General features: G+C 66.2%; 2 protein-coding genes across 6 annotated transcripts; one reads left to right on the top strand and one right to left on the bottom strand.

Annotated features, from left to right (window-relative positions):
- Positions 1 to 684: 684 nt before the first annotated feature.
- PANK4 (pantothenate kinase 4 (inactive)) lies at positions 685 to 16,212 on the top strand. 5 transcript variants are annotated; one of them, XM_022598532.2, is made up of 19 exons: positions 685 to 826; positions 4,361 to 4,443; positions 4,739 to 4,953; positions 5,391 to 5,574; positions 5,928 to 6,020; positions 6,390 to 6,543; positions 6,629 to 6,810; positions 7,383 to 7,464; positions 8,149 to 8,249; positions 10,475 to 10,630; positions 11,336 to 11,448; positions 11,728 to 11,815; positions 12,699 to 12,850; positions 13,662 to 13,717; positions 13,872 to 13,921; positions 14,298 to 14,402; positions 14,765 to 14,865; positions 14,969 to 15,037; positions 15,735 to 16,212. In XM_022598532.2, the coding sequence occupies exons 1-19, from the start codon at positions 703 to 705 to the stop codon at positions 15,946 to 15,948; spliced, it is 2,322 nt and encodes a 773-aa protein (XP_022454240.1). In that variant the 5' UTR covers positions 685 to 702; the 3' UTR covers positions 15,949 to 16,212. The 5 variants fall into 5 exon arrangements, with proteins under 5 accessions (XP_022454240.1, XP_089758025.1, XP_089758028.1 ...); XM_089901899.1 differs by lacking the exon at positions 13,872 to 13,921 and having other exon boundaries at positions 14,332 to 14,402; XM_089901901.1 differs by lacking the exon at positions 685 to 826 and having other exon boundaries at positions 905 to 4,443; positions 4,540 to 4,953.
- Positions 16,213 to 18,780: 2,568 nt separating this feature from the next.
- Positions 18,781 to 44,959, bottom strand: PLCH2 (phospholipase C eta 2). Its single transcript, XM_089917185.1, is given in 26 exon segments — positions 18,781 to 19,598; positions 19,669 to 19,806; positions 19,809 to 20,693; positions 22,140 to 22,437; positions 24,564 to 24,643; positions 25,053 to 25,199; positions 25,517 to 25,601; positions 25,681 to 25,805; positions 26,493 to 26,600; positions 27,027 to 27,209; positions 27,296 to 27,393; positions 27,762 to 27,844; positions 28,172 to 28,495; positions 29,083 to 29,195; positions 30,013 to 30,123; positions 30,261 to 30,765; positions 31,774 to 31,881; positions 32,276 to 32,447; positions 34,007 to 34,127; positions 34,406 to 34,609; positions 34,761 to 34,854; positions 36,335 to 36,505; positions 39,743 to 39,873; positions 40,075 to 40,317; positions 42,096 to 42,242; positions 44,623 to 44,959. Coding segments are annotated over 26 exon segments (5,376 nt in total). The 5' UTR covers positions 44,747 to 44,959; the 3' UTR covers positions 18,781 to 19,020.
- Between the last annotated feature and the right edge of the window lie 22,689 nt (positions 44,960 to 67,648).

Raw genomic sequence — 67,648 nt, forward strand, 5'->3', positions numbered from 1 at the left:
AGAGCCTCCACGCCTTCCCAGAGACTAGCCCTGGAAGCCTGTCCCCAACACCACATGGAAGCTTTCTCAGCTTGTTCCCTGCAAACTCCCACAGACTCCCTCTTTTGCCAGAAAACGGCCTCCTCCAGGAAGGCTGCTCGGCTTTCCCCTGCACTTTCTGAGGATCTCACCATCATTCACACATCTCGCCCAGCTGCAAGGGTAGCTCCTACTCCGGGCGGGGTGAGAAAGGCTTCTAGAGGGCGGGGTCCGCAACTCCCCCAGTTTGCATAGGGTTTTTAACACCCACGGTCCTGCACTCCTAGGGAACCAAGCTGGTGGGTCCCAAGCGTCTTCACGTGCAGGTGCCAGGCTCACAACCGCAGTCACTAAAGAAACCGATTACCCTGGTGGTCTCCAAACCCCAGGTGCCCCCTCTGCACTAGCTCATATCATTTGAGGTCAGCATCCGGCCAACTCAGTGAAGGAACAACAAAGACGACGACAGCCCAGAGGTTTTGTGTTGAGCTGCCTCGCGGTCCGGTCTGGGGGACCCGCGCCCGCCTGCCTGCGTCGGCCCTCCAGCCGCCACCGCCGCGGCGGCGGGGGGGCGAGGGCCGGCCCGAACGCTCATTAGCATAATCTATGCGCGGGAGGCGTTTAGCAGTCAAATATATGCGCATATATCTCCATGGCTGATGAGGCTGGCCGAGCACATTCAAAATGGCGGAGTGTGGAGGGAGCGGCAGCGGGAGCAGCGGGGACAGCCTGGACAAGAGCATCACACTGCCCCCCGACGAGATCTTCCGCAACCTGGAGAACGCCAAGCGCTTCGCCATAGACATAGGTCGCCGCGGGCGGGCGCGGGGAGCGGGGCGGCGGGGGCGGGCGCGGGCGCGGGCAGCGAGGCCGGCGGGCCGGGGCGGTGGCAAGGACGAAAGGCGGGGCGCGGGCTGTCGGCGCGCACGGCCTGTCGGGCCTTGTAGTCCGCGGGCAGCCGGCGGCGCCCGCTCGCTGCGGCAGCCGGACTACAGCTCCCGGCAGGCGCCGCGCGGCCGGAGCGGGGCATGCAGGGGCTCGTAGTCCCGCGGGAGAGGCGGCCTGGCTGCCCCTCTGGCATCCCGCCTCGGGGGTGGGGGTCGGCCGCCGGGCGGCGCAGCTCCCCGCCTGCCGGAGATCGGGGGCCGGGTGTCTGGGGCCGGGGCTTTGGAGGACCTGGGCGCAGACCTCAGGTCGGAAGCACCCCCGAGCCCCGCCCCCCGCAGGGCCCTCCTTCCCTCTCGGACGCGTTGACGCCTCCCGCCGACCGCTTTCTCAGATGTGGACGCTGAGGCGCGGATACCCGGGCGGTCCGGGGCCGGTCCATGACCTCCGGCCCGGGACCCCCGCGCGCCTGGCCCGCCCCGCTCCCCTGTCCTTGGGGGGGGGGCGGCGTCCAGGGAAGTGGGGAGCGTCCTGAGCCCCCACCTGCAAAGCCGGAGGCCGGGCGGAGCCAGGCAGAGGGCGGGCGAGGGCAGCTGCGAGCCTGAGGTCGGCCCCCCGAAGGGGACCCGCCACAACGGTGCCCGGCTGGACGTTGGGCCAGAGACGGTGAGCGCGAGGAACCGCCTGGGGGCTCAAGTCAGCCCCTCGGGGCCCTGCCGCTGTCCTCGGAGCCCTGTGCGCTCCGGATGTGATGGCAGTCCAGTGGCCGTGTGCTCGGAGCTTCCGCACTTGATGCTGCTGCCCTGACCCTGGGGGCTCTGCTCCAACGGGTCGGCACCTAACGTTTCTGAAGCGCCCCCGAAAATTGGCTGGCCACAGGGCTTACCTGGGTCGTTCTGCGTGGCCCTAGCTTGTGGCGCGGAAGGGGGAGTGCCTGCCTGTCCTCCAGGGCCGAGCCCGGTCAGGGTTCCTTAGCAGAAGGACACTCAAAGGCATATTTTCAGTGTCCATGTTTATTTCCTCTCTGAAATTTCCCTCCGGCTCTGGGTCCTCTGTTTGGTTCTTTAAAAGACACGTTCATTGTTACTAAGGACAGACATTTGTGGGGGGTTTTTTGGGGGGGGCGGGGTTTGGCCACCCTGCGAGGTTTGTGGGGTCTTCGTTCTCCGACCAGGGATTGAACCTGGGCCCTCAGCAGCGAGAGCGCACAGTCCTAACCACTGGACCGCCAGGGAATTCACAAGGACAGACTTTTGTTAGTGTAGCTGATGGGAGGTCACGGCTCAGGGCAGGGGTCCTCCACCCAGGAATCCGCAAAGCCAGAGTGCTGTCAGTGGTTCACAAGCAGGTTTCCGGTTTCCTCTCCCCTCCCCAAGCCTCTCAGTCCAGCTCTGACGGGGCTCCCCTCTCCGCTGGTGGAGTCCCTGCTTCAAAAGCCTCAGGGACGCTTTGGGTCAACACATATTTGAAGCTGACTTGACTCCAGGTTTCTGCTGGGCAGAGGGAGGGAGGGTCCCTTGGGTGAAGCAGAAGGGGCCACAGGGCAGGGATGTGCATGGAGGTGCCTGGAGTGGAAGGACAGCCCCGCACCAGGCCCCGGGGTTCTGGATGAACTGGCGGGTCTTGGCTCAGGTCCCTCCCATCAGTCGGGGATGCTGTGGGCCCCAGGGTGGAGCATGGGGTGGGGTAGCCTGGAGAGCCCATGGCATCCACCAGAGAGCGCGGGACTGTGCTGGCCACCTGGTCACTGCCCTCGTCAGGTGTGACGTGTGCGGCCCCGGCCCGAGTTGGCATTCACTCTAATCGCAAGGGACCCAGAGAGCAGGTGGGCTCCCGCAGGCGCCCCCTGTGCTGCTCTGTGAACTCACCCTGGCTCAGACTGACCGCACTGCTCTGCTCGCAGCCCCGTGCCCCATCCGCTGTCTCCTGGCTCGGGTGGGAGACAAGCCTGGGCAGTGCCGGGCTTCGCCCCACTCGGGGTGCATGGTGTGCAGTGCACAGAACCCAGCTCACTCCCCACGGCCCCCACCCCGCAAACCCCAACACTGTGTGTTTTGGTTGTGATTTATAGCTGACTTGAAGAGCACACTGTCTGGAATTGGATTTCTGTGATCTGGGTAACTTTTGATGAGCTTCTCAAAAGATATCTTCATCCCTTTGTGTTGCCTGTCTTTTTAGGAAACGATTTATTCACAGAGGTGAATCGGGCAACAAACATTTCAGTGGAAGATGCTCCGTGCCAGGCCGGGATTGGGGGCAGGGAGGAGGGATAAGGAGGCTTAAGGCCAAGTTCTGTGTCTTAAGCTGACGGTCTGGGGATGAGAGCAAGCCCAGGACGACGGTGTTCAGTGACCAAACGTGGCCCAACGAGGCCAGGTCGCAGGACGTCCCGGGAGGCCCTGTCCACACTGCCAGACAGGCGGCTCCGATGGGACAGGTGTGATTGGTCTCGGAAGCTGGGCTTTGATTTTTCTTACCTGGAAGAGCTTTGGCCTTCGGATACTGTGTTTCCAAATCTGTGTTTCTGACTTGAGTGTTTGTGGAATACTTCCTTAGTGTTTTGTCACAAAACAACAGTTGTTAATAATTTTAGCGGCCTTCTCAAGACAAGGGGTTTCCCCCTTATTTTTGTTGGGCCTCCTAGGAAACACAGTTGGTTCCAAGGTCACTTTGCAGAGCTGAGCCTTCTGCCTCTCTCTGCTCTGCCGTTCGTGGCTTTCACAGCCGTGAATCACCTATAGCCTCCGATGCCTCCTCTCTGACTCAGGAGTGGGGCTCGCCAGAACTCCTCCTCCAGGAGGACTGCTCTGGGGATCTTTTTAACTTGCCCAAAGGCCTTATCTGCTTCCTGATATTCTGTCCCTGGTCACAGGCCAGGGGCATCCAGGCTTCCCAGGGGCATTAACAAGTCCCCGCCGCCCTCTGCAGGGCCTCCCTGGTGAGTCTGGGCCTCAGCTGCTGCTCTCAGGCCCCTTCCTTGCACATTCCTGGTGAAAACAGCCCCTCCCCCGCCTGCATTGCCTTCTCCACCTCCTTCCACGGACCGTCAGTTGTATGCTTTTCAATGAAAACAGTGGATTTGTCAGCTTTTTCCTTTGGTTCGTCCTCAACATCCGAGTCTGAAACAGAATTTTCCTAAACCACTGAGGATCGCCGAGTCACCCAGAAACAGCAGGTCCCTTGCTCGTCAAGGACTCAGTGCTGGTGGAGAAACAGACGATCTCCGTTTCAGTCTGGGCCCTGAGAGGACCAGAGCTTTTCAAGGAAGGCAGAGCGTGTTTAGGCCTCACAGTTCATTCCCTTCCTCTGTTTGGTGCCCTGCAGGGTTTTCACGTTCAAGTAGCACCAAACTCCTTGTGGGCAGGACCCAGGTCTGGCAGAGGAGGGCCTGTGGAAGGGCAGCCTCAGGTCCCTTCCAGCCACTTCTGAATCCGCTGCATCTGTGTGTCCCCTGTAGGCGGGTCGCTGACCAAGCTGGCATACTACTCCACCGTACAGCACAAAGTTGCCAGAGTGCGCTCCTTCGACCACTCAGACAAGGTGAGCCTCCTGGGAGGACCCCGGGCAGGCCCTGGAAGCTTCTAGTGCCGATGCCCCTCCCTCCATGCTCCCAGCTTAGTTCCCCTTCCGTCCCAGCCCTGGCAAGAGCACCCCCGCCTCCCGCCTGCTCGTGCCTCCCCCCCGAGTCTCCCACCTGCGTCGCCATCAAGACTCCCACGGACTTCAGGGTAGGCAGAAATCGTCGGCGCTGCTGAGGGTGCCCAGGGGCTGTGTGTCAGCGTCGTCCCCTCCCCGAGGCAGTGCACACACGCGGGTTCCCCACCCTCACCCCCAGGACACAGAGCAGGACCACGAGCCGCCCTATGAGATCTCCGTTCAGGAGGAGGTTACCGCCAGGCTGCACTTTGTCAAGTTCGAGAACACCTACATAGAAGCCTGCCTGGACTTCATCAAAGACCATCTGGTCAACACCGAGACCAAGGTCATCCAGGCGACCGGGGGCGGGGCGTACAAGTTCAAAGACCTCATCGAAGAGAAGCTGCAGCTGAAGTGAGTGGGGACCTCGGGGCGGGGAGGGGAGCGTGGGGGCCGGTTGGCCTCCGCTCACGGGGTCGGGCCCTGACGTGACGGCCGCAGTGGCCCCTCTCCTGCACCAGCCCGTTCGCCCGGCTCTAGGGGTTCCTAAGACCTCAGGACCCAGTGAGGCTCCGGGTGGCTGGTGGGTGGCCGCGGGTCTGAGGCCAAGCTCTGGGCCGGCTGCAGTGGAATTCAGGTGGCTGAAACTCAGGAAGGCTCGGGGGACTGAAGATGGTGGGTGGGGAGAGGCGAGGGCTGAAAGGAAAGGAACGGAGCCCCGAGACCGAGTCGGGCCCGCTCCCGCTGGACGGAGGGTCCCGGGGCCACGGCCCTGCCAGGGGGGCGGGGAGGCAGGGGCCATTCGTGCCGTGGCCCGTGCCGGTGCCAGTGGCTGGGCTGCTCCCTGGCAGGGTTGACAAGGAGGACGTGATGACCTGCCTGATCAAGGGCTGCAACTTCGTGCTGAAGAACATCCCGCACGAGGCCTTCGTGTACCAGAAGGGCTCCAACCCCGAGTTCCGGTTTCAGACCAACCACCCCAGCGTTTTCCCGTACCTCCTAGTCAGCATTGGCTCTGGGGTCTCTATCGTGAAGGTGGGGCCTGGCTCGTGGGAGAGGACGGGCTCTGCAGAGCTTTGTTGAGCACTGGCTGCATGTCGGAGCCATGCCGGGCACAGGCACGCGGGCAAAGGGAGGCGGACACAGACCCAGGCCTGCCTCTGGCGCTCACGGCGCGAGGCCGCACGCGGAGTGCCTGGCGCGGGCGGTCTGTGGGGAGGTTGGTCCCCTACTTCCAGCACGAGCACCTGCCGAGCCCACCCAGACTCGGCCTTCAAGGGCGCCGCCACCCAGGGCGGGGGATACCCCTGAGCCGCCGCGTCCCCGGGACCTGCTGGGCAGTGGCTGGGGGCCCCCTTGCTAACGCACCTGCCCTCGTTTCGCTCCAGGTGGAGACAGAGGACAGGTTCGAGTGGATCGGCGGCAGCTCCATCGGGGGTGGCACCTTCTGGGGGCTTGGGGCTCTGCTCACCAAAACTAAGGTATTTGGGCAGCTCTAGGAGGATGCTCCTGGCTCCACGGAACAGCCTGTTTCCTGGTCCCCTCAGGAAAGGGTTGGCGGCTGTGGGGTCGGAGGCTTGTGCTTGGCTGGGGTTGTTGTGAAAGTGGCTCTTCCCTGTACCTCGTCCTGCGTCCCGAGTCTCTGAAGGATGGGCGTCCAGGTGGCCAGAGTGTCGCCCAGCTGGGTGGTCCACAGAGGCTGCCCGTCTCCCCCCACCTCTGGGCCATGACAGGAGAGGGCTTTCCCTACCCAGCACGGCGGCTGGCCTCCTTCCGTGGGCTCGTCCAGGGCCGTGGGGTTCTCCCAGCTTGCGGCTCCTCAGGTGCTCCCGTCTGCTCTGTCCCCACAGAAGTTTGACGAGCTGCTGCATCTGGCTTCCAGAGGCCAGCACACGAACGTGGACATGCTGGTGCAGGACATCTACGGAGGGGCCCACCAGACCCTGGGGCTGAGCGGCAACCTCATCGCGAGCAGCTTCGGGAAGTCGGCCACCGCGGACACAGGTACCGGCCTCTCGCCCGCTCTCGCTCTCGGAGGCGCGTGGCGCCCACCTGGCCGCTTGCCCAGCGTGCTGCTTCTGCCCCCCAGAGTTCTCCAAGGAGGACATGGCCAAGAGCCTGCTGCACATGATCAGCAACGACATCGGGCAGCTCGCCTGCCTGTACGCCAGGCTCCACTGCTTGGACCGGGTGTACTTCGGCGGCTTTTTCATCCGCGGCCACCCCGTCACCATGCGCACCATCACCTACAGCATCAACTTCTTCTCCAAGGTAATGGGCCGCCGCGTCCTTCCTCTGCTCTGCCCGCCCCTGGCCCGGGCCCCCATGTCTCCAAACTCGCAGGCCTGAGAGGGGACGGGAGCAAGGCGGGACCCAGCTGAGCACCCCCAAGCCCCTGCCCGCAGCCCCTTCCCACCCACTAGCTCCGGGCATCCTGCACTTGGGGCGCCGTGGCCATCCCTGAGTTTGGCGCGTTGCCGGGGGTGGGGCCTAGAGACCGCCTCCCACTGTCTGCGAGCTCCAGGTGAGCTTCTAGGTGTCAGTCACGGCGTGGGGGTGTGTGGCCCCCAGCAAGCGTGGGGAACTGGGTGGGTGTCCGTTTTGTGGAAGAAGTTGCCCCCTGCCCCCCCCCACGCCACCCCCATCCATGGAAAAGTGGTCTTCCGTGAAACCGGTCCCTGGTGCCAAGAAGGCCGGGGACCGCTGCTCTAAACGGTGGGCCCTTGAATTCCGCGTGTGCGTACAGCCCCGTGGACAAGCGCCGAGTTGGGAGGGAGGCCACCTGTGTCGGGTGGACTTGCAGCCTTGGGCTGAGTGGCGCTTCAGGGGCGTCTCCGTGGCAGGGGGAGGTCCAGGCGCTGTTCTTGAGGCACGAAGGCTACCTGGGCGCCATAGGAGCGTTTCTTAAAGGAGCCGAGCAGGACAGTGAGTACGGCGTGGCCTATGTTGGGCAGCGGCATCGGGAGGCGGGGAGGCCTTGGGGAGTGACTGGAATGGCTGCTCGTGTTAAGTGACGATCGAGGGCTGTGGGTGGACATGGTGTCTTCGTGGGCCCTCCCCAGCAGTGGCAGGAGCCTTTGCTGTGATTCTCCTGAGGGGCCGGTGGAAACCGACTCGCATGGGTGCCACGTAATCAACCCATGGGTCCTTGAGTGACGGGGCTCCGTGCAGGGGCTGCGCACACGGCCTCGCCTCCGAAGGCCTCAACCCGCCGGCTCCTCCCGGCCGTCTGACCAGCTGTCGCTTCAGATGCGCATCCGGTCTGTCCTCTTTGAAGGACACGTGAAGGAATCGCAGGCGTGATTCTGCGCGAGGAAGCACAGGGCAGACTGCGTGGGGGTCAGCGCCAGTCAGAGCAGCCCAGGCAGACCTTCACTGCGTCCCTAAGTCCAGCTTCTTACTTGAGATAAGCCACGGGTACCTTTCGGAAGCTACCGCTCAGCTTGAGAGGTCTGTGTGCCAGTAAGAAATAACCCAACAGAACAACGCCCCCGGCTCACCCGGCGCCAGGGAGGCCTTCGGCAGCCGGTCCTCCCAGAGGCAGTCCAGCCGCCCAAGGTTTGCCGAGCCGCTCGCCCCTCGGTTGACGCCGGGTCTCTTGTCCCGCAGACCCAAACCAGTACAGCTGGGAAGAGAACTACGCCGGCAGCTCCGGGCTCATGAGCTCCTCGCCCGAGCTCTGCCCAACGCAGCGGCCGAGGAGTGGCACCGTGAGTACGGGCGCGGGTGGCCCTGAGTCCCACGTGCGCCGCCTCCGCTGCGGCCTCCTGGTGGTCCCCGAGGAGAGCCTCCGTGCCGCCGTGGCCGGGCTCGAAGGCGCCTCCTCCTGGTGCAGGTCATGAACCACAGACTCTGGGGCCGAAGAGAGACGTTTGCAGCCTGCAGCTGGCTGTTCTCATTTCTCCCGTAGTGTCTCACATTTTTCGGGTGTTCAGCGGGAGCCCTCGGTGCCACGCGGTCCCCGCCGGGTTTGCAGGGAGAATATAAAGTTTCGGGACCACAGGGGGTCTTTCCTAGGGCTCTGGGACCGTTCACAGCAGAATCGGGGTAAAACTGTGGGTCACGGGCACCAGCCTGGGCCCCTTCTCTTAGAACACGTTCTCTGCGTGATGGTTTCAAGGCGGTACCGAGCCTGCAGAGTCTGCAAATTTCCTCAGGCGATTCCACCTTTTCCTCAGTCGCCCCTTGGGGTGAGGCCCACCATGTCTGGATGGGGGCTTCCCCCGCCAGCCGAGCCGGTGTGGAGAGGGTCTCCCAGCTGGGACAGGATGGTACTGCCGTGGCCCCGTCCTGGCCCAGATCATCGTTGGACGAGCTGTTGCCATCTTTTTTTTTTTTTTTTTTGCTGTATGCGGGCCTCTCACTGTTGTGGCCTCTCCCGTTGCGGAGCACAGGCTCCTGACACGCAGGCCCAGCGGCCATGGCTCACGGGCCCAGCCGCTCCGCGGCACATGGGATCCTCCCGGACCGGGGCACGAACCCGTGTCCCCTGCATCGGCAGGCGGACTCTTAACCACTGCGCCACCAGGGAAGCCCGTTACCGTCTCATTGACATCACGTCCCTGATAACCCAGGGAGTGGTTTGTCAGAATTGCACGCGGGCCTGGAGGACAGGCCGAGGCCAGTTTGGAGGGAAAGTTGCTTTTCGGTTGTAGATGCAGATTCTCTTGTAAATCAGTGTAAACATGGCAAGAATGTGCCTCAGCCGCCTCTCACTTCCTGGGGAGAGTCCCCCCCGCGTGTGGCACCCCCAGTTCCCACAGCTCCGCACCGCATCCTTTGCAGCCAGCTGTGCGGGGGTAGCTGGGCCCTTCCCAAAGGCAGGCACCAGGGGCAGGGTTGGCAAGGCCCAGGCCCGCCGTGACGGGTGTGCAGAGAAAGGCGTTAACGTCTCTGACTTGTCGAAGGGCGACGTGGATGCCGGCCACACGGTGGGCGGGCCAGAAACCTTTCAGCCAGCGCTGATGTGCAGCTTGGGCACCCCACGCGCCTGTCGTGCTGGGGTGTCCCTGCGAGTGGGCGTGGGGATCCCCAGGGGCGGGGGGCCAGGCCGAGCTCAGATGTGAGCTCCCACTCACCGGAGGACAGGGCGGCCCCTGCCGGCCAGCCGGGCAGGGGGCAGCCATTGCCGCCTTTGACCCCCGTGGAGACACACTGGCTCCTTCCCTGCTAAACGTGCGCTCACGTGGCGTGTCCCCAAAGTCCATCTCTCCCTCGTGGGGTGGATCTTCTCATCCAGACCATCCCTGGTCCGAGCACACCTGCCGCCTCACCCTGCTAGTGGGCCAGTCAGCAACACAGGGCCAAGCCCCAGGTGGGCAGCTCCCTGGAGGGTGGGGGGCAGGATCGGTGCCTGGAGGACGAGCCCTGAGCTCACTCGCTTGTCACGTCCCTGGAGCAGCTGCCTGACACAGTTCTCATCCGAGAACGGGGCCAGGCGCACAGGACCCTTCGTTTGAAAGACCCTGGCGTGGGCATCAAGCGTCCTGGCCTTGCTGAGTGTGGCAGGGGCAGTGGGTCTGGACGCGGGGCGTGGGGGGACGGGGCGGTGTGTCCCCGCCTGGGAACCGACCCCGGGCAGGAGCCGCAGGACAGAGCCCGGCGGGCAGGGCAGTTGGACCAGAAGGGCGGTCGGTGTGCATGGTTCAGAGCGCGGAGCAGAGAGCACGGGGCGCGGCAGGAAGACGGGGGCGTGAGCGGACCCAGGGTCGGGGCGTCGGGCTCAGGGCCCCGGACAAGTGGAGGGCTCACCCGGGCTGAGAGAGGCCGTGAGAGGCAGGCAAGGCCCAGGGCCGGGGAGGAACCGGGCTCTCCATTAGCCGTACACAGCAGCTTCCCTTCGTGCAGGGAAGCTGGTTCCAAGACCTGTAGAAGGGAGTTTTGGTCTTTCAGAAAGGACACGGCTGACGTGCCCGCCTGCTTCTCGTCCTTCCAGTTCGACTTGCTAGAAATGGACCGTCTAGAGAGGCCGCTCGTCAACCTGCCTCTCCTTCTGGACCCGTCCTCCTACGTGCCTGACACGGTCGACCTCACAGACGACGCGCTGGCCAGAAAGTACTGGCTCACCTGCTTTGAGGAGGCCCTGGATGGGGTGAGGGCCTGGGGCGGGGGTGAGGTTGGGATGAGGGCTGGGGGCGAGGCTGGACACCCCCAGGAAGAAGACACCCGTGCGTCCAGGAATTGGGCTGTGGGCCTTTGAGGTCCTGGCTACCTCTGACTGTTTCAGGTTCCCCAGGGGCAGTGAGAGGCGGGATGGAGGAGAACAGGGGTTTCCAGGAACCTTTTATTTGAGGTGTAATTCATAGTTCCCAGGTGGGAACCTGACTGAGTAGTTTGTTGGGACGTGGTGTCAGTGAGGTGCGTTCTCATCGGCTCGCAAGTGGCTTTCACGGCTACCGTGTTTCTTTAAAAAGCAAGCGGTTCGCACAGGGCTCAGGGACAGCAGTGGCTGGCCTCCGGCTCCAGGCTCAGGGGGGTTAAGGCCATGGGAGCCTCCTGGGAACACCCATTCCTCCACGACGCCCCTCAGAGAGGCCCACGGGGTCTGTCTTCAGAGCGAGGGGTCCCACAGACTTGGAGAATGCTCCAGAACCACCAGTCCCCTCAGCAGAGCAGGAGCCGGTGTCCAGTGGGCCCTGGGGCTGGTATCGGAGGACACGGATATGAGGTTTGGGTCAGGGCTGGCGGCAGCCCCGTTCCCACCTGGCAAGGGAAGCCCCCAGTGGCTGCCACCACTGCCTGCCACCCACGGGCTGGGGGCTGCCCTGAGCACTGCTGGCCGCCCCGTCCTCGGTAGGTCGTGAAACGCGCCGTGGCGAGCCAGCCAGGCTCCGTGGATGCAGCCGAGAGGGCCGAGAAGTTCCGCCAGAAGTACTGGAACAAGCTGCAGACCCTGCGGCACCAGCCCTTGTGAGTGGCCCACCCGCTCGCCCTGGCCAGAGCCCCGAGAGCGGCCTCTACGGGGACGCGCACTTGCACCCGAGGGCCGAGTCCCTCGAAGTTTTCCAGGAAGCTCTGTGCCCCTCCACTGGGACACACTCGGGGGCGCTCAGCACCCCGCTGGCCTCCTGGGCTTCTCCTTTTGGCGCCTGGACGCCACGAGGACGCCCCTGGGTGGGGAGAGTGTGATGGGCGGTGCAGTCAGCCGTCCAGCCCACTCAGCCGCCCTCCGCCCGGCTCTGTCTTCAGCGCTTATGGGACCCTGACCGTGCGCAGCCTCCTGGACACGAGGGAGCACTGTTTGAACGAGTTCAACTTCCCGGACCCCTACTCCAAGGTGAGCGCCCCCTTCTCGTGGGTGGGCACATGCTTGCAGGGGGCCGTGGGGAACGGGGCATCAGTCCTGTCCTGTCCAGCAAGCGGGTGTGCTGGCAGCCCTGACCCCCGGCACTGGCGACAGGCTGCATCCTGGAGCCGCCCTGGTGAGGGTCCATCTCCCAGGAGCTCTGGGCCGCAGCCCCTCGGTCGGCAGCACCAGCTGTGGACCGATGCCGGCACCACTGTGACCTCGTCAGCAGCACGTCCTGGGGGTTCTAACCAGCAGCCGGTGAGGGTGGCGGGCATGTGGCACTGAGGCCCCCTCGCCTCTTCCTGGCCTCCTGAACTCAGCCTGGAAAGTCAAGAGTTGGTGCCTGAGGATGTCCGTCCTGGCCACGAGCCATCCAGGGCCTGGCTGGTGGCCTGAAGGTGCCTCCCTGGGCTCTTTGACCAGGAAGCCACGTGCCCTGGAGCCATGGGCGGGGTCCAGAGCCAGCCCACCTCAGCTCCCTGCCCTCGCACAGGAGCATCTGGGGACAGTGGGTCTGGGTGCTGAGGATCTCACGGTCAGGGCAGCGGGCACCCGTGGGGTGTGGGTCCTCCGTGCTCGGCCACGGCACAGTCACACCTGAGCCTCCGTCCTCAGTGCACACTTCAAACCTGCACCGATACCAGCGTGCCCCCCATGCTTGCACTCAGCCCGCGCTGCTCCGAGTCAGCGCTGCTTTTAACCTGACGCGATCTGGGTTTGTCTAGCCTCCCGCAGTGACGTCACATGGGAGTCTTCTGTCCCCTAGAACAGGCTCGCTGTTGGTGCTCTCCCGGCGCGGTGCTCTCCTCTCCCTGCTCTGCTGGGGGACTGGGGGAGGCCAGACCACGTCTTCATTCGCGTCTCCCCGCAGGTGAAGCAGAAGGACAACGGCGTGGCATTAAAGTGTTTCCAGAGGGTGATCCACTCTCTGGACGCCCTGGGCTGGGAGGAGAGGCAGCTGGCACTGGTGAAAGGGCTCCTGGCCGGCAACGTCTTCGACTGGGGAGCGAAAGCCGTCTCTGAGTAGGTGCCCGCTGTCCTCACAGCCCCCGCAGGCCCATCCCCTCCCCTCCTCCTTCCAGCTCGGCCTTAGAGCCACAGCCCCTGGGCCCGAACTGACGCCTGGGCCACACGTGGCTCTGGCAGTCCCAGCCTCGGCCGGCCCAGCTTGGCCCTCGAGGAGGTGGCAGAGGGGGCACCGGGGGTTCTCGGGGGATGGGGTACTGCTCGGGGCTTGCTGGACACGTGTGGCCTCGGGAACGGATGGGACAGGTGCTGGGACCCAGCCTCCCTGCCCGCACACAAGAGCAGGCGCGTGGAGGGCTGCAGGTGTGGGTGTTGTCAGTGTGAAACTGCGCGTCACAGTGACTGTGTGGGGTGGGCTTAGACGCTGTTGGGTGTTCGGAGTGAATAGGTGCCTCGTGAAGTTCAGCGGTGGGCACGTGTCTCCCCGTCCCCCCAAGGGTCCTGTCCCGGGGCCCGCCGTCTGGTGCCTTCCCCGGGGCTCCCGTGCAGGGGACTTGCTGGGTCACCCAACGTGCGCTTTCGGACCCGGGCACCCGGGACAGCCATCGCCGCCTCCCTGCCCTCAGCACTGGCTGCCCCTTGGGCGGCACGTTGGGGTGAGGCTGGTGGCCGGTGCTCCCCAGGGGCCTGGCCTGTGGCTGCAGGCACGGAGGCTTCCCCGTGCCACCTCCCCCGTCCTCGAGCCGACGCGGCAGCAGTGACGGGTGAGAGCACGCTCGTCCAGCTCGGGAGGGACTTCGTGGCCCACGGGAGCGACGGAGGCCAAGGTCCGGGGCCTTGGTGACTTTGTCTTCTCCTCCCCGTGCAGCGTCCTTGAATCTGACCCCCAGTTTGGGTTTGAGGAGGCAAAGAGGAAGCTGCAAGGTAGGGGCGCCCAGGGCTCTCCTCCAGTGCCAGGACTCGGGCCGGTGGGGGGAAGCAGCGAGGCGGCCACGCGTGCCCGCTGAGCCGGGGGGAGGCGAGGACCGGCTCCCCGGAGAGGCCGGCGGGCGGGTGACCGCGTCCCTGTGTCCCGCAGAGCGGCCCTGGCTCGTGGACTCCTACAGCAAGTGGCTTCAAAGACTGAAGGTACATGGGGCTGTCCCCGCCTCTGTCCTGTGCCCTAGGGGCCCGGGCAGGGTTCACGGGTGGGGAGGTGGCGCGGGCCCGCGCGGTGCACCGAGGGCCCCCCGGAGTGTCCCCCTCAGCCCCCCGCCCCGAGCTACAAGTATGAGCTGGCATCCCTGCTCCAAGCCTGACTTCGGCAGGACAGCGATGAGATCACTGGCCTCAGGTCAGAGGTCCTTCGGGCTAGCAGTTCTGGAAGAGGCCGGGGCTGCCCCTGTGCCCCCAGTGCCTGCAGGACCCAGCAGCCCTCGCCCGGCCGTGGGGAGTGGAGTGTGGAGGTGTCTGGAACGCTTGGACGCGCCTGTTCCCAACTGAACGTCCTGGTTTTGTCTTACAGGGGCCCCCTCACAAATGTGCCTTAATTTTCGCAGATAACAGTGGAGTAGACGTCATTTTGGGAGTCTTCCCCTTTGTCAGGGAGCTTCTCTCTAGAGGGACGGAGGTGAGTGTGGAGGGCCGCATGGCGGGTCCCTTGCCCAGCTCCTGTGCTCGGTGGGGTTGGCATCGCCCTGGGCCCCTCCGTGTGCAGGTAGGTGCCGGGTAGGCAGTGGCACGGCAGGAGCACAGGGGGAGACCTGGCCGGTCACGTCCTGGGGCTTAGGTCAGCCTGACCGCGGGGCCCTGGGGCCATCTCCATCCTGCCCCAAGAGCCGGCCCAGCCGTGAGAGGTCGCCGGAGGCCGTGCTCCTCCGCCGGCAGCCCCAGGTGGGTGGGTGGGTGGCGGGCGGGCAGGCGGGCGAGCCCAGGCTGGCTCAGTACTGCCAGCGGCCAAGGTCCCTAAAGAGCCCGGGCATCCTGCCGCAGGTCATCTTGGCGTGCAACTCGGGACCCGCCTTGAACGACGTGACCTACAGCGAGTCCCTCATCGTGGCCGAGCGCATCGCGGCCATGGACCCCGTCATCCGGTAAGCTGGGCAGGGGGCTGGGGCCTGGCATGGCGAGGCAGGGGTGCGGCAGGGCAGCTTCCTGGGGCCCCGCCTCACGGGTGACGACCCCTGTGCTCGGCAGCTCGGCGCTCAGAGAAGGGAGGCTGCTGCTCATGCAGACTGGCTCCAGCTCCCCGTGTCTCGACCTCAGGTATGTGGCCCCTCTGCCCCCGGGTCCCCCTGGTCCCCTGCGGAAGTCAGCTGTGCCAGCCGCAGCCCCGGGCAGGGTCCAGGCACCTCTTCCCTCGGGACCCTGGGAGGAGGAAGCAAGGGGGGCGTGTCCCCACCTTGGATAATTATCCTTGGATAATCAGTTCGTCACCATAGTGCTTTCCACCCTGGGGCTTCTAGAACCTGGAGCAGCCCGTGTAAAGGAGGGCACATCTGGGCTCTGGGACCGTTAGCCTCTCAGTCTGTTCCAATGCTGATTCTCCAGTGTTGATTTAATCCCCTTCCAGGTCCACTATTAACCAACAAGGAAGGACAATAAAAAGCTATAGAAAGGACTCAGATTCTTTATAGTTCAAACTACAAAAGTATCATTAAGGCCCAATTTTCAGAACCGGCTTCCTTGTAGCAACGGGAGCACAGCTGCCAGCGGTCCCCAAGACCGTGGGCCCCGGGCCCCGGGCCCCGGGAGGGCAGCTGCCGGGCTGGCTGTCCGGGGATCAGGCTGGACCCAAGGCCCACGTAGTTGGGGGGGGGCCGAGGGTCGGGGGTCTCCGGCGTTCCCGCCAGTCGCCGCCCTTGGCTGGAGGCAGGGTGTGGCATCTGCCCCGGGTGCAGCTCAGTGCAGGGTGCCAGGCCCCCCGCCTGCACCCTCCTCACTGCCCCCTTCCTCCCCGAAGCCGCCTGGACAAGGGGCTGGCCGTGCTCGTGCGGGAGCGCGGCGCCGACCTGGTGGTCATCGAGGGCATGGGCCGCGCCGTCCACACGAACTACCACGCGGCCCTGCGCTGTGAGAGCCTCAAGCTGGCCGTCATCAAGAACTCGTGGCTGGCCGAGCGGCTGGGTGGCCGGCTCTTCAGCGTCATCTTCAAGTACGAGGTCCCGGCCGAGTGAGGTGCCACTGCCGCCGGGCTGCTCTGCCCGTCGCCTCAGGAACGTATCTCGACTGCAACAGGGACCCGCGTTCAAATCAGAATATTTCCATTGTGCTTCTGTGAGAGAGCCGGCTGCGCCCAGGTGTGGGCTCAGCGCTCGTGGCCTCGGGCTTGGTGTTTCTTCAGTGCTGACGTGTTCGTGGTGGGGAGACACGACTTTTGTCCCGTGGAATATATTTAACTGTTGAATAATCTTTTATATATATATACGTATACACATACACATACACATATATAAATACAAAGATGTGCGCACACGCCTCTGACGGGCGCGGAGGCCGGGGCGCGGCGAATCGTTTCCACAGTGAGAACAGAGCGTTTCTGCCTTTGCTGTTTGGTGTGAGGGTGGGCAGCCCCCCCCGCCGGGGGCCCTGCCCACGCCTCCCCCAGGGAGCCCAGCAGTGGGGTCTCTCCCTAGGTGATCTCTAGAACTCTTAGGCCCACCTCGGCCCGTGGGCCATGGCCGCTGCCCTGTCACGTGGCCTCCAGCATCACTCCCCGGCGTGTCTCTCTGGAGAAGGCCTCCCCTTGCGCCCCTGCCCCGCCTGGCCCCGCTACGCGCGGGAAGGACAGACAGGCTGCTGAGAGGAGGCCACGGGCTTCGAGGGCCCTCGAGGACTTTCAGGGACTTGGTGGCTGGTCCAGTCCTCTCCTGCTCGGAGCATCTCAGACCACGTGGGTTCTGTCGCCACGGCCTTGAGCCCATGCCCAGAGCCCTGCCTGACAGCAGGTGGGTGGGGGGTTCACTGGGCCCGGTGATGGAGGTGCTGTGAGATGGCGGGGGCTCCTCCCCCACTGGACCCGTCCCTCGGGGTGCAGACCTGAGCCTCAGACGCCACATCGTGGCAGAAGAACTGGCCACGGAGCTGCGAGGCCGCCTGTGTGTGCCATTGGTCTCAGGAACAAAGAGCTGCGCGGGGGCCCTGCTACCGTGGCCCCGGGCCCTGTGCACTGAGGAAGCCCCACTGCCCAGCACCCAGGTCCCTCACTGCTGGAGCACCCAGCAACGTGAGGACGGGCGGGATGAGGAAGGCCGTCGGGGCTGCCCCTTCAGGGACCTGAGCCCCGCCCTCTTGGCCCAAGACCCCCTTGCACTTGCCCTGCTGGGCCAGGGAAACCGGGGCCCTGCACCCCCTTCCGGGAGCCTGAGCTCAGAGGTCTGGGACCTGCACTGAACCTCAGAGGGTGCTCAACCTGTCCTGCACCACAGCAGCCCCCCTGGGTGACCCATGTGCTGCACCCCACTCCTGGATGGACGGACCTCAAAGCACTTGCTCTGTCGGCAGAGAGGGCCCTGGCCTTCCTGTGAGCAGCCGCCAGGGGGAGCAGGGGGCACGGCCGTCAAGAGGGCACAGGCTAGGCCTGTCCAGTGGGTGGTCCATGTGATCCCCTTTCCGCGAAGGCTCACCCACCTTGACCCCAACACAGCCCCTCGCTACACCCCCGGCCTGCACCTATGCACGGCTCAGCTTCCTGTGGTCGCCTCTATGAGGCCTGGCCTGGCCCCTCTTCTGCCCAGGCCATCCTCTGTCCTCCCATCCCTGGTGTCGGAGCAGCATTGTCCTAGCTGGTCTGGGGCTCCCTGTGCAGGGCATGCCCTGCCCAGACACCCAGGAGGACTCCAGAGGTCCAATCAGAGCCCAGCTCGGCCTGTGTCATGATGCCTCGCTGAGCCTCCCTCCTGTCAGGCCCTGGCGCTCCCCTGAGGGTCGCTGGACAGGCGGGAGGAGCCTGCGGTGGCCCCGCAGTGAGTAGGGCACCAGGGCTCTGAGCACCTGCCCTGCCCTCAGGTACCCCTCTTGCGATGCCCTGTCCCTTTCTCAGCTGGGACAGAAAGGGTCTGGGCCTCCCAGCCCCTGAGGGCAGCCCCTGGGAGGTAACGGAGCAAGAGGCAGCGCCCACCCGGGGCTGGAGAAGGGCTGACCGCCCCCCCCCCATATCTTGTGAGCCCTGGCAGATTGCCCCAGGCTGTGTCCCTCCCTGCCCCCCGCCTCCCCTTCACTTCCCCCAAGATTCTAGTAGCCCAGATGCAGTGCCTTGGGGACCCCTCCCTTCCGGGGTTGGGCCACAGCTCCCCCAGGCTGAGCTCCCCCAACCAGAGGAAGGAGGAGGGCCTTCCCGGTTCCTGACTGGTCCTGGGAGGAAAGTGGCACTGGCACAACTGCCCATTCCCCAGGCCTTTGCTGAGTTTGGGCAAGCGGCTGGCATGAGTCCCTGGGGCCTACGAGGGACACAGCAAGAGCCAGAGCGCCTGGCGCCCACCAACACCCAGCCTTTCAGACGCCTTGCCCGGCGCCCACCGTCCCCAGAGCCTCCGACCCTGGACGGTAGGGCTGATCCTGCTGCGGGGCCCGAGGCCTCCCTGAGCTGAGCCGTGGGTGGGCTGCCCCCAGCCCCTGCCTGTTGTACCAAGAGAGTCCACCCTTGGGGTGGCCTCTGACACCTCAGCTGGCTTCTGTGCAGGCCAGGTGCTCGGGTGGGGAGGGCAATCAGCCCCCCAGCTTCTCGAGGGAGGGGGCGGCCCTGGCGGTCCTCTGTGCGCAGAGACTCCGGGAGCAGCAGCCCCACAGCTGGGGACCCTCTGGCCTGGGTCCCTGCCAGGGCCAATGTCTGCCCCCGATAAGTGGGGTGGGAGAGGGGGAGGGAAAGAACAGGGGTGTGTTCGGGGCTTGTGGCCCTGACCCTGGGCGCGGTCCAGCCAAGCCATCCGCGGGCAGAGGGTGGGGGGCATCTTCTGGGTTCCGGCCCCGCGACACCGGGTACGCGGCCACAGAGGGAGCCCACTCGGAGCAAGCGCAAGCGTGTTTATTGGAGCTGTGTTCGGGAGTTTACAAGAGTCTACAACGTCCCATACAGAGCAGAGTGTGTGCAGAACAAGCCAGCAGTCGGGGCGGGGAGGCCACGCTCCAGGTCACTGGGCGCCTCGCATGGCGGGGCCCGGCAGACGCGCGCCCACACACGCCCCGCAGCTGAGACCAAGGGAAAGTGGAAAAGGACACGGTACCATTTTCTCATTGTAGAAGCTTTGCCTCTAAAAATTTAAGTATCTGTCAGTGTACGTGGATCTTAAAAGGTCGTGAAAACTCTGCCCTGCCCCAGGGCGGGCTCCTTCCTCCCAGGAGGAGGGGCAGGGCCGAGGGGCACAGCCACACCGGACGGGCGGCAGCCTCGGGGCGGCAGCTCCGCATCCTGAGCAAACGTGGGCCCCGCCCAGCCCTGGGCTGCAGCAGGAGGCCAGTGGCGGCAGCACCTGACAGCTGGTTGGTGGCACCCTTGGCGGGGCCGGCACAGCCCCACAGCCCTCTTGGCCCACGCAGCAGGTGCCCTCAGGGGTGCCCCGCTTCTCCTCTGGGGAGCCCCTTGGGCCCTGCAGCCGCTGCTGCCGCTCCTGGGCCCGGCTGGCGATGGCGCGCACACGGCTCTGGCTGCGGGAGGAGGAACGCCGCAGGAAGCCCGGGGCCCCCGCTGCCCCCTCCCCAGCCGGGCCCCCGCTGCCCCCTCCCCAGCCGGGACCCCCGCTGCCCCCTCCCCAGCCGGGCCCCCGCTGACCCCTCCCCAGCCTGGCCCCAGCTGCCCCCTCCCCAGCCGGGACCCCCGCTGCCCCCTCCCCTGCCGGGACCCCGCTGACCCCTCCCCAGCCGGGACCCCGCTGACCCCTCCCCAGCCGGGACCCCGCTACCCCTCCCCATCCAGGACCCCGCTGACCCCTCCCCAGCCGGGACCCCGCTGGTGGGCAACGTGATGCCCCCAGCCTGCTGGAACCCCGTGAGCCTACGCAGCTGCTCCGTCAGGGCGTCCAGCCGCGCCCCCCCGCCCTGCCAGCCTCTCCCCAGCCAGGCCCAGGCCGCGGCCCGGGATCTCCACGCGGGGGGGCAACGTCGTCCACGGTCAGGTCCCCGAGGCTCTTGGACTTGGCAGCCACAGTGCAGTCCGGGAGGCCCACCAGGAGGTGGTGGGCCCAGGGTGGCCATGGGGCCAGGGGGTGGGGCTGCAGCTCGTCAGGCCCCACAGGCAGCTGGCCAGCAGCCTGCAGGTTGGGGTTGGATTTGCTCTTGGTCACAGCGGGCAGGTCCAGGCAGGCGGCCGAGGCCAAGCAGGGCCACAGGGGCAGGCGTCCTGCCGGGGCCCCTGGGAGGCTCTCAAGTCCCAAGCCCAGGCCCTGCAGGGAGAGGTCGATGACCGTGTCACCAGACGACAGGCTGGAGGACGAGGACACGCTGCCACAGTGGCTGCTTGGCTCCAGCGGCTGCCATAGCTGGTCACCGCCAGTGGCATCCAAGGACACGACAGGGCGGGGCCTGGCCAGGGGCCACCGTCCACCCAGGGACTCCGAGGGCACCTGCCCCTCGCTCTTGGCCCTTCTGAGCACGTGGCCCAGAGCCCGGGGGTGGCCCCTGCCGTCCGTCTGGCTACCGGGGGCCCCCTTGCAGGCCCCAGCAGGGCCCCCGCCGTGGCACGCCGACTGCCTGCTTTCGGGGGCTGGCTCAGCGTTCCCTTGGCTCCCGGTCCCGAGCTGGAGGGGCCTGGAAGCTCCCAGAGCCGCCCTTGGGGGGCTCGCCGAGCTGGTGCCGGGCCCTGCAGAGCACTGGGGCCCTCCAGGGGCGTGGCTGGGGGAGACGGCCCCCAGCGGTGGGGGGCCAGAACCCCAGGCTGGCTCCTCGGCAATGGTTTCCAGGCTGCACAGGGAGGAGAAGGGGTGGGCGTCTGCGGGGAGAGGGAGAGGCAGATGTCAGGGGTGCCCGCGGGGCTCCAGGCCCCTCCACGTGCTCACAGCTGCCCCCACCCTGCCCCCCCGCTCCGCTACTGCTGGGGGAAGAGATGGGCCTGGGCGCACAGGCAGGGCCCTCCTCGGGCCGGCGCAGCTCGGCCCACGCGCGCCCGGGCCCTGTTACCTGGCACTCAGCCGCTCTCAATCCCTGACTAGGAAGGCAGCGTGGGGACAGAAAGGAGAAGAGGGTGGTCAGTGCCGGGGTGGGGCTGGCCGTGGACAGACGGACGCAAGGCTGGGCGGGTACAGAGGGGGAGCGGGAGGGTGGCCCAGCTTCCAGCACGCCCTCCCCGGGCTCGGATTGCTCCCTGTGACCAGGGGCCACAGGCAGTGCTGTCACGACCAGCCCTGGGGCCGGGGTGGGGGCTCCAGAGCAGAGCCGCTCATACATGCGTCCCCAGGGCCACGGTCAAGCTGCTCCCCTCACACTTTGCAAACAGAGGCCTCTACGTCGAGACCCTGAGCCCCAGCCAGGAACCCAGGCCAGACTCCCCAGAGGAGTGCGGTGCCGGCCAGGGGCCAGGGGGCGGCAGGAGGAGAGCCTGGAAGCGGCCCCCGGGCCCTGGCAGTCAGGCTGGGCTCCAGAGGCCACCCTCTGGGCTGCAGGCCTCGGCAAGTGGACCCGGCTCAGACTCCCCAATCCCCAGCCCGGGGTGAGGACGGCTGCGGCCAGAGCTGCAATCACTTTCCCAGCCCCTGGGGAGCATTGGGGGCCTACGGGGCAAATCATGGTCAGACGGGGGGTATGGGGGCTGAGGGGCCCACGGGACCAGCCAATGGAACAAGGAAACGAAGGCCAGTGAACACACGGAGGCCACAGTTCTGGACACGGAAGCACAGCGGGGACGCCAGCCAGGCCATGCGGGGGCAGCGTGGGAGCCACCACGGGGACACTGCAGAGGAGCGTCTGGGCTTACCGGTGGAGAGCACGGGGGACTTACTCCTAATCTCCTCCAGCTTTTGAATGAACAGGGCGTTCATCTCCCTCTGCAGGGCCCCCGCCTGCCTGCGGGCGCCCTCGGGCCAGCAGGGGGTCCCCTCGGGGCTGCCTGGGCTGCTGGAGTCCGAGGACACGAAGCCGCGGCCGCCCGGCGCCGGCTGCCGAGACCCAGGGCCCTTGGGGGCCCCTCTGCTTCTCCCAGAGGCAGTGTGGGGCGCCCCCAGCGAGCCCGCCCAGGCGCGGGGCTGCTGGCTGATGGCCGCGTGCCTGCTCTCGGGCCCCAGGCTGGGCAGCTGCCCCCTCCGCAGGCCCTCGGCGTCCTCACCGGTGCAGGAGCCCACCACGCACTTCATGCAGGTGGTGGCCATCCTGGCAGGCCCAGGGCCCTCGGGGGCCCGCGGGGGCCGCACCTGCACCGGGCTCCTCTCCACCGGTGCCTTACCTCGAGGGCTGCGGCTGCCCAGCTCCTCCAGGGCCGGGGCCTCGGGAGTGGGGCCGGGGCTGGAAGGTGCCGCGTCGCTGGCCTCCCCCTCAGAGCCCAGGTCCTGCGGGCCCAGGACCAGCTCTGGGAAGGCCTTGCGGCCTGGCTTCTGACTCTTGGTTGGGGCGCTGGCCGTGCGCCGCAGGAGCCGCTGGCTAACAGAGGGCCGGGGCGGGGGCCGCCCAGCAGCATGACTGTCCAGGGAGCCGGGCTTTGGGCCTCGGAGGAACAGGCCTTTTAGGCCCAGAGCCTGCTTGACCTGCAAAAGAAGGAGATACATAGCCGACAGCTGGGCACCAGGGGCCGGAGACTGCCCAGCCCTGTCCAGCTGTGCTCCGGAGGCCGTGGCCCGGGAAAGCCTGCTGCGGCCCGACGGGCCTGCTCGCTTGGGGCACCACTCAGGGCTGTGTGTAAGGAGGACGGTCTCCAGGGAGGCTCTACCGGGGCGGCGGAGGCTGTGGCCTCAGCACAGCGTGGACGGCGCCTGCCTGCACCAGGGTGGAGGGAGTGGGCGCTGGCGGAGGGTCTGTGGCTCTCAGGGCAGGTGGCCAGGGAGTGCTGGAGCGGGGAGGCCCCCCCAGGGTCTCCCAAGCAGAGACCTGGCCCCCAGCCCTGTGCCCACCGCACTCTTCACCCCTCCAGCCCCTGGGGCCCCAGCTCTGGCAGGGCAGGCTGGCACGGGGCCCCCAGGGTGGCCCTGGTGTGGAGAGCAAGATGGGGTGTGAACCAGACGGAGCACCGGTCCCGCCCGCCCCCAGGCACCGCGGCCAAGGAAGCAAGCACAGCCAGGTGCAGCCCCGCGCTCGGCTCACCCATGCTCCTGCCCGGCCCTCTCCCCTGGAGGTGCTGCCTCTTCCGGGAAGCCTTTCCAGATGCCTGCCAGGCAGTCCTTCCCAGACGGCCGGGCCCGGGGGGCCCCTACAAGGCCTCTCCCCGCAGCCTCCCGGCCTGAGGACGGCAGCCAGGGTCCCCAGGACCGGCTGGCACGTGCCTGGGTCAACACCGGAGAGGCCGGCAGGGTCCTCACATGCAGAGACCCTGGAGACAGCCACGGTCCCCGCGACACGGGGGCACATCTGGGCAGAGGCATTAGCGGCCAGCACTTGAATCAGCTGTCTGATTCAAGATCCCAAATCCAGAGCAATTTGGTCAAAGTTGGCTAGAAGGTCATTTAGAAGAAGGTCCAGAATTCAAGCTCGGAGCTCCTGGTCCCTGGGGTCTACCCCACCCCCACCCACCCGCCCTCCCCCTCCAGCACTGGGTGTGGAAGCACAGACAGATCAGAGGGGCACACAGGCAGGCGGAGGGCAGAGGGAGGTGGGGGAGAGGGAGAGGGCACGGGTACTGGGAGGGCCGGCAGCTAGAGGACTGGACACAGGGAGGCACAGGGCAGGGCGGGGGGTGGGGGAGGTGCAGGAGTCAGAAAGGCCAAGGGTAGGAGGAGATGGGCCAGACCTCGGGCCAGACACACAGGAGGCCTGGCTGAGGTCCTGGACCTGCCTCATAAATGCTGCTCTGTGCCTGAGGATGGCCCAGGGGACCCGGAACCACGTCCCGACCCATGTCACGTGAGCTGACAGTCTCCAAAATGCTACCAGGAATTCACGGATGCTAACGGGGTGGCCTGAGCATGCAGGTGGGGGGCGGGCAGGCCACGCCGCCCCCGTGCTGGGGTACCTTCGAGCTCCTAACAGGGCCGTGCTTCTAAAAGTAGACTTTGGACATACAGAAGCCCACTGCAAGACCAAAGAGACAGAGTGAGGCCGTGAGACACGAACAGCAGGCGTGGAGCACGGAGACGGAGACACAGGACCGACAGGGTGACCACGGACGCACAACGGAGCTGGGAGGCCTGCGGGGCCTCCGTCGGCAGCACGCAGGGCCGAGGAACACGGTAGGAGAGAGACGGTTAGTGCCGGAAGCCACATGGACCCCCGTGTGTGCCTGACAGACCACCGCGTGCAGCCTTGCTAGGCCCCAAACTTAGAACCAGGGACCCCTGGGCTCTGCAGACTGGGGAAGTCGGAGTGAGACCCCGTCCTGGGGCAAATGTACTGGGAGCAGGTGAGGGACGGGGCAAAGCCAGGCAGATGCCTTCGAGGAGGGACAGAGAACCAGGGGACCCCGAGCAGTAGAAGGGGAGGCTCAGGAGAGACCGGAGGGGCCGGGGCTGCCCAGGAAGGGCCATGGCTTCCATATGCTCGTGGCCACACTGGCCCTGGGACATAGAGGCGCGCCCGGGGGCCCCGCCACTCATTTCGTGGATGGAGACACAGGCCCGTCAAGGTAAGCACTAGGCCTCATGGCCCCAGGGACACGGATGGGGTGGGGCTGGGGCTGGGGCACCCCTTTCCAACAGCAAGTGACCTTGCAGGTGGCACTCACCTTACCACTGATGTCACTGACGGCCACGTGGACAAAGATGGAGGCCTCTTCCATCCCCTCCAGGTACACGTGCCGATAGCCTGAAACAGCCGGGGTCATGCTCACCACGGCTCCTACCCACCCACGTCCCCCACACTCTACTTAAAGGTCCCAAAGCCCTGAATACAACCTGTGAGCCCGGTCCTGGGGCCGCTACCTCCTCCAGAAAGCCTGCCAGGATTGCTCTCGCCTGCAGAGCAACCATCTTCTGGGGGCTAAGGGGCTCCGCAGCTGGTGCTCCCCTCCCCCACCCTGACCACAAAGTGCTGTAGCCTTGAATCCTCCTCAGCTCCCTCGGTATCCCCAGGCCCGCCCGTGGCAGAAGACAACTCAGGAGGAAGCTGAGCCCCACCCTGTCCTGGCGTCCTCTGCTGGCCTGTGGGGGACGTGCTACGGGGGGCACTGGCCCAGGGCTCTGCCCTCCCCCACCCCCACTGGCCCCCTGCCCACCTGGCATCATGCTGCTGAAGGCCAGCGTCCTTTGGCCTATGAAGTCACGCCCAATGGGGTCATGGTCCCAGACGAGGAAGCGCACCAGCGCTATCTCAGGCATGTGCACCGTGAACACCAGGGTCTCCTCCCACATGGGGTTGAATCCTGGAGGCCACCAGGAGGAGGTGTCTGTCACCTTTGCCCCACCCCCACCTCTCAGACAGGCCAGTCCCATCCACACCACAGCTCCAGCCTGGAGGCCACAGGGGCCCACGCCCTCTCCCAGCACCTCCTCCTAGGCTGGCCACCGGCTGAAAGAAGCAACACCGGAAGGCCAGGCGGCTGTCACTGGGCGTCCAGCCAAGGGGGCATCCTGGACAGTTATGTGGGTCACAGGCGGTGGCCCTCACCCTTCCCTGGTGTCAGCAGCACAGGAGCTGTGACGGGGCCTCCGGGCGCCCCCGGCCCTCCCGCGTCCTCACCATTGTCGTCCACCACGCGCGTCTGCTCCTTGCTGCAGTCCACGGGGAGCCCAATGACCTCCACCTCCACGAAGGGGTCGATGATCTGGCACACAGTGCAGGGTGGCACCGGGGCCTGGGCCAACGCCCCGGCCCTCCCTGGCCCCCCAGGCCCTCCCTCCTACCTCCCCTCGGTCCCCCAGCATGGAGTCCCGCGGCTTGGGGAGCTGCTGTCCACTGATGATCCGAAGCACCAGCTGCTTCTTGAGCTGACCGGGCAAAGGGTCCTCGGAGTTGGGGTTGAAGACGCCTGAGGGGGGCCAGGGTAGGCTGAGCAGGCAGGGCAAACCCACCACCGGCTCCCGGGGCAGCCCCAGTGCGTCCACTCCCACCTCCACCCCATCCACTGGATGGGAGCCCCGGGTGCGGGAGGGGGAGGGGAGGCAGCCTTCCAGGGCAGGGGTGGGGGTCGGGGGCCATAGGCCGGTCGCCTCTGCGGCCTCCCCATGATGTGGGCCCAGCTCGCTCCTCCCACAGGTGGACCACGGGGGCTCAGTGCGAGGCCACACCACCTCTGGGTGGGGGGGGCTGGGTGCCCGGGGACAGGGTCCAGGGTGGGGAGCCCTGGGGCTGCGCACGTCGATAACTCGAAGAGGCCACTGCAGATAAACGCTGCACAGCACAAGCCGAGAGGCACGTGGGAGGACGGGTCAGGGTTACGATGGGAAGAAACCCACAAGTCGTTTTCAGCACATCGGGGAGAAAACTGAGGTGACCGAGAAGGGAGGAAGTGCCAGGCAGACCTCACCCAAGGGCACCTCGCCCGGGGACCCTCGCGCTGGGGCAGCGTGGGGAGGGGCCGCAGATGCCCGGCAGGGTGGCGACGCTTCCCTGTGCCCCAGCCTGACCCGCCAGGTGGCCTCGCCGTGGCCGCCCCCTGCCACCTCCGTGCAGCAGCCCCCACCCCCGTGTCCCCGTCCTGGGGCCACAGCCTCACCCTGGCACATGCACTGGGGCTTGAGCACGTAGCCACAGCTGCCGTTGGCGCTGAACTTGGCCCGGTTCAGCTGGAGCATCCGCCCCTCCGACTGGTAGTTCAGGGCAACTGTGGGGAAGGATGTGAGGTGGCTGGCTCAGTGCCCAGCCCGTGTGTCCCACCCGCCGCTTCCTGTGAGCCCGCGTCCACTACGTGAGCAGGGGCCCTGGGGCTCACGTCGGGCACGACCAGGGCCGTGCGTCCCGGCAGGCAGGACTTCCCACAGAGCCGGCACAGCGGCCCCGCGCACCTGAGGAGCGTGGACGCGCACCTGTGTCTTTCCTGCCTTGACCTGGGGTCCTAAGGCCCCCGCCCCAGCGGCCCCCACCCCGGCGCCATCCTGGTGAAGTTGGCTGGATGCCGCGAAGGTTCTCCAGAGCCAAGGGCAAGCAGAGAGGCCGCGGAGAACCCAGCTGCACCCCTTCGCCAGCCCGGCCACCCCAGCCCCCGCGCCCACCCATCTGGCAGCCCGGCCGCCCCAAGCCCCGCGCCCACCCATCTGGCAGCCGGTGTTCCAGAAGGGCTGTGGGTTGTAGTTGCTGGAATCCACGCGGTAGGAGGAGGGGTAGATGCGAGAGAGCTGGTGCTGGTTGAAGCGCAGGTACTGAGCCGGCTTCTGCTGCAGGATCTGCTGGGCCTTGGTCTCGCTGAAGGATGACACCTGCCAGCTGGACGCCACTGCCGGGTGAGACGGGCGGCGTCAGGGCACCAGGTCAGCCACCCCCCCAGGGCCCCGATTCCCCCGCCCCCCAGGGGCCCCTCACCCTCCATCTCCACGTCGTGGATGCCCACAGACTTGGTGTATTTGACCAGGTCTGAGAGGGCCCGGGACAGCTTCACGGTCTTCTTCTGCCGGGTGGCCCTGCGGGAGGGGTGGGGTCAGGACCTGGGTCGCACGCCTCCCTTGTCAGGCTCCGGGGAGCGTCCCTCAGGCATCCACTACGCCCCCGTGTTCCAGGCGTCGGGACACGCGGCGGACGTGCTGAGAGGTGACACTGGGGGAGGGGGCAGGTGCCCAACCGCGACAGCTGCTACAGAAACGAGCACGGGGACCGCGCTGGCCAGTCTGGCCCTGCACCCCGGGGTCCCTGCCCTGGGCCCCCACGGCCGCTCCCCACCGTGCGGGTCCCTGAGCCTGCGCATGTGACGCCCACCGTCGCCAGGACAAGGGTCCCAGCGCGTGCCGCCACGCTGCCTCTTCGGGGGCCCGGCATGGAGGCAGGCACTGACCCTCGGCTCTGGCCGCCCTGGGCATCCGGGCCCTCGTCCCCCTCCTCCACGCTGGCCGCCTTCTTCAGCTTGCCGCTCTTTTTCTGTGCAGAACCAGGGCAGAGTCAGGACGGCTGGAGCGCCAGGCCCAGTCGGGCCGTCTGCAGAGGCCAGGACGCTGCGAGGGAAGGGCCTGCAGCCCTGGGGTCCCGGCGCCCACCCTGCAGCCGGGCCTGCCCCCTCTGCAGTGCCCTGCTTGGCCCGGGCCCTGGGTGACCTGCACTCCGGGCGTCGACCAGCGTGGACCGGGGGAGGGCCATCGAGGCACCTGCTCCATCCAGCCCCGCCCAGGGCGTCAGGAATCCCAGAGGCCCTTGGTCCTGGAGGAGACCCCCCAGCTCTGGCTGGCGCACGTGGGGCGCCCGGCAGACCTTGCACTTCAAGAAGCTGCCCGCGAGGAGGCGGCCGTTCTGTCTGCTGGTTCCGGCCTCCTCGGCCTGGGAGGAGAGACAGGCAGCGGGGCTGGGGCCCGGGTTGGGATGGGCAGCTCCCCCCAGATGCCCCGGGCTGCCACCTTCCTGGAAGGGAGGGAGCTGGGAGGGGCGTGGAGGAAGTGTGCCGGGAGCAGAGGCCTGAGAACAGCGCTCGCGCGCACGCCCGCACGCCCGCATCAGCTCCCCATCAGCTCCCCACGATGTGCTGTTCGACACTCCTCCAGTGCCTAGTCTTGATTTCTTCCCATGGATGGTGACGGCCTAATAAATGCCGCTTGTGTGTCCGGAACATTCCTCGGCGTGTCCGCTTAGGTAATCCTCATACGGGGGTCCCGCAGCTCAGGAGTCCCCGCCTGCTTCTTGCAGCGGCAAAGCTATTACCTACTTAGACAATCCCCTGGGCTGTGGCCATTTACTGTTACCATTTGCACTCGGGGCTACGGTGAGCCTCCTGAGGCTGCAGGACCAGCTGCTTTGCTGCTGTTTACAGAACATGCGCGTTGGCGGCTCCCCTCCTGCCCCCACCCGAGGGGCCCCCGGGCCTGTCCCTCCCCGCTCTGGGGCCGAGGCACAAAGCTCTCATCCATCCTGAAGCTCAGTCACACCTCTGGAGTGGCTGGGAGTCTGTGCCAGCGTCCCCGAGGTCCCTCGTCACAGCCGTCACCAGCCGCCCCCCAGCCCCTTCCACAAATGCCCCGCCCCCGCCCCCGAACTCTCCCAACTTTGCTCAGGACGTGCCCACTAGGGCGGGAGCCGGCTTCGCAGCCGAGGTTCCCTGTCAAGGAGGGGCTTCAGCCAGGAGCCCACACATCTGCACGTATCTGCACACGCGCCCTGCGTGCACCCACGCGAGCTTGTGCGCACACGCCTCCCTCGGCCATGCCCCTGCCTGGCTCGCTGGCCTCACCCAGGAAATGAGCAGAACCCCTCAGGTCTGGGCTCCGGCCGCCGAGCAGGGAGCCTGGAGCTCAAGCGGGAGATGCGAGGCCCCCCCAGGCCCGGCCAAGGAGGGCAGAGGGGTAGGGACAGCCACGGGGCCACCCCCCACCCCCTCCTCCGCCCCCTGGGGAGTGCTGTCTCCCACCCGCTGGCTGGCTGCCCAGAGGGGCGCTCGTCCAGAGCCCAAGGCGCAGCAACGGAGGCGCTCAGAAAACCCGCGAGCTGGCAGAGGTCGGGAAGCCGCGTTCACGGTGTGTCAGGAGCCGGCGGGGTTGACACACCCCTTGGCTCTTTGCACCGCGTGGTCACCCAGCACACAAGCACCCCTGAACCTGGCCACAAGCGCGGAGAGGCGCCTGCTGGCCCAGATCCTGGAGAAGTGCTGCGGCCACAACCAGGATCTGCTGTCACCCACCCCCACCGCGCGCACCCCAAGCTCAGCAGGGGAGGCAGCACCCGCGTGCCGTCCTCGGGGGGTGTGGGAAGCCCCTCCCACCAGGACACAGCGCCTGACAGGCCTCGTGCTCGCAAAATGGGGTCTGCGGGGCCCACCGGCACCCTCCTGGCCCCAAGGCCAGCTGCCCCGCCCATCACAGCCCGCGCAGGGCGCCGGCTTTCGGGCCACTCAGCTGATGGGGCCACATCTCCAGCGTTTGCCGGCCCCTCCAGACGGCCCCACAACTGCTCAGCCGCATTGGCCCGGCCCCCATACGCTTCACATCCGCCTTGACGGCCCCCACACTGTTCTCCCACAGAGGAACCTCCCAGAGCTCGGCAGCCCTTCCCTGTGAGGCTGGAGGGCCTCTAGGCAGGGGGCTGCACAGCTGCCCAGGACTCACTCGGCTCTGAGAGCCTGGAGCCCCTCCCTGTCACCACCAGACCCCCCCAGGCCACGCCCAGGTCCTCTTCGGCAAGGAGCTGCAGGTGCCCCGGGGGCTGCCAGCCCGCTCCTGCCCACAGGCAGGGAGGGTGTGGGCTAGAGGAGCTGTCCGCAGGCCTCCAGGGGACAGGCTGTCAGCCACACAAACAGGGCAGCCCCTCCCTGGCCATCTGCCTGTGACAGGGTGACAGCTGGGGGTCCCTCATGGTGAGAACTGGAACAGCCAAGTGTGAGCTCCTGGAGGACCCGGAGTGGAGATGTACACCAGAGGCAGTGTGTGTGTATGCGTGCAGGTGTGTGTGCAGGTGTGTGTGTGTATGTGGCCAGGTTTGGGGGGGGCCGGTGTGTGTGCGTGCAGGTGTGTGTGTGGCCAGGTTTGGGGGGGGGCAGGTGTGTGTGCGTGCAGGTGTGTGCGTGCAGGTGTGTGTGTGTGGCCAGGTTTGGGGGGGCAGGTGTGTGTGTGTGCAGGTATCTGTGCACAGCTATGCAGAAACCTCACGCTCCGGCCCCTCTCCCAGCTGCAGGCCGACCCCGCCTGCCTCGGGGCTCCCACCTTTTTGGCCTCTGCCGTGTGCCCGAGTTTGCCAGGCGGGGGCAGCGTGGACGCGGTGAAGTCACTGGGGTCTTCGCAGTCCCGAATCTTCGCCTCCTTCATTAGGGAATCCAGTTTCCTCTTGGCAATGTTTTCCACACGCTTCAGATTGGTGGAGGCCTGCAAGAGGCGGACGGCCAGCCCCTTGGCCTCGGTCCCCAGCTTGCGGGCAGCAGCGGGGACAGCGTCCGGTCTCGGGCAGGGCCAGCACCACTTCACGCTCAGCCCACGTGAGCTCCAGCTCACGCCTGGAGCTGGCCCCAGGCTTGCTCCCACATCACGTTGCTGTGCGCCCCGGCATGTGATTTGTCCCGGGGCCTCAGACAGTGCCGAGCAGGCCCTGAGGCCAGGCCCATCTGATTCTAACACCTGTCTCCTTCAGGTGCACGATGCTGCCACCGGACCAAGTGGACCGCTCACCGGGCACCCGGCGGCCACTCTGGGCTCTGAGAGCCGCTCAGCGGCTCAGGATCTGGGAACCCACCACCAGCCACCGTGTGCCTCAAGGAGATGGATGGGGTGGGGACAGACCCCAGCGTGGCCCTGACCAACTTGGACCCTCCAGGCAGGGCCTGGGCCTTGGGCATCTGGGCACCCCCATGCCCAGCCAGGCTGGAGTGGGTGCAAGGTGGCCACCACAGACCGAGGGCTTACTATCACCCCTGGCCAGGCAGGGAAACGTGCAAACCCACCCAGAGCGGGAGGAATCCACTGCCTCAGGGCTTTCTAAAACAATTAGCCAGCCGCACAATTCTTTTCCCATCTGATGGTCCCTCAGGGAGAAATAATACCTTGGCAGTACCCAGAAGGGGGAAGAAGCTAATTAGAGAGTCCCCACCCCCACCCCCGCCTGCCCCTCGGCTGCTCAAAGCCCTTGTGAGCTCCTCAGCCTCCCAGCTTTGCCCCTGGTCCCAGCGACTCTCTGAGAAGAGGTGACAGCCGCTAGCTGGGAACTCGGGGTTCGTGCCCTGTGTGGGGGGTGCCCAGCAGCCTGGCAGCTTTGCAAATCACCCTCAGGATCTGCCCCCTGCCCCTCTGTCCCTGCCACCTCCCTTCTACACCAAGGCTTGAGCTGGCTGTTCAGGTCTGCAGCTCCCCCGGCCCCCGAAGCCCCCCGCGCCCACTCACATCCCCGTTGAGGAGCTTGCAGTCCTCGTCGATCTCGTCTGCGCTATCCTCATCAGACACCTCGCCCTCCTCCGCATCCTCGCTGATGTTGGCTGGGAGCTTCTTGCCCTGGGGGAGGAGGTGGACCTTGGCAGGGGCCCTGTGGGAAGTGCTGGGGGGCCGGCACCCACAGGAGCAGCAGCAAAGCGTAGGAGCCTTTCCCAAGCTTGCCTGTGGCTCTCAGGCCGGGGGCAGGGCCAGCCCACCCATCCTTGCGGCAGCGGCGTGGGAGGGACATGCCCGGGTGTGATGCCAAAGGCCCCAAGTTGATTGACAGCTACGGGGAGAAGGAGGCCAGGTCAGGGGCAGGGCTTGCCCTGTGGCCCCTCAAATCTATCACAGATGGTGCGGAACCCCAGCCTGTCCGGAGCAGGGCCTTGCCCTTGACCTGACTGCAGGTTAGAGGTCGGAGGTCAGAGGCTCAGCAGGACGCTGGCCCCAGGCGGGGTAGGCAGGGGCTCACCTTCACCAGGATCTTGCCCTTGAGCATCTGTGGAGAGGGTAGCATGGTGGCATCCTCGCTGCTTACTGATGACAAGTCCAGCTTGTCCCCAAGGATGTCGGTCAGATACTGGGCCATCTTCTTCTGCTGGACGACACTGCAGTGGTTCTCAATGGACAGGATCACTGGATACCTGTGGCCCCAAGAGGGAAGGAGCAGAATGAGGCCAGGGGAAGGCTAGGTCTCACCTATGTAGGACTGCAGGTCACCTGCACCACTGCATGAGGAGGAATCTTCACAGGAGCCCAGGATAGACGGGGCTGCCAGCCACTCTGGGAAGGGGCCCACCAATGGCTTTCAAAAGCAAGAGAGTGTGGGGGAAAGGAGCTGGGAGACCTTAGGGATGGGTAAAGAAGGCATGTACTTCTTCTCCCAATAAGAAAATAACAAAGGCGATTAGAAACTCCAGGAAAAACAAAAGGAAACGTTCAAGCAAGTCATGGTTTGAAAATGACGTGGGGGACCTCCCTGGTGGTCCAGGGTTAGGGCTCTGCACTTGCACTGCAGGGAGCCCAGGGTTAGGGTTAGTCCCCCTCTGGTGGGGGAACTAATATCCCACAAGCCACACAGCACGGCCAAAAAAATAATGGCGTGGACTACACCGAGGTGCAATGGATAGACTGTGAGAGAGATAACCCCATTCACCGAGATACTGCAGACGCTGTCCTGTGCGTGGCCCTGGGGCCCAATAAGGAGGGAGACATAGCCTGGCACACGCCAGTGGGGGGAACGCCATTATTACCTACGTGGTGCAGAGTGGGAAGCGCAGCGTGCGGGCTTTCATGATAAGTTCTTCAGTTGTTTATTTCTTTAGTCATGTGCACATTTACTTGGATTTTTGCCAAGAGGCAACATAATCCTTTTAGAAAATGTAAATGACCCAGACCTAGAAGTCAGAAACTAGAGGAAGAGGTGGGCGAGTCCTGCAATGTGAGAGGCACGGCCTGGGGCAAAGGTCCACCCCTCCCCATTTCCCAGTCAGGGCACCGAGGCCTGGGGGAGGACCTTGTGCCCACAGAGATTATGCTGGCATGGGAGGTGCAAGCCCCGTCCTGAGACCCCAGCAGGAGACCTGTGTGTCCCAGCCCCCCTGCTCTGAGACGCCCCCTCACCTGCAATTCCAGAGGCCAGAAGGCCCTGCAGAGATCCCTCCCTCCCACCCCTTCCAAGACAGAGCCTGTGCCAGGTCTTCCAGAGGGGCATCTCTGTTTCTACTTCTTAAATCAGTCTCGTTTCCCCTCCCCCCTCCTTCACTCTCACCGGCGAGCCTCACTGAGCTGAGACTCGAGGGGAGTAGTGTGGGGAGGCCGTCTTCTATTCCCAGAAACTAAACTGGATTTTGTTCAACAGTGTCTCTAGCCGTTCTGAGTGACGCAAGTTGAGTCTGGACACAGAGTAACTTCTTAAGAGCAATTAGTGCGGAGCCACCACTGTGGAAGGCCTCTGACACCAGGTGTCTGTGGCCCGGGGCCGCTGACACACACGCCCTGCCTGGCCCAGCTGTTGCTCCTGCGTCCACCGCCTTCCCTCTCCTCTGCCCCTGCCCTGCCCCTCACCCTCAACAAGAAACCAGCCGCCAAAAGGTTGCACTGCTCCGCAGAAAGGATGTACAGGAGGGGCAGGATGAGGCCCTTGAGCCCCTCCCCCCCAACCCCCGGGCCAGCCCCCCCCCCCCCAGTCCCAGCCACTCACTCGTTCTTGACGAAAGCGTATTTGTTGATGGTTTCAATGACGTCTTTGAAGAGGATCTTGGAGGTCAGAGTGTAGCCATGGTGCACAATGGGCTCCCCGTCAGGCCCATCCCAGCAATCCACTGCAGGCACACAGGCCTCGGTGGGTTCCAGGGGCCGGACCACCGCTGCCCAGAGGCCCAGTCCGTGGACGCTAACCGGACGCGGTCCTCTTGTGCCGCAGTTAACACCAGGAGAGACGTATCCTGGCCCCGGCCAGGCAGAGGGCAGGAACCGTGCCCAGAGACTCCAGAGGGCTCCTCGGGGCCACCCCGCCCTCCCACAGGAGACATCAGCCCACGGCCTAGGCCCGGCCCCTGGGGCCGAGGGGCGTGCTGGGTCCCAGAGCCCCAGCACTCACCCTCCACGCAGCGGCAGCCGGCCTGCAGGACCCAGGCGTACATGTCCACCCTCGACTGGGACATGAGCTGGTCGCCCACGAGGTAGGTGTTGTGAGACGAGGTGATGAAGTAGTGGCTCAGCGGCCACGTCATGTCCTGGTGTACACGGTGGTGCTCCGGGTTGAAGATGTCGCCAGCAGGGCTCCGAGTGTAGTTGGTGAAACCTGCTGGGGGAGCGTGGCGGGGGCACGGGGCTCAGCCCTGTGCCAGCCCCGCCGTGGGCTCACCTCGGGACCACCCGCCCCCATGCCGCGTGGACCCCTCTGCACCCCGCTGATCCGGCAGCGCAGCTGGGCCGGCGTGGCGCCCACTCACCGTCAATGCCCATGGTCCCCTTACTCTTGTTCTCCGGGCAGGGCTCAAACTGCTCGATGATGTCACGGCAGCTCTCGAGGGTCACGCCCGTCATCTAGGCCAGAGCAGGGGCTTGAGGCCAGGCTGGCCCATCTCCAGCCCCACCGCGGGCCACCTCTGCGCACGGGCGCTGACCACGCGAGGCTGAGGCCCTGGTCCCTGCGGCGTGCTCCCCCGGTTGGGGGGCTCACTGGCCACCCCCAGTGGCATGAGACTTGGGACTCAGTGACCAGCAGACTCCAGAGGGTCCCCTGGGTTTGGAAGAGCTGGCGCTGACTGAGGACCCCTGGCAGGGGAGGGGTCTTTGGCATCATCAGCCAGGCCACCCGCCACCGCTGCTGTGTTAGGGGTCTCGAGGGCCGTGGACCAGGGCGGGCTGGCAGGGAACAAGGCCTGGTGTGAGAAGGACCACGTCCCATCTTGGAGGAGCCCAGGGGGCTCACCTGGCCCCTCCTGTCGCCTCCCCAAGTCCCTCGCAAGAAAGCTGTGCGTGGCAGCCGAGCCCAAGGTGGCCTTGCCCATCGGTGGACCCGTGTGTCAGAGGCTGAGTGACTTCCCAGGGCCCCACAGTGCAGCCCCCGGGAGCTCCCCGCTCCCAGAGGCAGACCCACCAGCAGGGCTACCTGGACGTCCCCAGGAATGTGGGGATGGGTATGTAGTGGGGGGAGAGGGGCAAATGGGGTCAGAGCTTGGAGCAGCTGTGGACCCAGGAGGCCCAGAGTCAGGGGCCAGGGCTCAAACCACCCAGCCGGTGGATAGTTTGGGCCGCAGACGGTAAGAAGAGCTCTGGAGAGCTTAGGGCGAAGGTCAGGGAGCAACGGGTCAGTTCTACCCATCCCAGCCCGGGCCGCGTTCCCTCCCTCCACCCCTGTCGGAACAGCGGCCCCTCAGCCTCACTCCGGCGCTGCCCACAGTAGCCGCACCCACGCCGTCTGCGGTCCGAGCCCCCCTGTGGCAGCGCTGTCCCCTCAGGGGGTGGCCTTCCCCCCTCCAACCCGGGCCCGGGATGAGGGGTCCAGGCCCCTGAGCCAGGCAGCGCCCGGGGAGCACTCGGCCTCTCAGGACGGATGGGGCGCCTGGGGCCGGGGACAGTAGAGGCAGGCACACCCTGCTGACACCCAGAGGCACCTGCACGTCTGCTGGACAAATGTTGGAGTGAGTTGGCAGTGGGCCCAGAGCCCTGGGGGTGGGAGCCAGCCAGACCCACGTGGCTGGACCAGGCCTGAAGGCTGGGCCAAGGGACCTAGGCCAGAAGATGCTCGACGCCAATGTCGGGGCCGGGGTCAAGCACGGGCTCACCTCTGGGAGTTCCGGGGGGGCCACGGTCAGGGCTGAGCCACTCTCCTTCCCCACCAGCTTGGTGGCTGTGGCCCGAGCCAGGAACCGAGGCAGGTGCAGTAAGTGGGCCTCAAATGCCAGACTGGTGCCCACACTTCCCCAAGCTCTCAGTCACACTGTGGACGAGCTCAAATGCCCCGGGAGGCCGCGGTGAGGCCACAGCCACCAGGAGCCCGGCTCCTGCCGGGGACGCTCACCTTCTGCTCCACCTCTAGGAAGCGCTGCAGGTCGGCGGCGTCCAGGTGGTCTTTGTGCTCGCTGTAGGCCAGCATGAGCAGGTAGAGGTCCCGGCGGGTGGACATCATCTTGTAGAAGGCACAGAACTCCTCGAAGCCCAGTGTCCCCTGGTGGTCATCTGTGTCTGCTTCCTATAACGCAAGGCCTCCGGGTCCCCTCACATCCCACCCTGGGCCTCAACCGCGAGGGTGCCTCCAAGCTCCCCATTCCTCAGTCAACCCTGAGTCGAATCGCCCCTCCCGCTTCCAGCACCACTGCCCATGTCACGGGCTCACGAATGCTCCCCAAGCCTGGCAGCGGCATCCTCACTGGGCTCCCCCTCGCCTCTCCCACCAAGAAGCCACCGAGTGACCCGTTAACACAGCTCTCACCCCACCTCCCCCTTTCCGAGCCTTCCCAGGTCAACCTGCAACTGAACCCAGCAAAGTCACCCCACCCTGGAGAAATACCCCACCCAAGAGCTAATGCCTACGCTGGGCTGTGATCTGTAACTAGGGTTGGCCATCCATTGATTAGAGAAGCACAGGGCCCCCGGGCATGCAGGAATCCCAGACTCCGGCTGCCACAGCAGAGATGCGAGGACAGTGGCTGAGACCTCAGAAAGCAGCTCACACAATTCCCACAGGAACCCCCCAGGCAAACCCACCAGGCTACTTCATGAATCCACTCACTCAGGGAGCACCTGCTGAGGTGTCAGACCCTGGGGACACCAAGAGCCCAGGCCAGGGACAGACCCAGAGGGCAAGGGCACCCAGTGCTGGAGGCCAGGCTGCCCTTAGGAAGTCATGGGGGTCCCTGGAGCTGGGCCAGAAGGGCCATGTGGAAGGTACTCAAGACCCTGAGTGCCAAGGTTGGGTCCTTAGCCTGGTGAGCAGGGTGGGGGGCGGGGGGTGGGGGTGGGTGCGACTGCCCGGCAAAAAGAGACACCAGGTTCAGCACCATGGAGAGCAGTGCACGCCAGCCTCTCGGGGCGTCTGCATTGTCTTTTCTCCTATGGCCACACAATCTGGGGTGGCTGGAGATGGGAATGAGGCCCCCTCTGAACCAGAAGTATCACCAGCGAGCCAGGTGCAGGCTACAGCCACCCCCATGTCCCCGGCCCCAGAGACAGTAGGGCTCCTGGGAAGGCTGCCCTGCCTGCCCCGGCCCTGTGGCTTGGCCCCTAGGTGGGCGCCCAGGACAGCCCGAGCATCTCCCTCCAGGACCCGGGTGCCCATGCCGGGTGCTCACACCAAGGCCAGGACAGGGCCAGCTTGGTATGAGGGGCCCAGCCCAGGGCCACCTGCACGGGGCCAGCGGATGCCAGATAAGGATCCCTGTGTCTGTGCCAGGTTTGGGGGCAGCCCTGTGTCTAGAGCTGGTGGGACGGACCCAGGCAGGGCACTCGCTGCAGGTCAAAGGGCCCCTCTGGGACGGAGTCGGGCTGGAGGCCCTCCCAGGGGCCGAGGCTGCAGCTGGGCAGAGATGCGGGGTGATCTGGCCTCTCCGCGGGCTCCGGGCTGGGCAGCATGCCGAGGCGGTGGCTGAAAATGCTCTGTGACGACGAGGCCCTCAGGGGCCCGAAAGGCGGCTCTGAGCCCTTGGCCCCAGAAATGCCTGTCTATGTGGTCATGCAGCCGCTCTCCTCTCCACAAAGGGAAACCGTGGCGGCTAAAAGCTCATGCCGGCCGGAGCTGTGCTGCTGGGCCAGGCCTCAGAGCCGCCCAGGGTGCGGCCTGGCCTATGTTCCACGGTTATTTTAGGCTTAATGAAATTACGCTCAAGCCACTCGTTACCCACCATACAGATCTCTCCTTTGATTAGGGCAGTTCCAGGCAGTGGAAACAATATTGAGATTTCTCGACCATAAAATTGTTACTAATTATCAGAGCCACTCTGCCCGGCTGGAGGTCAGCCCTCCTTCCCTGGGCTCCCGAGCGCCCACAGAGGGCCCCGTGCAGATGGGCAGGGAGGCCCAGGTGCTCAGGGGCCACCATGGACAGCGCCCACTTGGCACTGAGCTGCCCAGGGTCTGGGGTCAGCAGCTGTGGCCCACAGCCCCCTGCTGGCCTTTCTCCAGGGCCCCACCGGCAGGTCCTCCTTGAAGCGGTCTGGACAGCGCCCGGACACCACTAGTCCTGGGGCTGGTCAGAGGGCTTTGTGGGGAGCCCCTTTTGTGCCCAGGGGGTGCGGGAGAGGCCCAGACTCCTTACAGGAGGGGCAGGGGGCGTGGGCTCTCCGGAGCTCCCAGCGGGGGCATTTTCAAGCCAGGTCTTGGTGGTGGACCTTCAGGCCCCAGAGGCCTGTGCCCACTCGCACCCATTCCGTGGGGGGCACTCGTCTCTCGTCCTGCCTCCGAGGCCAATCTGAGCCCCTGACACAGCCTCACCGTTCTGGAAGGCACTGCTGACCCCCGAGCTGCCCCTGGAAGCAGGGCAGGCAGGGAACGGTGGGGCTGCTCTGCGGGCCTGAGCTATCTGCCGGCCCCTCACTGCCCAGGCCGGCTCTGTCCCCGCTGGGGCCTTCAGGAGGGGCCCTGTGAGCCCCCCAGTACTCACCCAGCAGTCCGAGAGCATTCTGCTCACACCACCCCGCCCCCGCCATTCACGCACAGATCCATGTGCTCCGGGCCAGCCAGCTCCCCTCGCTCCAGCCAAGCACAACCTCCCGTCCCTCATGAGAGCCCAGAAGGGGGCAGCCGGGCGCCCGAGCCTCGTGGAGCGGTTGGCTCTGTGTGTGTGTGTGTGTGTGTGTGTGTTTGTGTGTGTGTTGGGGCGCAGGGCCTGGTTCAAGCTCGCGGAACCCTCTTCCCAGGTGGCAGCAAGACAGTGAGGCCTGAGTGAAGTGGAGTTTGCTCGCCCGTCCCCACCTGGATCCAGGACCTGCTGACACCGCCTTCCTCCCCCGGCCCAGCAGCGGTTCCGCAAAGAGAGAAACTAATTACAGACAATAAAGGCCGCCGCTCAACTGAGGATGCATTGTCATAACTGCTAACACCGGGGTGGCTGGGCGGTGGGTAACCAGAGCTGCTGCCCAAAAGGCAGGGCCTGTGCACCCCACTAAGTCTGGGGAATCGCGGGGCAGTGTGGGACGTGGGGTGCAGGTCCTGCGGGTGGTTCCCCTCGCTGACCTGGCGCCTGCCCACATGTCCGGTCCGCCGGCCCGGGGAGGCCCCAGGAGCTGCTGCAGTGGTGCCGGCACAGCTGCAAAGAGGGGGCAGCTTGGGGCATCTGACTGACCGCCCCGCACAGGTGCAGGACGGCTGCTTCCCTGCCATTTCCTGCAGCTTGGATGGCACCGCCCGGGACCTCCTGCAGCTTGGAAAGGGCCGGCCTGCTGCCGGACACACGCTCGGGGCCCGAGACCCCTGGCGGCCCCGCCGGCCTCACCTTGAACATCTGCTTAACCCTCTGCCGTGGCAGGTTCACGTTCAGCTTGTGTAGCAGCTGCAGGACCTCCCCGAGGCTCAGGCTGCCGTCGCCGTTCTTGTCGGCCTCGTCAAACGTCTGCTTCAGCCACTTTGGGGCCAAGTTAGGGGCCAACGGAGGTGCAGCAAGGCCAGCTGCGCCTCCCTCCCCTCCCCTCCCCGGGCAGGAAGGCGTGGAGGACCCCGCCCAAGTTCCCCTTCCCGAAATATGTGAGCCAGCTGGGGCTCACCCGCCCCACACGGGGGACAGTGAGGGGTGGTCCCCGGGGCCCTCCCGCCATCCGTGAGGATATTGGTCCCGGGTGCGCTGGCGGCGGGCCAGGCTGTCCTCATCACGGATGCCAGCCATGAGGTAGCGCAGGCCGGTGACCCAGGTGCGCGCCTCGTCGCCGCTGGGCGAGACCAGGTCCAGCGACTCTCGGTGGCTGCCGTAGTAGATGCTGAAGCAGCAGTTAGGGTCGAAGCTGCTGTCGGGGAAGCGCTGGAAGACCTCTGACTGCCGCCCCTCGCTCACCTCCTGGATGGAGTCGATGGAGACTGCAGGGGGCGGGGGGCACGGTCACAGCCCTCCCCAGGGCCAGGCGTCCTCCACCCGCAGGCCCCAAGGTGCTCTCAGCAACAGCTGGGGCCCTTCGGGGTTTCCCGCCCCGCCTGAGCCTGGGGCCACCTCGGTAATAAAGTCTGGCACCAGGTGGGGGCTGGGGGGCAGCGGGGCCCGGCTTGGCGCGCACCAGCTCAGGCGCCATCAGGGATTTCATGACTGGCTGCAGCGCCTGCAGCTCCGTGGAGCCTCCGTTCAGAAGCTGAGTCACCGCAAGGAGATGAGCTGAGAAGGGCGTTTGTAGGGTCTGTTCCTGTGCCTGAGGCAGGGCCCCTTCTCAGGCAGTTGGGGCACAGGTGGGCAGCATCCCCGCTGGGAGCAAGCACCCTGGGCTCGGCACAGCCAGGGACTCCAGCACTGCACCCCCTGCCCGGCTCCTGCCCCCGGCGGCAGGCTCGGCACCACCCTGGACGTTATCGTGTCCCGTGCAGTAACGATGGGTCTTCCCCACTCGCACAGTGAAGGGTGCGCGAGTCCTTCTGTCTTCTGCCCCCACTACCCCCTCCCCGGGAGCTCCCGCCTCCCCAGCTCCCTGTGCGCACGCATGTTCGTGGTGGGGGTGGGGGTTCTGGGCCCCCAGATTAGGGGGCGCTGACAGTCAGGAGACAGCTGCCCCCGCACTGTTCCTCCCTCCTGGGGACCCCTCCATGGCCAGAGTCAGCTGTTCTCCCCCCGTCCTAGCCTGCTGGTCTCTGCCCTGTCACCCCTTCCCCAGAGGGGCCTCCACGACCCCCACCCACCTGCTCCCCTCTATTTGCCATCCTGTGTTCTTGTCACTCAGCATGATGTGAAGTTATCCTACCGTTAGGTGGTGTCACCCACCTCGCACTCAAAAGACGAGCTTCATGGCGGCTCAGCTCCCAAAGGATGCCCAGTGCTGGGAACAGTGCCTGGCACAGAGCAGGCGCTCCGGATGGAGCACAGGGGCTCCTGCCTGAGCAGCCAGTGGCGGTTCCACCTCCCCGGGGCCCACAGGGCAGTCCCAGCCCCCTCCTCCAAGACACCCTCCCAGGGGGCTCCACAGCATGGCTCTCTCCTGGGCCCCATGGTGGCAGCAGTGCCCTTAGCAACCATGGGGCTGAGGCCCTGCCCCGGCACACCTGCGTCTCTCCAGTCGCCAAAGCCAGAGGAGGGGCCATAAAGTCCCCTCTCTCGCCTGTAAGGACTCACGTGTCTCTTCCTGACCCCCAGGACCCCCAGCCTGGTCCCTGCCCAAATCCTCACAGCTCATTACCCGCCACCACCCATCCAGACAGCTCTGCAGCCTCCACACGCCTGTCAGCTGCTCAAACCCCAGGCTGCCTGGGCCAGCATTCAGCACCGGGGTCGTACCCTCAGGGTGCCCAGCAGGGTCTCTCTCTGCTCATGAGCGGTCTTATCTCCCCGGCTAGACTGAAAGACTTTTGCCTCTCAGCGCATCTCAGCATCCGGAGCAGGGCTGGGCACTGGGGCTACTCAGTCTCCACTGAGTCCCAGAGGGCTCTGCTAGGTGGGCAGCAGGGCCAGGGCCCTCACCCCACTGCGTCCAGATGTCACCGAGGATCTCCAAGGCCAGCTGAGCCCATGGGCCAGGCCTGGGGACTTCCAGGGCTCAGGTCTTGCTGCCCCTTCAGCTGCCCAGTGGCTGCTCTGGGAGGGTCCTCTGCCCCCCTGGGTGCTGGTCTGGGGGCTCTGCCCTGCCCACCGCTCCCCCACCCAGGGCCACCCCACTCACTCTTGGCCTTCTCATTCTTGCGTGAGGGCCGCCAGCGGATGCAGGAGCGGTGTTCATCCAGGAAGTAGAAGCGGACCAGGCCCTTGGAGCTGCCACGGAGCTTCACCATCTGTGTCCCCGCCTGCATGGCACTCATACATCGCTCCACTGGTGGCCCACCGACCCGGCACACAGATGGACCGACACAGACAGACACAGACAGACACAGACGGGGTGCTGGTGAGCATTGCAGCGGCCCCTCCGTGCTCATTGCAGCCTCAGCCCCGCCCCCACGTGCTCAAGGGGGTGCAGAGACCATCCACCCGCCAGGGCACCGAACTCAGACCCCAGGCCTGCCTGAGGCCCCAGGTGCTGGCCCAGGCCACAGGTCCAATCTGGGACCCTGACGAGAGGCCAGAGTCCACACAGAGAATTGGACCGATTCTGCCCAGCCGGGCTCCTGTTGGCCTCCCCAATGGTCCTGCGGCCCAAGGGCCAGGCGAGGTCCCAGACGGGACCCTTCCCACCCCCCAGCTCTGCCCTGCTTCAGCGGCCTCCCACCCACCCCCTTCCACCACCATGACCTGCCCCAAAGGCTATGACACACGAGAGGACACAGGGATGGGTGGCCAAGCCCGCTCTCAGGAGCTGCTAGGCAATGAGGTCCCGGGCCAGGCACAGGGTGGACCCAGGCGGGCGGCATGCAGGCAGACCCCCACGATGCCCAGCCTGGCTCACCGGCCCGGCCGCAGGCGCTCCTGAGAGCCTGCATCCCCTTCCCGTGGCATCTTCAGGAAACCGCCCTCCTCACACGCGCCGCAAGGGTGGCACCACACACACCCACCCGGAGGCCACAGAGGAGGCTCCATGAGGCCAAGGCCCCACACAGGTCTGGGAAGGTGCAGAGCCCACACATTCCCCCAGGGGGCCCCACTGCCTCTCCCCTCCCCTCCCCCTCCCTCCCCTCCTCCTCCCCTCCTCCCCCTCCCCTCTCCTCCCCTCCCCTCCTCCCCTCCTCCCCCTCCCCTCCCCTCCCCTCCCCCTCCCTCCCCTCCTCCTCCCCTCCCTCCTCCTCCCCCTCCCCTCTCCTCCCCTCCCCTCCTCCCCTCCTCCCCTCCCCTCCCCTCCCCTCCCCCTCCCTCCTCCTCCTCCTCCCCCTCCTCCTCCTCACCCTCCCCTCCCCTCCCCTCTCCTCCCCTCCCCCTCCCTCCTCCTCCTCCTCCCCCTCCTCCTCCTCACCCTCCCCTCCCCTCCCCTCTCCTCCCCTCCCCCTCCCTCCTCCTCCTCCCCTCCCCTCCTCCCCTCCCCTCCCCTCCCCTCTCCTCCCCTCCCCCTCCCTCCTCCTCCTCCCCCTCTCCTCCCCTCTCCTCCTCCCCTCCCCTCCTCCCCTCCCCTCCTCCCCTCCCCTCCTCCCCTCCCCTCCTCCCCTCCCCTCCTCCCCTCCCCTCCCCTCCCCTCCCCCTCCCCTCCCCTCCTCCTCCATCTATTCAGCCTCCTGTCTGCAGCTTGTGTATCTCCCAGGTACCAGGGGAGGCCATGGCTGGCCAGGCTGGAGAGGCAGCAGGCCCTCCAGAAGTCCCAGGGACGGGTCTGTCCTGGCCCCACTCCGGCCCCTCACAACTGCTTGCTTAGAAAGCCCGGGACCCAGGAAGTACCAACTGGTGAAGCACCAAGTAATTAACCCACGAGGCCCCCCCGACGAGGAACCCTCAGGAGGTGTGTGGAGGCCCATGGGCAGTGTCAGCCCGAGGGAACAGGCAGTGAGCACTTCTCAGAGGAAGCCAACCTCTGACCTTGAACTGCAGGCACTGGGTGGGGGGCACAGAGGGGAGCCGTGCACAGGGAGGCTGGGCTCCAGGGGAGACATCAGGAGGTAAAGACGCGGTATGGCTGCCAGGACGCAGGTAGCAGGTGGGAGGGGAGAGGCCGGGGATGGGGACGGGGTGGGCCCCCGAGGCCTAGAACCAGGTTCTGGAAGGCGGTACCTGGGCCAGGCCCCATCTGCCAGTTGGAACAGAGAGCCGGAGGGGCCCCGCCAAGACAGACACTCTACCCTCCAGAGTCTCACGGCAGTGTCGGGCACTCTGCCGGCCTCTAAGGGCCGACACGTCTGGCACCAGCATGCTGGCCTCACCACACCTGGGCCGAAGGTGCCACTGCCCCCCAAAGTAACAGGGACCCCCTCAGGGAGTGTCCAGCCGCACATCCACCAGGACCATGGCCCCGGCCCCTCCTTTACCCCTGACTCCCCCACCCCTTCCTTCCCTACTGCCCCCCTGGGGTTCAGCCTCCAGGCCCTGAGCGGGGGGGTCAGAGAGGCGCACCGGGAGATGCTGCCAGAGTCCCGTGACCCCCAGAGGGAGACCCAAGGGGTCAGGAGGCTACAGGTTTGCATGGAGGTGGGGTGGGAGCCACCAGGCCTTTCACAACCCCAGGAGCAGCGCCCCCCCATCTCCTGAGCCCAGTGACCCGGGGGCTGGGTGGGGCTCTAGCCAGGGAGGAGCAGGCCGGCCCTGCCCCAGATGACCAGACAGGGCTGCTCCCTCACCTAGTGGGCCAAGCTGCCACTGCGAGGACACAGCCACGCTGCCACCGACCCAGAGGAGGGCCTCCGCCTGGCAGGCCACCATTCCCTTGGTCCGGCTGGGGTTAAATGGCCAGGGGACAGACATGCCCCGATGATGGCCAGGGGTGGGCTCACGGAGGCCAGAGAGGGCCAGCCCCCAGCCCCACCTCAGCAGCAGGTCAGGCGGTGGCAGGCAGCCCGGGGGTTCCAGGGGGCCCCCTTCTCTCCTCGGCTTCTTCCTCCCCCTCACTGCCCACCGAGGCCCCCGCAGGGCTGCTCCCAGGCGCCTCTGGCATTGGCCTCTCACCTGCTGTCCCCGATGGCCCCCGAGCCAGCCCACCCGCCCCCAGGGCCACAAAGGGGTCCCAGGAGAAGCAACGCCCCAGGGCCTGAGGTGGGGAAGCTGCAGGGCCTCTGCCCGCCCCACCCACCCTCTGCCCAATCCCTGCGCTAATCCAAGCCTGGATCCGGCCCAGCTGGCCAGAGGATTTAGGCAAAGGGAACTCCCGGCCGGGCACCGGGAGGGGACCAGGCAGGTGGCAGTGTCGGCCAAGGCCCCAGGCCACCAGCCCCCACGCCCCAGCTGAGTAACGGCAGGCAGGAGAGACAGGTGGTCTCCCTGGGGACCTGAAGACCACAGCTGTAAGGCCTGGGGTGGTCCTCATGGGACCACCCACCGGGGCGCACGCTCAGGCCCTACCAGGAGGTCTCCCTACCCCCCTCCGCAGGCTGGATGCTCTGCCCCATCCCAGCCTGTGCCCCAGGAGAAGGCCCTGATCTCACCCCACATCTCTCGTACTCCAGGGGAACTCCGAGGGGATTCCTGAGGTCCCAGTGGGCCTGGAGGTGGGACGGAAGCAGTAGTATCCTGCCCCCCAGCACCCAGCTCCCTGTGGGCTGGCGCCCTAGAGCCAAGCCGGGCGGGACTGCCTGGCCAGGCCTGTTTGGCCCACGGGCAACCCGGGGCCTACTGGGCCCCTTTCTGCTGCGACTCCCAGCACTGGCTGAAGGATGCAGGTCCCCAAGCCTAGGTCTAGCCCTCCTTGCCTCCGTCACCCAGCTCCAGGCCCCTGGCGTGCAGCCGCAGTCCCCAAGGACCAGCCCTCAAGACTGACCTTTCCCAGCGGAGGGGGCACATTCCTCACAGCATTCTGCCCCCAGAGGCTGGGCTGGCCTGGGCCAGCTGCCCTGCTCATGACCGACCTGTCCTGGGGGAGGAGGGCCGGGCCTAGGGAAGACCCGCCTGCTGCCTGCTAAGGCCAAGTCAAGGCCCAGTCAAGGCCACCCAGCTAAGGCCCAGACGAGGGGCAACCAGGAGAGGCAGAGTGGGCGGCACCCATCCTCTTCTGGGCCAGGGGCTGCCGGGCGTCGGAGGCTCCCAGGGCAGGCCAGCCTGGTAGACAAGGGGGCACAGGCCGGGGGGCAGAACCCCACCCCAGTCACGGCAGCAGGGAGGACTGGGGTCTTGCCCCGAAGACCTCACGTTCCTCCTGCCGCTGGGCCCGCGAGCCCCCAGCCCACCCTGTGCCCCCTGCCCAGGCACCGCAGGGACAGCATGAATCCGTGTCCCAGGCCGCCTGTGGCAGTGCTGGGCCTACACCCCTCAGTCCTCACTGCCCTAAACCCCACTGCTCCTGGGCTGTGCCGGGGCCCATCCGCCTTCCCTCCCCAGCCAGAGGGGCGGAGCCCGGGCCAGGCCACAGAGCCAGGGCCAGAGGGCACCAGAGACCGGGCAGCCCGGGACACTCCCTTGGGTCCAGGGTCAGGGAGAGTAGGTGGCGCAGGCTCTGAGGAGACAGGACAGGTCACCTGGGCTGAGCACAAGAACCAGGGTCCCGTCATCAACTCAGAATCAAGTACCCAAACCCAGTTAGGAACTTTGCCCAGGAGGCACTGGCTCCGTCCCTGCAGGAGGTGGCTCTGCGCGGAACTGGAAAGGGGACTCCGTCCTGGGCGTCCTCAGGAAGACACAGGCTGCCGGAGCCCCTGTGATGGGCGGGGGGGAAGGGGAACCAGAAAGCCCCGGGAGCATCAGGCCAGAGCAAGGCCGGGGTAGCCCCGGCCGAGGCCCAGTGGCCCACACTCTCGGTGCCCTGGGCCCCGTGTGATACCTACCCCTCCTTCCTGCTGACCCTTCTTGTGGTCACTGCCCTCATCCCCTCCGTGGCCCTGGACCACACAATCCCGCCCCAAAGCCTGCCTCTCCTCGAACCCAGCTCACACCTGTCCCTCCTTCTCTCCCCTCCCCAGAGCTGGCTCCAGTCTGGAGGTGCCCTCGCCTCCCCCCCGCAAAGCTCCCCCACCCCAAGCTCTCCCCCCAGGCCACGCCCTTGGGCTCTCAGCCACTGGTTGATCAAGGGTCTCCCGCCGCCACCCCGGGGGGCTTCGGTGCCCCCATCTTCCTGGGCAGGGGTTCTGGGAGGGGGCCCGGCCCCTGCATCCCAGGCTCCCTGAGTCTCCACGGCTGCCCCAGGCCATAATCCTCCACTGACCAGGCAGATGAGGTCCAGCTAATCTGCCTCAGGCAGGGCTCTGCTGGCGAGGCCGCTGCCCAGGGGACCCCCCACTCCTCCTCTGATGCTCCAGGAGTCAGGGGGGCGCAGAACCACAGCTGCTGTGCGAGACAGGGATGCCCCAGGGCTGCAGGACGCCGGCGGGGAGCACCCCTCCCAGGGGTGGCTGTGTCACCCGCACGGTGCCGCCGAGCACACTGGGTGCAAAGGCCACGCCCCTGGTAATTGCCAAGCCGGAGGTGACCCCCCTACAGGCCCCAAGCCCACATGGCTCAGGCCCCAAACCAGGAGGTGTGGGACCCCTGCCTCGCACCCCCAGCAGCCCCCCAAAGGTGCCAGGCCAGCAACACCAGCTGGGACCCCCATTCCCGCAGAGTCACACTCGGGGCCCAGGTCCCAAGGCCTGAGAAACAGCCCCCCAGGGGGCTGCCTGAGAGCAGACTTGGGTGACCCCTGGAGGAAGCAGGGCCTAGCGCCCCACCTGGCCCCATAACGGGGGCCACAGATGGGGCCCTGGGGCGCCCTTCACACCTGGGCCAGGTTCACCCCACCCCCACAAAGGCAGGTAACCTGGTGTGCTTCCCCCATTGCCTGGGACCCACACACCCCTCCCCGGGGTGGGGGGCTGCCATTCCTCACAAGGCCCCAGACCCCAACTGTGGTCGACGCCCTCGGTCAGGGGCCTCCCTGCTCGAGCCTGGACACCTGCTACAGGTGCCCAGTCCGCCACCCTGGCCCAGCCCTGTGGGGCTCAGGTGGGAGGAAGCAGCACACCTGGCCTCCAGGCCCTCGTACCTGTCCCACCCTGAATGACAGGCCCACCCGGGAGGCCTGCCCTGCACTGGGACCCCGTGCACCCCCAGGCCAGGACAGCTGGGGGCCAGCTACCCAGGTCAGGAAGGGGCAGGAGGGCTCCGTCGCGGAGGGGGTCCCCAGGCCCCTCCATCCTCACGCCCACCCTGCACCCAGAGGGGCCCTCCTCTGTGCTCCCCTCTCCAGGTCCTGTCCCGTGACCCTGGGTGATTCCTTCAAGGCTCCTCACACTGCCTCGTGGCTGCTGACAGGACCACGCGTATCCGCCTGCACACCGTGTGCTCCAGGAGGGGACGTCCGGGCCTGTCCGGCTCTGCCCCTGCACCAGCTGGGACCAGGCGCTCGAGTGGGGGTGGGCACAGGGCCCAGGCCTCCAAGCCAGCTCCAGGAGGTGACACGGAGCCGGCGTCTGGCCTGGCCGTCCAGCCTTCTAGGGCTCAGACTCACCAGGCAGCACCGACACCTCCAGCTGCAGAGCCTGGCGTGCAGACGCGCCCAGCAGACGGGACGGGCAGGGCCAGTTCCTGAGGCGAGGAGAGAGCACAGCACCCTCGACCCCACACGACCCCCAGGGGAGAGGCGCCCGGGGCCCTCCTCGCCTCGGCCGCTGCACTGCGGCAGAACCGCCGCCCAGGACGCCTGGCCCAGCAGCCGCCAGGAAACGGAGGCCTCAGATGGGCCTCGCCCGGCCCCCTGCCTCAGGTCCCCCAGCTGTCAGAAGGCGGCCCCCAGCCCCTGGCTCCTTCCTGCCCCAAGCCCCACGGAGGACGGCGGCCGGCCGCGGGACACTGGCGGCCATGGCTCCAAGGAAGGAGCGCCCTTACGGTCAGAAGCCGGGTAGCTCTGGCTTCTTTTTTTTTTTTATGGCCGAGATTGATCTTGTCCTAACGCGGCAGCAACGAGGTAGCAGTGACAGCGGCATCTCCACCTCTCCCCCAGGGAAGGCTGGGAAATCAATTTAATCTTCCAATAAAACCCACAAATTACATCCACAGGCTTCCCAGCACGAGCGCACACACATGCACACACACGCGCGCACACGCACACACGCACGTGTGCACGCATGGACTCCTGCGGAGCCGCAGGCCCGCCCCAGAAGGGATACACACCATGTTCGCTTGCCCTTCGTGGGGCAAACCAGTATCTGCCCTCCCTGCTTGTCTGCTTCCAGCCCTTTCCTCCTCCGAAGCTTCTTTGCCTTCTTGAAGGACCTTCCAATGGACCCTCCCCGTGTCCACTTTACTCAGAATGGTCAGTAACAACAGGACACACAGGGTCCTCAGCCCCCCACCAGCCTCCCCCCACACCGCACGGGGGGCCCAGCTCAGCATGCAGTAGGCGCTCAGACAGTGCTCAGGTGGAGAAGGGGAAGGAGGCCGGGGCCTCCAGGAGGGAGAAACAGGCCCACTCACGTATGCTGGAGATTATTTAAACGTTTAGTCTGAGAAGCGGCATGCCCCCGCACGTCTGGGTGTCTCCTCCCCAACTATTTTTATTTTATCAGGCAGTGTGAGCTGCCTCCTTCAAGTCCACCCTCCCAGGCAAGACCTCAACGTGGCTGTGCTCCGGGCCGGGGGACACAGGAGCCCTGGCTGGCCCGAGGGGTCCGCACCATGGCAGTGGAGCCAGAGGGTCCTTTGGCCGGGTCACCAAGGCCTGGGCCTGGCCCCAGACAAGCCTGGGGGAGAGCTGAGGGCCCGGGGGGCAGGGAAGCAGCCGGGGAGGGAGACACCCTGTCACCAGGATGTGCCCTTTTCCTCCTGTAGGCCCCACCCCACCCCACGGGGCAGGCAGCGGGGGAGATGAGCGTTCGGTGGGCGGGGGCCTGGCCCCCCTGTATCGTCCAGCTGGGCTGTGAGGAGGGCCAGAGGGGGACGGGGCACAAGCGGGCCAGGCTCTGCTCTGCCCCCTTGGGCTGCTTCTGCCCACCTGCCCTCTCTGGGCCTGTGCGCTAGACCTCAGGGAGTCGGGCACAGAGCGTGTCCTAGAGGGTGGGGACAGACTGGTGGCCAGCCACGCTCCATCCAGCAGGCCGACCGACCAGCTGGGCTGGGCCTGCACCTTCCACCTGCCCACAGAGGCCCCTGCTGCTCCTGTTCTGGGCGGGGATGGCAGCAGCCTGCCCCCTGCCCCTCCGGCCGGCGGCCTGAGCTCCTTCCAGGATCAGCCCTGGGAAGGCCGGCGGGAACTTTCTGTCTGCCCAACAGAGAGCGATGGAGCAGAAGCGTTCGTGGTGGCCACAGCTGTCCTCAGCGGTTCCGGCCTCCTGTGGCAGTGGGCGCTGGTGGACAGGACACTCTCTGAGGCAGAGGGTGTCCAGTGCCCGCACCTGCCCCCTGGACAAGCCCCTTCCCCCGCAGTGGGCCCCCGTGCTGACATGGAGCCGTCTGAGCACCACAGGGGGCCGGGGGGTCTCCAGCACAGCGGGGTCCCAACGTTTGGCCTTCCTCTGCCCACCCAGCAGAGCCGGGGCCTCCTTGTACTGGCCAGGGACAGGCCCAGCCCTGGCGGTCCCCCGCTGAGCTACAGCGGCGGCATTAATCACATCCGACAGACCTTCGGGAGAGGACTCCGCTAGCAGCCATCCACGGCCTCCTGCCCTCAGAGCTGCCCTGGTGCCTGTGTTCTAGGGGCTCCTGCCCTGGCATCACTTGGGTGAGGCTGCGAGGGCGGGCAGGCAGTGGGGGGCCCGAGGCTGGTGCCGGCCCACATCGGGAGAGGCCCAGGGAGCCCCAGGGAGTGGCTGCAGAGGGAGAGAGAGGCTCACAGCGGCACCGGGGGCGGGGGGGGCACTTCCCTGAAAAGTCACCAGATGGAACCTGGTCCGCCTGTGGGGAGGAGAGGAAACTCCTGCAGGGCTGGGAGGCAGCTCCAGGGGAGGCGTCCTCGTGGTACTGGCCAGCCGGCCCCGCCGCAGCCCTCACCCGCCCAGGCCCGTGCGGGGAGTCCGGGGGCAGCAGCCGGTGGGGCTGGACGGCCGCCAGGCAGAGCCACAGGGGGAGACAAGAAACAGAAGAAGGCTGGGCCCTTCCCCCAGCCCGGCCACGCCTCCCAGCCAGGGTGGCCAGCCACCTCCAAGGCAGCTGCGGAGAGAGCCCTGGGGCCTCAGCACAGAGGGGATGTTCCAGAACCGGGCAGGTCCTCCAAGTCTGACTAGTGTCCCACATCTCGTGCAGGACGCCCCTCCCACCCCACTTGGGGGCTGGGTCAGCTGCCGGCCCCTGCTCCTGCCCCTGACTCCCCTCCGTGAAGCCCCCAGACGCACACTGCTGACCGGGAAGGATGCCCAGGAAGAGCCGCCTGCACCCGGCCCACAGTCAGCTCCACCGCGGGGGCCTGACTGCCAGGGAGAGCTTCCAAAGGAAGCAGCAGCTCGGCTGAGGCAGGGCCCGGGGCATGGGCCAGGCCAGGTCCCGTTCAGTGTGAAATCAGGACCGCCCTGAGTCACCTGGAGAATTGTCTGTGGGTCCCCAGACCTGGGCAGGCTGAGGGGACCCCCAGGACAGGGTGGCTCTCTGTCCCTGAGCAGTGGCTTCATCATGGCTCCCGAGGACCCGCCTGCGGACGGAGCCTTCCTGGGCCACCATGCCTGCATTCCCCACCCTTGGGACACTGAGCTTGAGGGTCCACGGGCTCTGGCGCTGCTCGAGCAGGCAGACTCCTAGCAGCTCGGTCCCCTCAGCTGACCAGCTGGCACACGAGGCCCCAGCCTGGGACCTTCCGCACACGCTGCCCCGGCGGGTGTGGAAACCCTGGTCGAGGGCTGCCCGGGTGGGTGACTTCCTCTCCCCACAGCTCGCAGGAGCCACGGAAACGTCCTGTCCTGGGGCGGGCATCCGCTGCCCCACCTGGAGGCCCACGCCCACCGGCCTTTCCCACACGGGACGTCCGTCCAGCCCGCGGGAGCCCACGAGCTGGAAGCAAAGTCCCAGGAAGAAACAGACATTTCCGATTACTCATGCCCCACCTCAACCCCCCTCCCACCGACAGCTCTCAGAGAACGTGGAGCCGGCCCGGCCCGGCACAGGACGGGGCCCCACGTGCCCCTCACCCGCACCCTGCCCCTGGAGAGGGATGCTTCCCGGTGGGGGCCGGACCACTGGCTGTTCAGGAGACAGGTGACAGGAGAGCCGAAACCTCGGCCGTCGGCTCAGCAGCTATGCAGCTGGAGGCCGGACCCAAGACTCCAGCCATCTGCTCCATCCTCGGCTGCACGTTTGAGACTGCTCCCTCCCTGGGAGGGGGGCCCAGCACGCTCGACCCAGAAGATAAGGGCCACGCCGCACATCCCCACCCTCGAGGCTGGCCGAGCCCTCAGCCCAGAGGACAGGGCACGGAGGTGGGCTCACGGCGGTGCCTGCTGCCACCCCGCTCCCAGGCTGCTCCCTCGTTGGCTGAAGACACTGGCTATGTCGGGGCTACCTGGACCTTGGGGCCCTGGGGCCACATGGTAGCAGCCATTCCTGCACCGTCTTCAAGCAGGCATCCTGCACCCAGCGGTTCTGAACGAGGCCGGGCCGGCCCAGGACTGTTGATTCCACAGAGTTCTCTGCAGGCCAGATTGGCAGGAATGTGCTGGGCCAGGCCCTCCCCAGGGACCACCCACCTATGGGAACCCTGCCCTGCGCTGGGGGCTGCGGTCAGGGAGTGGGTGCACCGGGGGTGGCCTGAGCACCCGGCCAAGCTGGGAACATCTGCACCACCAGCCCCGTCTACACACACCACACTGTCCTCCTTCATAAAGGGCAACTCATCTTGGGAGGCAGGAGGGGACAGGCATTCCTGGAGCAGCTACACGGGCCAGGCGCACGCTTCTTAAGGCCGCCCTATGAAGGCAGCCCCATGCTGTCCCTCTCCTCCATGAGAGGCTCAGAGAGGGTCAGTGCCTTGCTTGAGGTCACACAGCTCATCAAAGGCGCCGGCGGGGACCCATCCTCAGTCCGCCTAGCAGTAATGCCCCTGCCTGCTACACATGCTTTCCAAGGCTCCCCAGGCCCTCCCCCGTGTCCATGCCAATCAGAGGGCAGAACAAATCGTGTCCAGAACAACCAGGATCCAGACGAGTCGCCAAAAGGCAGCTCCTACTGTCCTTGGAATCCCAGCCCTTAATCAGGAAGTTCTTTTGCTGTCTGGCCCAAGTCATTCCTGCTGCGGCCGTGGCGCTGGTCCCCCTTCCCTCCCTGCCACTCCCACCCCTGGTCCGGAGCAAGTGTTGCATTGGGGACAGACAGAGACCCTCTTTGGAGAAGCTCTGCCCCATCCTGTCCCTGCAGGACGGGCCCCGACGCCAAGCACCCGGCCCCTCTCCATCCAAGCTCCTCGGCGCCGGGCAGCTCCGGGCAGCCTCAGAGGGCTCCTGCCAGCCCAGCGGATCTGTGCTGTCTGCCCGGAGCAGCGCCCTGGCCCCCAGATCGAGACAGCACGACAGATCTGAGCAAGAATTTGCCCGCACAGGTGCCAGGGCTCAGCAAACAAGGGCAGGTCCCTCAGGTGGAGGCTGCCGCTGCCCTGTCCATGGTGCTGACAGAGGCTCGGGGCTGCCTGCACGGCCCTGGACGGGGAGGGTGTGAACAGGCTTGGCCCCTGGGTCCCACAGGTCAGGACACCCAGATCTGACCCCCAACAAGGCTGAAGTCCGTTGGGGGCGGGGTGGCGGTCAGGGGACTGTGTCGGCTCTGACAGGGCACCGCCTCCTGCTGCCTACCGGGATTGTCACCACCCTTCAGAGTGGATGCCGGCACAGGTAGGGATGATGTGGGGGCCGGAGGCCGAGGGTGGGGAGACGTGTGCAGGTGTTGGTGCGAATGGGGTCGTCGGAGAGGCCCCTGGTCGGGGGCGTCAGGCACTGCCCATGTGGGGTCGGTGGGTCACCGATGGGCAGCTCAGCACCTGGTCCTGGGCTCCCCACAGGGCCGATCACAGCCTTCTTCCTTGAGCCCCTCCTGTCCCCCTTACCTTGGTCCCGGCTGAGCCCTCCAGGGTCCCCGGGCACTGCCATGGCCTGCAGGCTCCACCCCGGCTGCCACCGGCACAGCCTGAGGGGTCCCCAGGCAGCGTGCTGGCCCCGTGTGTCCCCGTGTCCAAGCCGGGCACCCCTCGCGTGCCCATGCCCGATCAACGCGCTGCCCGCGCCCGGCTGCCGCTGCTGCCGGGACCGCCCCTCCCGCGGGCTCCCCGCCTGCCTTAACCCTTCACTGCCACTGCCAGGCTGGGAACCACAGAGGGAGGAATGGTGCACACGGGGCACGTGTAGGGGTGGGAGTCGGGGGCAGGGGGCACGGGCAGAGGCAGGAGCATGGGATGGGGGTGGTGCTGTGCGCACCTCCAGCTGGGGCTCTGCCCACCACCCCTGGCTGTTCCTGGCCTCCCTCCCACCCTCCAGGTCAGCCCCCCTACCAGAGCGGGTAGACGCTTGCATCCCCCCAGGAGCCAAATGTCCCCCAGCTGGCATCCCCCCACGTCACTGCACAGGGCCTCCTCCCAGGACAAGTCACCCCACCCCACAAGGGGCCCCCACGAAGGCTCGGCGCTTCAGAGGTGGTTAGGGTGACATTTCACTGGCTGTCCTGGTGGGGGGTGTGCAGGATGACGACGGGGGGGCCCAGGGCCCCTGGTGACAGCCCAGCCCCCTCGGCATCCAATCCCCTCCTGCGCTGCCTCCCTGCCTTCCACGCACCCCCCAGTGAGGGTCCTGCAGAGGCCTGTGGGGGCCGGGAGGTGGCGGGGCTCCTGGGGGTACCGGAGAATAGCCCCCCACGCCCGCCTCTGCACGCCGCCTGGAGGGGTCCTGCTGGGAGCGAAGCCAGGGGCAGAGTCTCAGGAGGGCAAGCGCCAAGCAGCCCCCACCTGGCCTGACCCCCAGCAAAGCCTGCCTCCCCCGCCGTGCTCTGGTTTGACCTGCGGCAGCCCGCATCTGAGGGAAATTACATTTCCCACATCAACAGAAGAGATTTCTGTCCCTCGGGGGCTGTTTGGAAAGCTGCCGCTTCTGCCCGACGCCCCGTCCGTCAGGGCTGACCCACAGCCCAGGGGGCGGCCTGGGGAGGGTTACGGGAATGGGGAGCCTGGCCTGGGGACGGGCAGGCGGGCGTCAGGCCTGAGCGGGAGGGCCTGGGGCTCCTCGGGGCTCGCTGAGCTGCCGCCTTCCAAGGGGTGACTGCCTCTTGCCAGGCAAGGCACCCAGGTGCCGATGGGAGGGCAGCACGTCAGCCGTCACCACCACCGCCTGGATCCCAACCAGGGCAGGCCCAGGCCCCACTGCCCAGCTCCCTTAGAGGGGCAGCCGTCCCCCCTTGGCTGCCCCTCCCAGAGACCTGGCCCTTGGGCCAGACTGGCCAGTGCCTGGGCTCTGGGGACCTGCCCTTGTGACCCGGCACCATGACCCTCCCGTGTCCACGCTGGTCATGGGTTTGCTCAGCACAGCCAGGGTCCGCAGGGCTGGCAGAGACCACGGAAGGGAGGCGCAGCACCCTCCCTCTGGCACCAAGTCTGACCGAAGTTCCCGCTGGTGGCAGCAGGAGGGGGTCCTATAGCTGAAGCCAAGGACAGGGGTCCAGTCAGTCCAAGCAGCGGCACCGAGTGCAAATGTGCAAGAGCCGACCAGAGGCCGGGGAGCGAAGCGGGGAGGGGCGGTCCAGCAACCCACACCTGGGTTTGGTAAGTCCGGTCGCCTCTGGGAAAGGCCCAGCAGCCCCAAACTCTCAGAAGAGGAGAAACCGAGGCAGGGAGAGAGGGGACCAAGGGAGAGGAGATGAGAGGCAAAACCAAAGCCAGATCCGAGAGAGTGAGAATGTGCGGGAGGGCGTGCGGACCACAGGGTCCCCGGGGGAGGGGGCTCTGGCCAGCCCAGCCTCGTCTCCCTGGAGTGGACCAAAGGCCCCTGAGCCCCACCCTGTGAAGAAGTCGGATGAAACTCAGGTTCAGGCTCTAATGAATGATCGATCGGTGTCGCCAGCCCCGCCCCCCGCGCTCCGTGACCTGGGCCTGCGAGTAACAGGCGGTGATTAAGCACGTGTTCATTTGCTTAAGATTCTGATCTCCTAAATCTCCTTTCTGGGCATTTAAGCAAAATTCCGCCTTTGAGAGCCTTTGGCCTGGCTAGCAGTGGGTGGGAGGAAGGGCCTGCCGGCCCCCAGGAGTTTAATTTCCTTCTTGTTTGAGGCAGGGGACTGGAATACACAGTCAGGTGATGGGAAGTGGGCGCGGGGCCCCTGTCTGAGCCCCTCTCGCTGGGGTGCGCACCTTGTGCCCTTGAGCCCCACTTCTGTCCCCGGCCGGGTGCACTGCCCTTCTACGGCCTGAGCTGCCTCCCTCCCACCACCCTGCTCCTGTGTGCAGCACCCCTGCTTCGGGATCAGGCCCAGCTGCATAAACCTGCCTGACTCGGGGAGCAGAGGGCCTTCCCCAGCCCTGGGGACAGAGCCCAGGCCTGGACACCCAGGGCAGGGGCAGTGGGTGTGGCCTCACAGGTCAAAACAGCGGAGGCGGATGGAGCCTAGAGCAGTCGTCCCTCTACCCCCTCTCTGGGCTGGGGTTCCTGCGTTCCAGGTCTGAAGCGCTGTGTCCGGACAGGGGCCAGTCTGAGGCTGGGCCTGGCCATGAGCTCCAGCTGGGTCCACCCAAGCATTGCCGGGAGGAGACTGTGCCCTAAGATGTGGAGGCCAGCCTGGACCTTGGACCCAGAGCCCTGGGTTCCCGGCCAGGCCTGTAAGTGGACAAACCTCATGTGTCACCTCGGTTTCCTTGCCTAAACAATGGGGACACTGCACACGTGCTCCCGGGGCCAGGCCCTACAAAGGGGGGCAGCCCCTCGCTGTCTGCGCCCAACAACCAGGGCCGCATGGGGACCCTGCCGAGCCCTCCCCCACTCCCGGCCCTGGGCTGCCCCACCCAGACGTGGCCCTGATGCTCCCCACACGCGCCCAAGAAAGGCAGGGGCAGCCCAGGGTCTCAGGGGGCAGAACCTGGGTCCCCGACTTCCATGGCCCACCAGTGCCCCGCCACAGCCTGAAACCCACTTTCCACTTAGAGTTTCACGATTTACTTGAAGGGTATAATGCAGCCCCTCTCTGTGGTCCTGCAGGAAACACTCCTACACCTCTGATCTCCCAAAAAAACCATTAGGCAGCCCCTGTCCCAGGGCAAGGCTGGAGACGTGGGCCATGACCAGGCCAGGGCCTCTCCTGTCTTGGGGGGCCGCAAGGGCCTGTGTGTGTGCATGTGTGTGTGCCCAGAGGCTCGCAGGGGCGCCTCCGTGCACAGCCTGGGTCAGCCTCCACGTGACACGTGGAATTCACCGACCTCTGCCCTCAGTGTCCGTGTCTGTCACCGAGGAAGATCCAGCAGCTCTGAGGGGGTGGCCAGCCTGGATCCCCGCCCGAGGCCACGGAAGAAGGTCTGGAGGGCAGTGTGGAGCAGTGGGCACCTGGTGGGGTACCGGCGGGGCCAGGCCATCTTGCGCCGAAGGTCCAAGGGCAATGCCCGCTTTGGGGGGGGCGCTGTGTGAAGAGCGCAGCCCTGACCCGTGCCTGGGCGGCAGCCGCCACTGAGCCTGACAGACCCCAGAAGCAAGAGGCTGTGAGCGATCACCTTCCCACCAGTGGAGTAAAAGCAGACGTACACCCTCAGAAACCTCCATGGGGCACCTCGATTTCGGCTTCCGACTTCCGTCCTACATAAACCTCCAAGGAAACACTTCCCCACGACCCGCTCAAGAAACTGATTTGAGGCTGCCCAGTTGCAGGCAGGGCTCTGCTGAGGGCCCACCAGCAGCAGGGAACCCGTGCACAGCAGAGGGGCCCTGGCGGGTCCCTGATTCTGCTTCTCCAAGGCTGCTTCTTCAGAATGTCCCAGTTAGAAGGGGCCCCAGAGGCCACCGGGTACAACCTCTCTGCTCTTCCAAAAGGAAAACTGAACAGAGGGGTCTTGCCCGGGGTTCACAGCCAGGCAGAGGCAGAGCCGAGACCAGGACCCAGGCCCTGACCCCAGGCAGCTCCCCTTCCAGTTGGGTCACCCCAAAGGTCACACTGGCCCCTCCTGCCACCTCAAGTGTGGGCACCGCGGCCCACCCCAGCCAGCACCCGGCACATCTTAGCCACCTCTCCAAAGGGTCGAGCGCTTGTTTAAAGATGGGAAGGCGGCCGCTTGGGTGACGACACAGTACTGAGGGTCCCACTGTTGGGAGAGACACAGGGCCCAGCAGCCACGCAGGGGAAGTTTTATTAATTATTCAACACTGAAGCCAATTTAGTGTCACTTTCTTGGTTGATTTAAGAGCTCTGTAAATGGTAAGGCTTCTGGTAAGGGACTGAGCCGCTCGGGAGGCCCTCGTGGGTGGCTGGACCCACCCCACCACCTGAGACACACACTCAACATGCCAGTACGGGCTGAGCAACAACCTGCCTTGGGAAGCAGCTGGGGAGGGAGAAGCAAGTGGCACACGGGGACCAGGCAGGGGACAGCCCCTCTGTCTGGGCCCCGCGATGTCCCCCATATGAAGAGTCCCTGCTCCCCCAGGCCCGGATTAGGGTACGGGTTAGGATTAGGGTACGGGTTAAGGTTAGGGTTAGGGTTAGGGTTAGGGTTAGGGTACGGGTACAGTTTAGGGTACTGGTTAGGGTATGGCGATGGGTTAGGGTTAGGGTACGGGTTAGCATTACGGTACGCCCATGGGGTCACCCCTGTGATGAGCTGAGTCCAGGGCTCGGGCCTGAGGTTGTGGTCACAGACCCAGGGAAGCCAGCCTGCCCACAGCTGCCCAGAGTGACCACAGGCCATTGTGGGAGATGGAGGGGGCCGGCTGGAGTGTAAAGTAGCAGTGAGGTGTGCAGCCTGCGCAAACCATGGGAGCGGCATCTGAGAAGATGCCCTGAGAAAGTGGGACCCGAGGAACCCAGAAACCTGGGGTGCGGGGTGAACAGCCCAGGAGACCCCCGACGCAGAGGCACCAGGTGGGAAGGGTGCTGCTCTGGGCCTGGCACCCCCACTGCCCCCGGCACCCCCGTGCCAGCCTCCAACACGGGCATGAACCTGTCTCGTGGTCCCCCAAGCCTGGTGGAGCCAGCAGACACTTCGAAAGGATCATCTTCGCCACACTCCCAGGCAGAAGAACAAACCAAAGTGGAAACGACAGCCCGGAATGGTTGGATTCAGGGTGCACCAGGGGCGGTGGAGTCTCGCTGGCCGGGAGGTCCTCACCCCCACAGCCTCCTCAAGGGCTGCTGGGGCAGGAGGGGAGCCTAGGCCCTCACCTGGCCAGAGCCCTGGGGCAGCAGACGAACCCGTGGGAGGACACAGGAAGAATGGGGCGATCCAGGGCGACGATGGGCTGGCAGGGAGAGGAGGCCACGGACAGCGGGAGGGAGGGGAGCTTCCAGAAGGCTCTGCCTGAATGGCCGAGGCCACACCCTTGTGCCCAGGCCCCCAGCTGCCCAGGGGCCCGGTCCGCACTCGGACAGTGGTACCTGCAGCCACAGCACATCCACGCGCCTCCCTCCGCGCCCCCTCAGGATAACCTCAAGCCCTGATCAGCCGGGGGCCTGGCTGGGTCACTGGGTCAGCACCCGGCCCCAGGCTGCCGCAGCCCAGTCACTGGACAGAGCCCGTGGGAGCCGGCACTGCCCTTACCTCCCGGCCCCCCTGCACCAGCCTGACCTAGATTCCGCGCCCGCATGCATGCCGGGCAGAGCCACGACCGGCCTGGCACCAAGACAGGGGCCGGATGCTGGGCCAAACGCGGCCACACAGTCGCTGGCCCGGCCCACCCAGGGCAACCCCCAACACCCGCAGCAGGGTCTGTGCGGAGCTGCCCACCACTTGCCCCGTGGCAGGCCAGGCCAGGCCCCCAGCACCTGGGCGTCCCCTTCAGCCTCGCCAGCCTGTGCTGCACAATCTTGGCGCCCGTGTGCCACGCAGGCATGGGGACGGGAAGCCACTTGGCAACTTGCATCGATTAAAAATACAAACACCCTTGAAATCAGAAGCACGTGCACCAAGCCCTGCTTTTGGCTGCCAGGCTCGCAGGCCTTGCACGTGCTCCCAGGCGGCATGCACCCACCATCCCAGGCCAGGTTCGGCCACCTGTGTGCCCCTGGGCCATCTTCCCTTGCCCTTCCCCCTACCACCTATTCCACTGCCCACCCCCCAGCCGACAGCCAACGTTTATTAAGTACCTGCTGTGTGCCAGGCATTGCGCTTGGGGCCGGGGAGTAATGAGCAAAGCAGAAGCAGCCTCCACCATCAGGGAGCGCCGGGTCAGGGGCAGAGGTGTCGGCTGGGCCATGCTCACCACAGCGAGAAAAGCTCTCGGCCCGGGACCCAGCTCAGGGCACAAAGGGGCCGAGGAGAGGGAGTCGGGGGGGCGGTACTAGACCCCTCCTTGGCCATCAGCTCCCAGCCCCTCACCGTGCCGAGGATGTACGGCCCTGTGACAGGGTGCTCGCCTGAAACCATCCTCCAAAGCCTGCCTGCCCCGGGTCTTCCCGGCAGTGCAATTTTATGTACAAATTATTTCCAACTTTGCCACATCACTACATCCAGACAACTGCTTACTTGGTGTTCATTGGTAGAATGGAAACCATTCAAAAATCCTGGGTGCTCGCACACGCATCTCCAACCACAAAACCCAATAAACAAGTTGGAGAGGGCTCACGGTGAGGGTTGAATTTGTCACGATGACTTACACGGGGAAGGCGAGGCCGCCTGGGACGAGGCCACGGAGGGAACGGCTCATGGTTCAGCCCCGGGGCTCCTGGCACGTGGAGAGAGCCTTGCCAGCCCGTGGCACCTGCCAGATTCCCAACCGGTCCCTCAGCGCATCCTGAGCTCCAGCCCCAGACGTGGACCGGTAGGGGCTTCAGGGCTGGCTCTTTACAAAGAGGGGCCGGGTCCCTACAAGGCCATGGTCAGCACAGGGGCAAGAACTCTCTGGAGGGTCATGTCATCCTGACCAGTGGCCACGGGCTGCCCCGGTCACTGGGAGAGGGAGCCCCAGTGCAAGGAGCCGGCCGCCCACACCACGACACCCCAGCTTTAATCTCCTTTACACCAGTGGGACAATGGTTGCATCCCCACAGATGTTCAAACCCAGTGAGACTGGGGACACAAGAGGTGGACGAGGGGAATGAAGCTCGGCCTCGAGACCATCCTGTGGAGACGGTCTATGGAGGGTCGGGGGGTAACCCCGTACCAGCTTCTGAGAGCGCAGGTCTGCCAGGAGGCCTCGCCGGCGCCCAGTTCAGAGCCACTATCCCTCCACCCCTCCCCCCTCACTGGAGTCACTGGGGCTCTAATCCTGACCTTGCTCCTTTGGAGACTCGGGCAGTGTCCTGAGCACTTAGCAACAGGGACGCAGTGTGTTGCGGGGGGGGGGGGTGGGGGGAGGGGGGTGTGTGAACACAGAGCTCCGGGAGGTGGGGGGTGTGAATGCACAGCTGGGGGGTGTGAACACAGAGCCCGGGGAGGTGGGGGTGTGTGAATGCACAGCCGGGGGTGTGTGAACACACAACTGGGGGAGGGGAGGGTGTGAATACACAACTCAGGGTCAGGGGGGTGAATACAGAGCTCGGGGCCAGGGCACCTGGAAAACATTTTCCCTCAAGACAAGACAGAGACCCCAAGATCCTACTCGACCAGGGTGCCTACCCACCAGACAGCCGTGGGGTCAGTGCCTGGTGGGATGTGGAGGGGTCCCTCCGGCGGCCCCAGGCAGAGGCTCCAGCCACAAGCGGTGGGTCTGGGCACCCGTGTCCATAAGCCTCCTGCCCAGCTTCCCCGAGGCCCCAACCCCAGCCAGTCGCCTTTCCTTCACTCTCAGGCTCCCGAAGATGACAGGCCTTGGGTGGTGACCAGTCACATCCCCTACCCCATGGTGACTGCCACACAGGTCCCCTCGACACGCACTTTCACCACAGCCTGGAGGGAGTCAAGCCCTGGAGGACACAGCACGGGGAGCCCGGGCGCCATGCCCTTGGCCACCTGCCCTCCCCTGTACCCTCTGCAGCCCCAGCCCCCCCCCCGCGGATGAGAGGACCCAGCAGCCATCAAGCGCTACGTATGCAAATGTTTATTTTCTCTTTAGGGCAAGGGAAGAAAAGAAGCACGAGGGTCGGCCTATGGGGCAGGTGAGTCACTGGGGTGTCCAGCAAAGGGCGGGGAGCAGCGCCCAGCACCCTGTGGGCAGGACGGAAACTGCCCCACCACACCCACCCCTGTGGGTGCCGGTGCCGCCTTGACATGGGGTGAGCGCAGGTCAGCCTCTGGGCAGTCACTTCGAGGAAAGCCGCCTCCTCCAGGGAGTCCTCACTGACCACCTGCAGTTCCTCTGTGCCCCTCAGGAGCAGAAGCCCATCCTGCAGGCTCACCCCCCACCCATCTCAGTAGACCTCGGTTCCCCTGGGAGCCTCATTCATTCGGGCGACCTGGAGAGAAGCCGTTGGCAGCTGGAAATGGAAGCAGAGGGGACAGGGACGCTGTATCACAGCCCACGGGGCTGCAGAGGTGCACAGGCCTCCCAAACCCTTGGTCCCTCACAGCCCCCACCCCGCCGCCGGACGTGCCCCCAACCCCAGAGTGGGCAGGCAGGCAGAAGTCCCAGCAAATCGGGGGCAGGCTGACCCAGAAGGGGCCCCCAGGGCCAGACCACATTCCGGTCCCCGATGGATGGAGCCACCAGCTGGTCAGTCCAGGCTTTCTTCCAAGAGTGGCCGTCCCCATGCAGCCCACCATGAGAGAGCCATGAGTGCCCCAACCCCAGGCCACCCTGGGTAAGGACTCGCCAGTGTAATGACCGTCAGGGCAGGACCGAAAGACCCTGCAGCCGCACATGGGTGCCTGAGGCCAGGAGAGGCCAGCCCGGGGGTTTGGGGGACGGCTCCCCACTCCTTAGGAAAGGACGGCGGCCCGGGACCCAGGCTAGCCAGAGGACCCGAAACAGGGGCCCAGGGAAGGTGTCAACCACCCCCGTGGTATCCCAATAGTGGGAGAAAACCCCGAGGTCCCTTCCCTTCTGGGAGCCTGTGTGGCCCTGGAATGGGTGGGAGGGGTCCTACCCCAGCTGAGGGCTGGTCCTCTGAGGACGGGGTGGGCTACAAGCCCGAGGCACTCCTCCCACCAAGACCCCTGGACAAGCCAAGGTCAGAGGAAGGCCCAGCTCCCGAGTCCCAGGAGGGGAGGCACCTGAGGTGGTGGCAGTGTCCAGCCTGGGTCCCCTACGCGGGCCAGCGCCCTGTCCTGCCATCTTCCCTCCCGCCCTCTGGGGCCAGGGGATGGTCACGAACAGTCTGGGCTCCACAGGAGGCCAGCTGCCGGGGAGCTGCCTGGGGGTTTCAGTGAGGCCGAGCAGCTCCAGTGACCTTATGTGTCCCCAGGAGCAGGGCCCAATGGTGATGGCTGAGTCACCGCCGGGGCTTTTTAAGGCACAGCTGAGTGCAGGGGGCAATTTAGGTCTTTTTTAGGAGACGTGAGAGCACGTGGCAGAGAACGCGAGGTCAGGGCTGAGCACACAGCCACGTGCCCCCCACGGGATGCCTCCCAGATCCTGCAGGCACGGGGGCCGCAGCTACAGCTGGGGCCTCAGCGGGACAGGAGCAGGCGTCCCGGAGGCAGGGTGCATGATGCTTTTGCTGGCCCGCCAGGGCCAGGGGGGCCTTGCTGCACGACTGCGGGTGTCGCGTCCTAGAGACGGGCTGTGGCCATTTGAAGGTCTTCCTAGGAGGGATAGCCTGGCAGCCCCCATCCCACTCCTGTCCTCCTGTCCCGGGCAGCTGGAGGAGATCAAAGGCCAGTAGGGGTCTGGAGCTGTGGTCTGATGTGCCATCTGGTCCTGGCGGCTTGGTGACCCCAACTGCAACTACAGACCCAAGGGGTGTGGGCTGGTGGGCTCCCTGTGCCCCACGTCCCCACGTGGCCGTGCTGACTCTCCCTGGGCCTTCGTCTGTCCCTGTCCATCTGCCCGACAGTCTGCTGTCCTGAGAAAGGCCTCCTGGGATCAGGCACCACCCCTCGGCCGTCCAGCTCAAGGTGGCAGCTCTCTGCAGAGCAGCCCCTGCAAGCGGGGCGGGGGAAGGACTCCCCAGGCAAGGCCACCAGAACCCATGGGCGGGCGGAAGGGGGCAGCCCCCGGGAGATGGCCACCTTGCCACTCCGACAACCCCCAAGGGCCCCACCTCACTCTGGGCCCCGCTTCCCAAGGTGCATCAAGAACCCCCCAACTCAGCCTGCAATGACGCTGCTTCCTTACAGACACAGAATATAACTCCCAATAACGCCAAGCCCAAAATAACCCCACAATGAGCCACGTGCCGAGCTCCCACCGGAGAATGAGGCTGGGTTGAGCACAGCTGCAGAGTTGCTTTAAAAATACCCTAAACATGTACACGCACACGCACACACACACACACACACACCCGCTCCGAGGATGCCTGCCCCGCCCACTGCAGGTAGGCGGTGAAGGTGAGGGCATAGGTGGGAGGGGGACCCTGTCCTCCCCACCCCAGCGGCTGACAGAAGGCCCCAGGCAGCGGTGCAGGCGGAGGGGCAGACGGGGCGCCCCGAAAGTGCTCTCCCACCCCGACCGCGGCAAAGTCCTCCAAGGGCTCTGACCCCCAGCCCTCCCCAACCCTGCCCCCAACACCTCCTGTGACATGCTCCCCCAGCATGGGGGGTGGTGCTGGACGAGCTCTCCTCTTCCAGAAGGTGGGGCTACCCAGGCCACCCACCCCCACCCGCCCCAGCCCCCTCTTGGGCCCTCAGCCCCTCTCCGCTCTCCTGTGCTCCCCCCACCAACCCGAGGTGCAGCCGGTGCCCGCCACACCCGAGGGAGGCACAGGTGGGCCTGTCGGGCGGCCGTCCTCCGGCTCCGCTGAGGGGGTGGGGGGCCTCTTGCGGGCCAGGTGCACATCTGTCCAGGGCAGGTGCAGGAGGCGCCTCTTGGGTCTCTGGCAGTTCCAGACCCAGAGCGGCTGGCACCCAGTTCCAGGTGCCCACTGGCCTTGGCTCCCTCGCCAGAGGGTCCTGGGACGGGCCGGCTCCCTGCAGCCCACGGCACCAGGGGCTGTACCTGAGACATCAGGTCCAGAGCCTCTTCTTCAGCCACTGAGAATCCTGCAGGGCCCAGACGCTGCAGAGGCCAATCGGACTCCATGAATGGCTGGAGAAGCCCACCGGCGCCCAAATCCTACCCTCCCCAACTCGGGGCTTTTTCCGAGAGGGGAGCTCCAAGGGCCCTACTGAGCCCCACACCCCAGGATCCCCAGGAAGGCTGGGGCCGGCCATCAGGCCACGCCCTGCCGGTAAAGGGGTCCAGCCCACACAGGGCACTGCTGGTCCAGCCCCTACAGAATGACAGGGCCAGGACTTGGACACCCAGAGCCTGCACAGAATAACCCCTCATTGCAGCCACCCCCGGGGACAGCAACACAGGCCACACCAGGCTGGACAGGTGAGGGCAACGAGGACAGGCCACGGTGACATCCATTTGCTCAGCCCCTCGGGACGCAGCTCCACCCAGAGGGGCACAGGCTGGCTTTGTTCTGGGGAAGCAGACCCCCTGCCCACCCCTCCACCCCGAAGGCCACCAAGACAAACGGAGCTCCGCTGGAGCCCTGGCCCTCGCTGCCCGCTGGCTGGAGCGGGCAGCCACCTGCTGCTGTGGAATTCCGCTTTGCCAATCCCGCTGCAGCCTGAGAAGTGGGCCACGGCCTGGCCTGGAAAGCGGTTGCTCGGAAACGCTCCATGGTCACGGGATCTGCCTCTGCGGTAGGTGGCCTGAAGGGAGCTGCACGCAGCAGAGGTGCCCGGGCCCGGAGCCCCTTCCCCGGGGGGCGCCCACCCGCCTGGACCTGGGGAGGGGCTCCCCAACGGTCCCCTCCCTGCGCCCCTGGGGGAGCAGGCCCGGGTAGCCCCAGAACTCCTGCCCACCCAAGGATGGGGGCTCCCCTCGCTACCCTCCCCACTTGAGAAATGCAAGAAGGGCTTTCCCAGCAACCCCTGCCCCATTGTGGGCCACAGTCCTGGGGACACTGGGAGCTGCAGCAGCCCACGCCAGCTCGGGGGGGCCACACCCGGGGGGGTGCCCACTGCTGGGGTTGGCGAGAGTGGGGCGATAGCATCCCGGGGGCAGTGTGCACAGGCACGAGGACCCCGGAAGGGCAGTGGGACCTGGACCCTTGGGCACGGCTTTCCTCAGAGGGGAAGACAGAGCTTGGGGAGTGGACGGAAGGGCGGTGCAGAGGGTGGAGGGTCCTGTCTGTGCCAGGAGAAGTGGCCCTGACCCCCGCACCGCAGCCAGCATGCCCGGGCCCCACGACCCTTTCCATGAAGGGAAGCGGAACCAGCACCCAGTGAGCGCCTGCTGTGTGCACAGACAGCCCTAGCTAACCAGACGCCGAGGGTCTCGCCCACTCCTCGCCTGCCGCCCCAGGACCACGGCAGGTCACCCCATCCAGCCTCCATGTAAGTGGGGCGATAGCAGGACCAAGGCTTCTAGGCCTGGGAATAAGATGCACGAGGGGGTCTCCCAAGACCCAGGCCGATGGGCGAGGCCCCCAGGAAGGGAGGCCTGTTCCTGCTTCTGGTTGGGGAGGCCGGGCCAAGCCTCCCCCACTGGGAATGATCTAGGCACCTCCCCAGCCCTGCTGTCTCCTGGGCAGCGAGGAGAGGGCGGGGGCAGTACCACGGCCCGCCTTGGCCAGCCCTGTCCCCGGGGCTCACTGTAGGTTGGCGCTGCTGCCTCTGAGCTGAGATGAAATCCTCCCCCCAGGCTGATCTCCCATGCGAAGGGTGGGCCGCATGGGCAGCTGGGGATCCCAGCCCAGGCACTGCTCCGGGAAGCCCCGGTTTGCTCCCTGAAGGGTCCGGTCCAGCACCCAGGCCCAGCCATCCCCTGGGCTCACCTCTCCTTTTGTAAACCAGGGCGGACACGGTGCCCGTGAGGAGACAGTGACACAGGCCCCCACCAGTCCCCAGGGGCGCCCCCTCCCTGCAGGGGAGCCGTGCTGTACCTGTGCCACGGGGGGGGGGGGGTGCCCTGCTCAGCCCGCCCTCCATAGGCCGCTGGGAACACAAGCCCCACGGCACGGGTTTGGCATTTGTGGAGGGTGACAAAGGTCCCGGGGCTCCGAACCCGTGTTCTGCCTGAACAGACGCTTGTGCACGGTGTGCCGGATGCCAGAGCCTTCCCATAGCTCGGGCCTGAATCGTCACCTCCCAGCAGCCCTGGTGCACGGCGGGGGGGCGGGGCTGGGGGCCCAGAGCCCATGGACGCAGGAGGCGGAGGCCCACCCCGTGGGGCCACCCACCTGCGCCCCGCGATGCTGGCCCAGCCCCTTGGGGAGGGGTCCGATCCACGGTCACAGGGGCACTCTGCTCCCAAGTGCAGGGGACCCTCTCTGGGCAGCCCCTGCACGGGGTGAGGGGCTGTGGCCATCCATACCACAGACCCGCAGGGCTGCCCACGACCCTTCTCACGACGGGGTGTAGGGGTAGCAGCTCTGGGAGTGAGCTGTGGCCCGAGGAGCCAGTTTCCGTAGCTGGAGAGAGGCTACCGGGCAGGGGCGGGGCCTCCGGGGAGGCAGGAGTTCACTGGGCTTCCCAGCGGCCGGCATTGCCCCTGAATCCATCTTCCTCAGCCACTTTCTCGGTGGCAGCTCCTGGCCTGTCGCTACAGGTCGCAACCGTGTGGGGTG

The sequence above is a fragment of the Delphinapterus leucas genome, chromosome 1 (assembly GCF_059928025.1).
Source record: "Delphinapterus leucas isolate spDelLeu-1000000601 "Yukka" chromosome 1, BTC_Dleu_Yukka2, whole genome shotgun sequence".
In the NCBI taxonomy this organism is placed as follows: Eukaryota; Metazoa; Chordata; class Mammalia; order Artiodactyla; family Monodontidae; genus Delphinapterus; species Delphinapterus leucas.

Coding starts and splice junctions, on each gene's coding strand:
- PANK4 (XM_022598532.2), top strand. CDS start 703: ATGGCGGAGTGTGGAGGGAGCGGCAGCGGGAGCAGCGGGGACAGCCTG. Junction 6,021..6,389: donor CTCTGCTCACCAAAACTAAG/GTATTTGGGCAG, acceptor CTGTCCCCACAG/AAGTTTGACGAGCTGCTGCA. Junction 15,038..15,734: donor TCCCCGTGTCTCGACCTCAG/GTATGTGGCCCC, acceptor TCCTCCCCGAAG/CCGCCTGGACAAGGGGCTGG.